General features: G+C 33.3%; 6 protein-coding genes across 12 annotated transcripts in view; 4 read left to right on the forward strand and 2 right to left on the reverse strand.

Annotated features, from left to right (window-relative positions):
• Nucleotides 1-19048: 19048 nt before the first annotated feature.
• On the reverse strand, nt 19049-23115 carry LOC112796168 (uncharacterized). Of its 2 annotated transcripts, none has more exons than XM_025838496.3 (3): nt 22239-23115; nt 20370-20506; nt 19049-19726 (listed from the first exon to the last, which is right to left on the reverse strand). In XM_025838496.3, exons 1-2 carry the CDS (start codon nt 22917-22919, stop codon nt 20402-20404), a joined length of 786 nt encoding a protein of 261 aa, XP_025694281.1. In that variant the 5' UTR covers nt 22920-23115; the 3' UTR covers nt 19049-19726; nt 20370-20401. The 2 variants fall into 2 exon arrangements, with proteins under 2 accessions (XP_025694281.1, XP_025694283.1); XM_025838498.3 differs by having other exon boundaries at nt 19049-19542; nt 22239-23046.
• A 6139-nt stretch (nt 23116-29254) lies between these two features.
• Nucleotides 29255-32833, forward strand: LOC112796169 (ferredoxin--NADP reductase, root isozyme, chloroplastic). Its single transcript, XM_025838499.2, has 5 exons — nt 29255-29693; nt 30005-30061; nt 30436-30768; nt 30984-31203; nt 32092-32833. The coding sequence occupies exons 1-5, from the start codon at nt 29670-29672 to the stop codon at nt 32589-32591; spliced, it is 1134 nt and encodes a 377-aa protein (XP_025694284.1). The 5' UTR covers nt 29255-29669; the 3' UTR covers nt 32592-32833.
• Nucleotides 32834-33306: 473 nt separating this feature from the next.
• LOC112796170 (uncharacterized) lies at nt 33307-34636 on the forward strand. The gene has a single exon (XM_025838500.3). It carries the CDS (start codon nt 33865-33867, stop codon nt 34420-34422), a length of 558 nt encoding a protein of 185 aa, XP_025694285.1. The 5' UTR covers nt 33307-33864; the 3' UTR covers nt 34423-34636.
• Nucleotides 34637-36643: 2007 nt separating this feature from the next.
• LOC112796171 (ADP-ribosylation factor GTPase-activating protein AGD12) lies at nt 36644-41312 on the reverse strand. Its single transcript, XM_025838501.3, has 9 exons — nt 41138-41312; nt 40726-40882; nt 40090-40171; nt 39779-39854; nt 39121-39284; nt 38597-38714; nt 38203-38319; nt 37984-38079; nt 36644-37083 (listed from the first exon to the last, which is right to left on the reverse strand). Exons 2-9 carry the CDS (start codon nt 40763-40765, stop codon nt 36802-36804), a joined length of 975 nt encoding a protein of 324 aa, XP_025694286.1. The 5' UTR covers nt 40766-40882; nt 41138-41312; the 3' UTR covers nt 36644-36801.
• Nucleotides 41313-46853: 5541 nt separating this feature from the next.
• LOC112796172 (2-succinylbenzoate--CoA ligase, chloroplastic/peroxisomal) lies at nt 46854-51707 on the forward strand. 6 transcript variants are annotated; one of them, XM_072235029.1, is made up of 10 exons: nt 46854-47143; nt 47809-47986; nt 48184-48352; nt 48441-48539; nt 49046-49143; nt 49231-49424; nt 49578-49705; nt 50150-50547; nt 50794-50996; nt 51388-51707. In XM_072235029.1, exons 2-10 carry the CDS (start codon nt 47924-47926, stop codon nt 51515-51517), a joined length of 1482 nt encoding a protein of 493 aa, XP_072091130.1. In that variant the 5' UTR covers nt 46854-47143; nt 47809-47923; the 3' UTR covers nt 51518-51707. The 6 variants fall into 6 exon arrangements, with proteins under 6 accessions (XP_072091130.1, XP_025694290.1, XP_025694287.1 ...); XM_025838505.3 differs by having other exon boundaries at nt 46864-47143; nt 48184-48361; XM_025838502.2 differs by having other exon boundaries at nt 46864-47143; nt 47809-47881; nt 48184-48361.
• Nucleotides 51708-67657: 15950 nt separating this feature from the next.
• The window catches only part of LOC112796174 (WPP domain-associated protein), a 6114-nt gene continuing 1682 nt past the window's right edge, over nt 67658-72089 (forward strand). The window contains exons 1-4 of the mRNA XM_025838506.2: nt 67658-67993; nt 68572-70930; nt 71597-71723; nt 72018-72089. The exon at nt 72018-72089 is cut by the window's right edge and continues 30 nt beyond it. Coding sequence (XP_025694291.1) covers nt 68622-70930; nt 71597-71723; nt 72018-72089 — 2508 coding nt within the window. The 5' untranslated portion in view covers nt 67658-67993; nt 68572-68621. The remainder of the gene's footprint in view (nt 67994-68571; nt 70931-71596; nt 71724-72017) is intronic.

The raw sequence follows: 72089 nt of genomic DNA on the forward strand, positions 1-72089 counted from the left end.
TATTAAGGTTTATTGCCAAATAATTAGTGGATGAATAATAATAGATTATATTATTTTGAAAAAGTATTTTCATTATAATTATATCATAGAATTATAATAATTACGATATTTATGTTATATATTTTAATCATTTATGTACGTAAATAATTAGAAATCAATCAAATCAAATTATCACGGTAAATAATATGTTGTATATTATTACGAAAAATAATCCATAGATAAAATTGAAATTACACCCGTGTCATATAATTATAATTGATTAATTGGTATAAAATAAAATTATACTCGTGTCATGAGTAATAATCTAAATAATTATATCTTAACAAAATATAATTTGAAATAATTTATAAACAATTATCTTAACAAAAATAATTATTTAATAATTGATTTAAAAATCAATGTAAAAAATAATTTTTAATAATAGTATTATTAACTGGGTAAATAATATAATTTTAAATTATTACTTGAAATATAAATAATATATGAAAATCAATTGAGTAAATCAATGATTTTGCACCTTAATAATTTGATAATTATTACTCAATTAAGCAGTTAATTGAATTAGTAATAACAATTTCAAATTTCAAATTTTATATATTAAGTAATTATTAAAAACTGGGTAATAACGATTTACATGGAAAAATCATTGAAAAATTCAATTAACCATAAAAAAGATAATATACTAACGTTTTAGTATATTATTTATGGCAAGAGAAATTATTTCTTCAAATTAAATTTTATATAATTATAATAAGTCTCTATAATTAAAGCAATATAAAACTGTTTCATATATAGTAATAATATTATACATATTTATATATTTTTCTTTTATCTCTTTTTTTAAAATATTGACATATAATTAATGTAGAAAATATATAATATTAAACTGTTTTGTTATGCATATATATGAATTTATATAATAACCCGTATAATTTATACGTATGGCATAATACATATGTCAAAAAAAGATTCCATAATTTTGAAAACCATTGTTTTGTTATATGGAATTGAAATTGAAATTAAATAATTTCTATTTATATAATTTTTTTCTATTAGTATCAAGTATTTCCATTAAAAATTCATATCGTTTATAATTAGTGTATATATATAAGTCGTAATAGTCAATTGCTTTAATTATTTTGACGTTAACGCTCTTGCGATTGAACTAAGTGGGTATTTAGAAAGGCTAACTAATTAGCAGAAATTTGCATACGATCAAATAATTGGTGCTATTAGCGGTAATATGAGTGGACTTTTCTTCTTATACGGTCAAGGTGGTTGTGAAAAATATTCTTATGGTCAACTATATCATGCTCAATTAGGTCTAAAGAAGGTATAGTTTTAAATGTTACTTCGAGTGGGATTGCTGCACTTTTGTTGCCTAATGGAAGAACTGCACATTCAAGGTTTAAAATTTCTTTGACCATAAATGAGGATTCTTTGTGTAGCATTAAACAGGAAAGTCCTCTTACAAGGTTAATATCCAAGGCCAAATTAATCACATGGGATAAAGCTCCAATGATAAGTAAGTGTTGTTACGAAACTTTAGACAAATACCTCAGAGACATCTTAAGGTGCTCAGATTCGTATAATGCTCATTTGTCATTTGGAGGTAAAGTTGTTATTTTCGGAGGAGATTTTAGACAAATTTTACCTGTGATTCTAGAGGCTCAAGGCAAGATATAATTCAGTCTTCTATTAATTCTTCATATTTGTGGCATAACTATAAGATTTTGAAGCTTACAAAAAATATGAGATTGTCACTAGGTGAAAACAACAACATACAAGAACTCAGAAATTTTGCAGAATGGCTACTAAAAATTGGTGATGATTTGGCTGGTGATACAACAGATGTTGAATCGATCATTCATATACCATCTGACATTTTGATTAAGAACTCTGAGACAGCTTTGGATGACCTCATTGATTTCGTGTATCCAGATATGTTATCCAATTTATCCGTTGAAAATTGTTTCAAGGATAGATTGGAAGTATTGTTCTTATCCCAAGACTGAATCTAATTCCAAATAATGAAACATTGCCGGTCAGGTTTTAAAGAAGACAATTCCCAATTATCATGTCATTTGCAATGACAATAAATAAGTCCCAGGGACAAACTCTATTGAAAGTTGGAATTTATCTTCCAAGGCCAGTTTTCACCCATGGTCAATTGTATGTTGCGTTATCAACGGTAACGAGTAAAGATGGTTTGCGAGTGCTGTTGCAAGATCATTGACACTTGGAAGATAACTGCACGATGAATGTGGTATATAGAAAAGTTTTTGAGAGCCTATAATAAAAAGGTAATAACAAAATGTTGTACTAAATCTATTTATTTATTAAAATTTATTACTATCACTTAAAAAAATTTAGAAATTCTAGGAACTAATAGATGAATTCTTATTGGACATTAATAGTTTGAGAATATTAAACTTATCATTAAAATTCGTATAATTTTATTCTCTTGACAAACAATTTTATAATTACGTTAATCATATAATTTTATATACAAATATTGATACAGTGTTATGTTTTATGTATATATTTTGCATGTATCAAAGGATAGCATTGAATTGTTATTCAGTAGGTTTAAATTATTTATTGTTTATTACAAAACTTTCTGCATTAAGATTTTCTATTAATTTGTTCTTCATTTTGAGCTGATTTTGATATTTTATTATTTCATAGTAAATCAACATATAAAACTTTGTTGGTAGATTTAAGTATTACTAGATTATTTATGGTCATATTGAGTATATATACCTGATTTATTGAAAAAAGTAAATTAAATAACTATTTTATAGTTAATACAATTAATACTATATTAAGAAAAGAAAAACAACGCATACAAGTTATTTTTTATTAATTAAATTATTATAATTAAAATAAAATTTAATATAACAACTTAAAATTATAATTTCAATCTTATCACGTGCATGGCATGGGTGATTAAACTTGTTTTTATTCAATTTTTGGTATTTAATCGTCAATTTAAAAATTTTATATTAGATATTCGTTAGAATGATTAATTTTCAGATTTAAATGAAATTAGTGTTCTATTTTAAAAATTAACTCAAAGAAATATTATTTATCTTCTTTTCAAATTAGCTTTAATTTTTGCGTAGCAACTATATTAATTGAAAGAACTTTTTTAACTATGAATATCAATAAGAGTCGGCTTTTACTTGTGTTAGGAAGTGAATTTCTAAATAATTGTTTAATAATATATATGGAAAGAGAAAAATTTTGATGGTAGTGTTAAGAGAAAAATTACTTAATTTTTTAAAAATATAAAACCTAAAACAATAGAATTTTAAATTATATATTATTATTTAAATTACTATTTTAATGTTTTAATTTGTATATTAGATATTTTGAAGGCTAATCATATTTTACAATAATAAAATATAATCATAACAATAATTATGCTATATATACATAAAAAAATTATCTATTAAAATATATATTAAAATATAAAATACACAATAAAAATAAGTTAAACAATATATATATTTATATACAGATATATAATGATTAATAAATAATTTAATATTTAATTTTTTATACATATATTATTTTTATTATAAAAATTATTATTATGTATATAAATTTTACTCCCACTACTAAAATTTTCTAAATCTATCACTGTAGCTATGCCTCTATAAAACTCTACGAGCTGATCATACATATACATCTGTATCCTTCTTGATTCCTAGTGGTGCTTCGGAACATGGATGCTAATTATGCAGGTCTGGATAATCCTCAACCAATGAAAGATATCAAGAAAGTAAGTATTGCTTAATATATAAAAAATATTTAAATATTTGTTATATACTAAAAGTGTAAACAATTTTATACAATTATTTAATTAAATTACTTATTTAGATAATTTTTTAAATAATATATTTAAAAATTAGTTAATTTTATTAATGTGACCGTATATAATTAGTTGTTAGAGGAGCATTTTTTTATATTGATAATATATGAAACTGAATTATAATCTATAACTAATTTGTTATCATAAGTGAATAATTATGTATGTGGTTAAGGAATATGAAGAAATTCTCTAATGTTTCGTTAATTGACTATGTATGAAAATCAAGAGACCCAATGAATTTTGCAAAGGTTGACCTAGTCAAAATTGTGTTTTTGTAAGTAATGGCTTCCTTTCTTTTGTTAACATAAAACTATTTAAATTTTTGGCATAATTAAGTTTTTAGATTTCATAAAATTTTTGTTTTTTTAGTCCTATAAATTTTAAAAAGTCTCTATTTTAATTTTTATCATTTCATTTTAACTTATCATGTCAACACTTAACGAATCAAATTAATAACAAAGACTAAAATAAATATCTTTTAAATTTCAATTCATGCAATCAAAATAAAAAGAAAAAGAGCATTTTATAAAGATAAAAACTTCTTTAAACTTGGATTTTTTTTTACCTTTTAAAATAAAATCTACTCATAAATTTTGTTTTCCATGATATTTATTAAAGCTTACTACAAAATTTTAACAATATTGTTGTTGCTAAAGATTAAGTAACTAATAATTTTATATAAATAACAATCAATTTGCAACACTTCTAATTCCATAGATTATTTCGAACTCGGAACATAAAGTCATAAACTATGGACAGGTAACAGTTTCTTTCACTTTTTTTATTATAGCCATAAGCAATTTCACTCTAGCAGATTTATTTAATCAGATACTTTATTTAATAGATTTTGTAATAACGATAGGTAGAGTATCACTAGCTGAAGCACCTGCTTTCAAGAAAGCTCCTGGTGGTGCTCTTGCCAATGTAGCAGTTGGCATCTCAAGACTTGGTGGTTCATCTGCTTTCATAGGTAAGGTATATCTCTCACTTCTATATTTGTTTATTCACATAGTTATTTGGTTTCTTGTTACTCAAGACATTTACCACATTTTATGTTGTTTTAACTTATTAAATTTTTCTGTGATAAAATAGTCTGTCTGATTTTCTTAAATAGATAATCAGAGTTTAATTCCTTGCCAATTTCGTTCTTCTTTTAATTTCTTTTTTCATTTTCAATTTGTATCTATTTATTGGATTTCTTGCTTTTAACAAAACAAAGAAAGGAGTCTTATTTTTGTAATATATGATGAAAACTTATCAACTAAAATAACAACAGAAACAAAACTAAGTGCCCATTAGCATTTTTCATTTTTTTTATTATCTTATGTATGTGCAAAGGAGATTACATTTTTGATTGGGGTGATGATCCTAATGATGATGATGTTGTATTAAATAAGCTTTTTCACCCATCTCTCAAGCTATTAATTATGACACAAGGTTCAAAGGGTTGTAGATATTACACCAAGGTAAGCTTACTACCAAGTCCATTTGAGAGTGAGTGGAATTCTCTACAGCATTTGCTCATAATCAATGTGGAGGTTGATGCTGCCAATGTAATTTGATTATTCATTAATATTTTAGATTATTCCATCTTTAAGTGTTAAGTGTAATTTGTGACATCAGTTAATGAAAGAAATCCATGTAACATTAGGATGGTCATCTTATTTTTTTGAGCCGGGTATATTTTTATTGAGATAGTGGCCAATGATGTTGAAATTTAACATCCAATTTTATAGGTATCATGTAATGAATATTATGTTTATCTATATGACTTTTGGCCCCTTTTTTTTCAATTTACAGTGTGTTTGATGGAGGAAACTTAAAAAATAAACCTAAAGTATTCATTTTGCAATGAAAAATTTTTAAAAAATTTCTATTTTACCTTACCGACAAATTTACAGACGGATTTTCCGTCTGTATTCATAATGGGAGATGATTTTTCAATGTTCAAATTACAGACGAAAAATCTGTCGGAAAATTCGTCTGTAATTACAAACGAAAAATTCATCTGAAAATCCATCTGTAATTACAGACAGAAAATTCATCGAAAAATCCGTTTGTAATTACAAACGGAAAATCCATCGGAAAGTTCGTCTCTTTGGGAAATGGATGGAGAATTTACAGAGGAAAAATCTGTCGGTAACTGGTAAAAATTTTTCCGTCGGTAAATAATTTCCGACGGGGCTTTCACAGAGGGACAAAATCCATCAGTAACCAAAAATCCATATGTAATAAAGACTAAATCTGTCTGTATTAATCCATTTTCTAGTTGTGTATACAAAACTTAAGATAATAGACGAATATATAAATTGGTGTGGTGGGCAATAATTTTTGTGTATGGTAAGTTTGTTGTTGCTGAGATTTGTATTTGTTCTATTAAATCTCGGATGGCAGTGACCTTATGATTTTCATACTTTAAATGTTGTGCTGTGTTGGTAGTGATCTTGATTCTTTTGTGCATACATGACTCTTCACAAGAGAACTAGAGGAGGAGGTTGTAGAACCAATAAATTGATCATCGGTCGTCATGACAATACTTGCAGTACAGATCCTGATTTTGGTGCCACTGATAGAAACTTCTAAGAGGAAAGTTTATGCCAAAGATTTCAATTATTCATGGTCTATTAATTATTATATTTAACATACGGGTTGAATTTATTATGCTATAGGATTTTGAAGGAATTTTTTGATTGCATTCTTACACTTTCTCTTAAAATATTAAATGATCTAGAACATCAGTTGATTTATTCAAAAAAGTTATAAAAATTGGATTTGTTCTTCATATATTTTATCTCAGAAAATTGAATTTCTAATCTAAATATATACAGTATCATATTCCATTTTTTGTGATAGTGTAATATTATCAGTATTTTAATTCTATCCTATATTAACAAAACTAAAATTTATCTTCTAAGATATCCTTATAGAGGTAATACATTTACACTTTATGTTTATTTTATGTGTGCTTAATTATTCTATTTCAACGAATATAATTTTTACTTTTATGTTTATTTAAGATTTTTTGGATTTTTAAATTGAAGTAATTAGTTTTTAAAACACATGATTAGATATATATTAAATATTAGGTCGACATAATTATATAAATAAAAAAGGATAATTAAAATTTTGAATTAGCATCGTTATAAAGAGAAGTAATCTTAATAGTTAACTAGTAAAATAAACTTAATAGTTAATTTTATTGTTATATTACAATAAATTTATCTATTTATTTTTAAGACATAGACATTTGTGTCTTGTTTCTTTTAGTTGCTCACTTTAGTGTATTGAAATTTTTTGAAAAAAAAAAGAAAAAGAAGAACATGACATATGAAAACAATCTAAATGTGTGACTAATATTTTATTCTATTTTTTATAACAGGAGTCTGCTTCAAACCAACCACAGTTAACTTCAAGTCATCTTTTTTGTAAGAAAATTATTCAAACTATAATATCTTGGTAAGTGTCAAATTTTATCGTGTCTTTTATTAAAAATGATATAATTGAAGTTTTATTTTATTTTTTAGTCAATACGTATTGCACGTAATTTTTAATAAAATAACAATAAAAATTTTTTATGAGTAGAATCGAATAGAAAAATTTAGTAAATAAAGATCTTTTAAATGAATGTGTTGAAAAGTAAAAGCAGGAAACGAAAATATAAAATTGGTCCTAAATAGAAAGATTTTGTAAAAATATATAAACTTAAAACCACATATTCATGTGTTTTTAAGGTGGTTTTGAAAGAAGATTATCTAATTTAAATTTCTATAACTAGAAAGTAATTATTTAGGTGGTTCGAAATTTTTTTGTGTTAGTTTTGGAATATGTATTATATTTTGGAACTTAGATTTTTTATGCTCTAAAATTCAAAATATGTATAATACGTGAACTTGTTAACTAATCTATGTTATTTTTTCTGTATAGTATGAATAGTTACTGTAAATAAAAGTGAAATATTTGGTTATTTTTTTCTTTTTTTGTATTAAAAATCAAATTATTGTAATTTTTTTTTTAAAGAGTAATTCTTCGCATACAAGCGATTAAGGCTTGTAAGTCTTACAAGTTCAATTAAAACTAACGCTCAAAACACGCTTCCAACCATTCTTCTTCCTCTTCGTCTTCTCCTTCTTCTTTTCTTTCGTTTCTTACCTTCTCTTTCTCTTTCTTCTTCTTCTTGCTGCACGTTCTTCTTCCTCTTACTCTTCTTCTTCTCCTTTTCTTTCGTTTCTGCACGTTCTTCTTCATCGTCTTCCTCTTCTTCTTCATTTACGTTCTTTTCTCTCTGTTTTATCTTTTTTTTCCGATTTTTCATGGTAAAATCATTTTTGAAGAAGAAAAAGCAGTAGAAGATGAGGAGGAGAAAGAGAAAGAGTTCTGAATTATGCATAAGATGTATTTTAACAAATTTTGGGTGTATTTCTTTAAATCCTTTGGGTGTATTTTCTGTAATCCTTTGGATGTATTTTCTATAATCGTTTGGGTGAATTCCTGTAACCATTTGGGTGTATTTCTGTAATCCTTGGGTGTATTTCTGTAATCATTTTGGGTGTACTTCTGTAATCGTTTGGGTGTATTTCTGAAGTTCCATTATCTTCAAAAGGATTACAGAAATACACCCAAAGGATTACGAAAAATACACCCAAAGTATTTAAGAAATACACCCAAAATTTGTTGCATAATTCAGAACTCTTTCTCTTTCTCCTCATCTTCTGCTGCTTCTTCTTCTTCAAAACGATTTCAAAGCTTGATTTCAGAAACCATGAAAATCGAAAAAAAAACCGAAGAAGAAGAAGAAGAAGAAGAAGAAGAAGAAAAAGAAGAAGAAGAAGAAGAAGAAGAGGAAGAGGAAGAGGAAGAGGAAGAGGAAGAGGAAGAGGAAGAAGAAGAAGAAGAACCGTTCTGAGTGTAGCGCTTTGAAAACAGGAAACGTTGAATAACGCATTAAAAGGCTTAGTAACTTGTAAAACTTGTAAGTCAAAAAAACTTGTATGTGTAGCACTTCTCTTTTTTAAACTATAATATTAATATCAAATATATTTTTTTGTCTAAGACAACTTGAATATCTTAAATGATTTCATTTTTTAAAACGTTGACAAAACTAAAATCCCATGCAGATGCACGGCCCTTACCCTAGTAAGATAAGGATTCTAAAAGTTAGAGAAAATTTCTAACTTAATAAAAAGTAGACTATTGGATAAATCAATAGATATTTTTGGTGAATCCAATTTTTTAACTTACCATTATGCAAGTTCATTGTCACATACAAAGCTTATCTCCTCTACATATCTTCATCATCATATTATATAAGAATCCTAAACTAATAATAATAATAATAATAATAATAATAATAATAATAATAATAATCAATCACATTATTCAATATTCAAGTTACTAATTTAATTGAGTCAAATGGCATATTATTCAAGAAAATCGATCTAGCCGTTAAAAAATGATGTTTACTTTAATATGATGATTAATTTATACATACTGTTCATACCCTGGCCCAATAGTAAAGGTCCAGGGCCAAATGAAAGGCCTGATCCAAAGGATTGAGCCTCACGCAGCACCGATCTTCGTCTTACGAAGTCGGTCACCACCACGACTTGCTCCAAAGAAGTCGGGACGAAGGTTAGCTGGCAGATAAGCACTCATTCAAATGAGTAACTGCCCCTAAAATCTCTCTACCCACTTCCAGGAGTCATATCTCAACCTCCCTAAGATAAAGGAACGGTTATTCACCTTAAAAGGCGGAACTACTTCAGCGGTGGTTATTGGTTCACCACTATAAATACTCTGACACCCCTCAGGTATCTCTAAGTTCCAATACATTCTAAAACCTGCTTAATCCTTTGCTGACTTAGGCATCAGAGTGTCTTTGCAGGTACCACCCCCCATTCTTTCACACACACAAGTCGAACGGAGGTTCCCGAGTTGCAGATCCACTTGAAGCCTCCTCCTTCATACGTTTGGGCCAACCAACGCCATCCAGCCCATTAATCTCCGGTTACCCACCGTAACATTGGCGCCATTGCCGGGGACCCGAGAGATCAACCAGTGATGGCAGACAGATCCCCTGAAAAGGGTCATGTGGAGTCAGATTCTGAACAAGAGAATCTGGACACAGGCAATAATGATGCAGACTTGACCCTCCACCAGGGAACCAATGATCAACACAGGGAAGGTACCTCCGGAGTAAAAAATCCGAAGGTGAACTCTTCAGAAGGGCGCGAATCAGAGAAAGAGGGACCATCCTATACAACTGAATTCATGGGACTAGTCTACAGTCGCCTGGAGCAGCTAGAACAAGAACGGGAGCGACAAAACGAGACTGAAAAGAACCTAAAAGAGGAGATGGAACGACGAAAAGAGTTAGAAAGAAAACTCTTGAAGTTAGAATCCTCCCTCAAAGGTCGCAACTCCCGTGACGAGCGAGAAGAACCGCCCCTGGGAGGGGAGGATCCTTTCAGCGAGGACATAATGAGGGCAAAAGTTCCGAGGAACTTCAAAAGCCCCGATATGGACCTCTACGATGGAACCACGGACCCGAAGCATCACTTAAGCAATTTCAAAAGTCGGATGTACCTAGCTGATGCTTCCGACGCTACGCGATGCAAAGCTTTCCCGACTACTCTATCGAAAGCAGCGATGAAGTGGTTCGACAGCCTCCCCTCGAGGTCAGTCACCAATTTTGAAGACCTCTCAAGGAAGTTTTTAATGAGGTTCTCTATCCAGAAAGACAAAGTGAAACATGCACCGAGCCTCCTGGGAATAAAACAGGAGGTCGGAGAATCCTTACGAGCCTATATGGAAAGGTTCAACAAAGCATGTTTAGAGATTCAAGACCTGCCCACCGAGGCAGTAATAATGGGGTTAGTCAATGGGCTTAGAGAAGGTCCCTTCTCACAGTCCATATCCAAAAGACACCCCATCTCCTTAAGTGATGTGCAGGAAAGAGCTGAAAAGTACATCAACATGGAGGAAAACGCTAAGTTAAGAGACCTGAGTTGGCGACCTGGGCACCCTCCCTCAACAAAAGAGAGGGAGAGGGAAACCAAGAAAATACCACTCTTATACTCCTCTGAAAGTTTCTATAGTGGATGTATACAGAGAGATTTGTAATACTGAAAGGCTGCGGCCCCCTAGACCCATTAAAAATAAAAAAGGGGGGAGTCGTAGTGACTACTGTGAGTACCATAAAATATATGGTCACTCCACAAATGACTGCTACGACCTTAAAAATGTGATAGAAAAGCTGGCTAGAGAAGGTCGGCTTGACAGGTATCTCATAGAAAGGTCGGACAGTCATGGAAAGAGAAAGCGAGATGATATGGATAGAAGAGACCCACCCCCGCAGACTCCGGAGAGACATATCCATATGATCTCAGGGGGGTTCGTGGGAGGGGGACTCACCAAATCCTCTCGCAAAAGACATCTCAAAAGAGTCTACCAGATCGGAGAGGAGTCATCCGACCTCCCTACCATTTCATTCACAAAAGAAGATGGGCAAGGAATAATCCCTGGACACGATGATCTAGTAGTAATAACTATGATCCTGGCAAATGCCCATCTCCACAGAACCCTAGTAGACCAAGGAAGCTCAGCGGACATCCTTTTTAAGCCCGCTTTTGACAAACTAGGGTTGGATGAGAAAGAATTAAGAGCCTACCCCGACACCTTATACGGATTAGGGGACACGCCAATAAAACCACTATGATTTTTGCCCCTCCACACCACTTTTGGAAAGGGGGAAAAATCAAAGACTCTGAGTATAGACTTCATAGTCATCGATGTAGGGTCAGCATATAACGCTTTAATCGGCAGAGCTACTCTAAATCGACTCGGAGCAGTGGTATCCACACCCCACCTTTGCATGAAATTCCCGACTTCAGCGGGGATAGCAACGGTAAGGGGAGATCAAAAGTTGGCAAGGAAATGCTACAATAAAAGCCTAAATCTGAGAGGAAAGGGCAGAGAAGTTCACACAATAGAGCTCGGTGGTGCAAGGGCCAGAAAAGAGCTGCGACCACAACCGGGAGGAAAAACGGAGGAGATACAGGTCGGCAAAGAGGAAGGAAAAAATACTCACATAGGAGCCAACCTAGGGGAAACCCTAAAACAAGGGTTGACTAAGCTCCTAAGAGATAACTCCGATCTCTTCGCCTGGAAGGCCTCCGACATGCCTGGGATAGACCCCGAGCTCATGTCCCACAAGCTCTCGATCTACCCGGGGTCCCGACCTGTACAACAAAGAAGACGCAAGCTCGGCCCGGAACGAGCCCTAGTAGTAGAAGAACAAGTACAGGCGCTCCTGGAAGCCGGTTTCATCAGAGAAGTCAAGTACCCAACATGGCTAGCCAATGTAGTGCTGGTCAAAAAACAAAATGGCAAATGGAGAATGTGTGTGGACTATACCGACCTAAATAAGGCATGTCCCAAGGACCCTTATCCACTGCCAAGCATCGATACCCTAGTAGACTCCAGCTCGGAGTATCAATACTTGTCGTTCATGGATGCCTACTCGGGGTATAACTAAATCCCGATGTACGAGCCAGATCAGGAGAAGACATCATTCATCACACCCAGAGCTAATTTCTGTTACGTGGTCATGCCATTTGGATTAAAAAATGCAGGGGCCACATACCAGAGGTTGATGAATAAGGTGTTTGCCTCTCACCTTGGGAGCCTAATGGAAGTATACGTCGACGACATGTTGGTAAAGACCAAGAAAGAAGTCGACCTCCTGTCAGACCTCTCACAAGTCTTTGACACCATAAGGCTGCACGGGATGAGACTAAATCCCGCAAAGTGCGCCTTCGCGGTGGAGGCAGGGACATTTCTAGGATTTATGCTAACACAAAGAGGGATCGAAGCCAATCCCGATAAGTGTAGAGCCATCCTGGAGATGAAAAGCCCGACTTGTTTGAGAGAGGTCCAGCAGCTGAATGGCCGACTTGCAGCCCTCTCCAGATTCTTGGTAGGATCAGCACTAAAATCCCTTCCACTGTTCTCCTTATTGAGAAAGGGATGTCAGTTCGAATGGACCCCTGAATGCGAGGAGGCGATCCAGGAGTTCATTCAATTCTTAAGCCAACCTCCTATTCTGACCCGACCCATAGCTGGAAAAGACCTCATCCTATACTTATCTGTAGCAGACAGGGCTATCTCATCAGCCCTGATAAGAGAAGACGAGGTCGGCCAACATCCAGTATATTTCATCAGTAAAGTTCTACAAGGCCCTGAGCTAAGGTACAGCAAACTAGAGAAGTTTGCCTACTCCCTAATAATAGCCTCACGAAGGCTACGGCCTTACTTTCAAGCTCACACAATAAGAGTCCGTACAAACCAACCCATGAAGCAAATCCTCCAGAAGACGGATGTTGCAGGGAGAATGATTCAATGGGCAATAGAGCTCTCCGAGTTCGACTTAAAATATGAAACTCGGATGGCGATTAAAGCCCAATGCCTCGCCGACTTCGTTGCAGAATACGCAGGTGATCAGGAGGAAAAACTAACTACATGGGAACTCTATGTAGATGGATCCTTCAACAAAACAGGAAGCGGTGCAGGCATAATACTGGTAGATGAAAGAGGAACCCAGATAGAGGTTTCCCTAAAATTTGAATTTCCAGCTTCAAACAATCAGGCAGAGTATGAAGCCTTGATTGCTGGATTGAAGTTGGCAGAAGAAGTCGGTGTTACAAAGGTGATGATATACAACGACTCACAAGTGGTGACCTCCCAGATAAGTGGAGAATATCAGGCAAAGGACCCAAATATGAAGAGGTACTTGGAGAAAACTCTGGAGCACCTTGGGCGCTTTGCAGAAACCGAGGTTAAACACATAACTCGGGATCTAAACAGCAGAGCGGACGCCCTATCCAAGTTAGCAAGCACCAAGTCAGGAGGGAATAACAGAAGCCTGATCCAAGAAACTCTCTAGGAACCCTCAGTGGTAAAAATAGAAGACAAACAAGAAGTCCTTGAGATAGTCGGTTTAAACCTCGGATGGATGAACCCCTTGGTCAAATACATAAAATTTGACATCCTACCAAAAGAGGAAAAAGAGGCCAGGAAAATCCGGAGGGAAGCACAACTTTACACTTTGATGAGAAATATTCTCTACAGAAGGGGGATATCAACACCATTGTTAAAGTGCGTACCGACCTCAAGAACCACCGAGGTGTTAGAAGAAGTCCACAGTGGGATCTGCGGAAATCATCTCGGAGCAAGGTCACTAGCCAGGAAAGCGATCCGAGCTGGATTTTATTGGCCGACCTTGCAGAAAGATGCCACAGAATTTGTGAAAAAGTGCCAACCGTGTCAGATGCATGCAAATTTTCACGTGGCTCCCCCAGAGGAGCTCATCAGTATCACTTCTCCATGGCCCTTTGCAAAATGGAGAATGGATTTGTTAGGTCCTTTTCCCCAAGCGCCAGGACAAGTCAAATACCTGATCGTGGGAATAGATTACTTCACAAAGTGGATAGAAGCAGAACCATTGGCCACCATCACTGCTCAAAGAAGTCGGAGGTTCCTCTACAAAAATATCATCACAAGATATGGGATATCTTATTCCATTACTACAGACAATGGAACCCAATTCACCGATTCCACCTTCAGAAGCCTAGTAACCAGTATGAAAATAAAACACCAGTTCACCTCGGTTGAGCACCCGCAAGCCAATGGGCAAGCCGAGGCAGCCAACAAAGTCATACTGGCAGGGCTAAAGAAAAGATTACAAGAGGCAAAAAGAGCCTGAGCTGAAGAGCTCCCACAAGTGCTATGGACTTACAGGACAGCGCCCCAATCCGCCACTAGAGAAACGCCCTTCCGACTAGTCTATGGCGTAGAAGCGATGATACCAATAGAAATCAATGAACAAAGCCCAAGGATAATTCTCCATGACGAGATCAGGAACATACGGGGGCACAAAAAGGAGCTTGACTTGCTTCCCAAAGTCCGCGAAGAAGCCCAGATAAAAGAAGCAGCGTTGAAACAAATGATGACTACGAGGTACCACAAAAAAAGTCATTCGAAGAACGTTTACCCCGAATGACTTGGTCTTGATCAGAAACGACATTGGAGTCAACAAGTCAAGGGAAGGAAAACTCGCTGCTAATTGGAAGGGACCATACAAAGTCAATGAGGTCTTAGGAAAAGGTTATTATAAAGTGACCGACCTGAACGACACTGAGTTACCGAGGTCGTGGCATGCTTGTAACATGAAAAGCTCGACAAAACGTTAAAATCCCATGAACCGACCTAAATGGTCGTCAGGATAAAACGACGAGGTACAAGTCGGTGTAAAGAGGTTATAAAAGTTGATCGTGGAAAACTCGGAGACGTTCCAACTTATAAGTCGAAATGAAAAACCGAGTAGAAACGAAAACAAATCGCAAAAATAATCTAAATCATAAGAACTCAATAAAATAAAATTGAGTATAAGGAATAACAAAAAAGAGATTAAAAAGCCTAGTAAAAAGCTTAAAAGCTGTCCTAAAATCCTTAAAGCGAAAAGGTTCAGAAAGACAGACAAGCCAAAGAAAAGGTTTTCAGAAAAAGATCAAGGGGACTTCGAAAAGTCAAACCAGAAAAGCATGCACGCAAAAAGGTAGTTGAAAACCCTTATATCAAAAAAGGGTATTTTTTGTTAAACAAAACCCTTATCCAAAAAAGGGCAATAATAAATATTTTGTTTACGGACTTAAAAGGCCAGAAGAAATTGTTCAGTTACCACTACCACAAATATAAAGAGTTTAAAAAAAAGGGGGGACCCACAGGCCGGGCCCCCATATAGCCAATAAAGTTATTTTTTCAGAGGAGTAGACGGATCACCACCAGAACCAGGAAGAGGAGTCGGAGCGCCATCAAGACCAGGGAGAGAGGCACCTTCAGGAGTCGGAAGAGAAGTCTCAGGAGTCTCGGAAGAACTCGGAGCATTATCTGGACGGGGAGGAGACTCTATGATTCTCTGACCCCGAGTCTTCAACTCGGACTCAGATACAGGTCGGGGAGGAGACACAATGGCCCCATTAATAACAATTTTGTCAGGGTCCGAAGGAGAGAGATCCAAATCGGGAGCAAGGACGCCGACTTGCTCCTTGAAAATCCTCCAAGCCTCCTCGGCTCCCTCAGCAATAGAGTCCTCCAACTCGGCATAAGCAGTCTGAGAATTCAACAAGTCCTTCCTCACCACCACGAGATCCTTGAACAAGCTTGAATAACTCTCCTGCACCTTCTTCCTCAAACCCTCCTTCATATTGCATTGGGCTAGTAACTTGCTCCCCTCCTCCCGAAGGTCATCCCTCTCCTTCCTCAATTTAGCGACCTCCTCCTTCAACTCCTTCTCATGTTTCTGATATATGAGAAGTCTTTCTTCCAACTCTTCAACCCTCGAAGTTGAACCCAGAGAGCTAAGAGGAGTCTTCTCAAAAATATCAAGAAATTTGGTACATACCGCCGCCGCCCTGACACTCTCCTGAGCCAGAATAGTGAGGTGGTTCCGAACAGAAACATCATCCATACCTATACGGGTATGGGGATAGATGTGTTTCCGGACAAATGCAGGTGCATCCACCTTAGCCTCACCTTCAAAAGAAAAGAAAGACTCTAAAGTCTTACGCTTCTTCTTCTCCGGCTCAGGAGAAGGTCAGGGGGGAGGGGGTGGCTGAGAAGAAGCTGAAGAGGAAATAACAATAGGCCGAGAAGGGGTCCCAAAGTTTGAGGAGGAGGAGGAGGAAGAGAGGAGCTAGTTACCCTGGCACTGCCGGCCCTGGCGCGAGATCTTGCCTTGGCCTCCTGGACTCTCTGGTAAGATTCGCTGGAATTCTTCTTCCCCATCTCTGTAAAAGCAATTATTAGCCAAAAAATTCAGACAAGTCGAAAAAACAAGATACAAGTCGGAAACAAAAATATAAAAGATAAAGGCTACCTAATTGTGCCTGGACAAAGGCCGACGACCCTTGGAGAAATTTTTTGGTGTCCAGATATGGGGCCCTCCCCCACACTTCTCGGAGGAACCCCACAATGGCTGCCTCCACCTCATCCAAGTCATCCAAACCATATTTCTCGCAGGGGAGGCCTCCAATCAATACAGAGGAAAGCGAGAAACAGAATTTTCATCCAGAAAAAAGAGGTGGTGACCCTCTACACCTTGAACTTTGAAAAAATGGAAGGATTCATCAAAAAGGGTGAAAACTCTCCGGCCTTGAATGGCTCGGAAAGACACCCATTGCTGCTTGTTATTTAGCCCACTGAAGGGCTTGGTCATATGGAAAAGATAAAAGAAAATCCTTAAAGAGGTCGGAAAATCTAAGGCATGGCTGATAAACTGGTAAATTTTCAGAAAACCCCAAGAATTGGGGTGAAGTTGGGTAGGAGCAACTCGGCAGTGACACAAAACATCTATTTCAAAATCAGAAAATGGAAGAAAAACACCCAAACGGGTAATCATGCTTTCATACATATAGAAAAAATGAGGAACCTCCTCAGTATTCCTCCCAAAACAAACCCGGTTTTCCAGACCTGGGACCACCAATTCGTACTTCGGCTCATCCTCCTCAGAAGTACAAATGTGGTGATGAGTGCGAAGGTTGGTGATGAACTCGGTATCGACCAAGGGTTCCTCCCCCAAGACTGTAACATCAACCCACTGAGCAAGAACTTCTACAGAAGACATTTTTTCCCTAGGGTACGATGTAAACCTACAAAGGGAAAAGGAAAAAGAATAAAAAACGAGAGTCCCTAAGGGGCATGAAATCTAAACAACCTACGACGTCACTTTCTCCCTCGCCAAAGAAAATAAAAGGCATGCAGAAACACTTGATAAAAGGGAAGAAAGAACCAACATTTGCCTGAAAAGAAGTAGAGGAAGATGAAAGCCTTCAACGAAGAGTACCCCACGAACAGATACGAAAGTATTCCACGTACAGATGAAAGGGGAAAAATTTTTGAAAAATCGAAGAAACGAAACAACGAAGGAAGAGGGAAGCATTTATAAGTACGTTAAGGGCATAATGGTAAAATGGAAGCGGTCATTAATGAATGCACCGTTACCAAGGTAATTAATACCTACACACACCCCTAACGGACGCGACGTTTGATTAGATGTAACTGTAAAAATCAAAAGTCACGAAAATTTACGTCGGTTGCAAACGAATCACGTCGGTTCCCTCACAAGTCGGTTACGACCCCGAGTAGAATACTCGAACCGAAATCTTAAAGGAAATTGGGCTCGAGTAGGGGCACTGTTCATACACTGGCCCAATAGTAAAGGCCCAGGGCCAAATGAAAGGCCTGATCCAAAGGATTGAGCCTCACCCAGCACCGATCTTCGTCTTACGAAGTTGGTCACCACCATGACTTGCTCCAAAGAAGTCGGGACGAAGGTTAGCTGGCAGATAAGCACTCGTTCAAATGAGTAACTGCCCCTAAAATCTCTCTACCCACTTCCAAGAGTCATATCTCAACCTCCCTAAAATAAAGGAACGGTTATCCACCTTAAAAGGCGGAACTACTTCAGCGGTGGTTATTGGTTCACCACTATAAATACTCTGACACCCCTCAGGTATCTCTAAGTTCCAATACATTCTAAAACCTGCTTAATCCTTTGCTGACTTAGGCATCGGAGTGTCTTTGTAGGTACCACCCACCATTCTTTCACACACACAAGTCGGACGGAGGTTCCCGAGTTGCAGATCCACTTGAAGCCTCCTCCTTCATACGTTTGGGCCAACCAACGCCATCCAACCCATTAATCTCCGGTTACCCACCGTAACACATACTAATCAAATATATAAATTATAGTTGTCAGTAATTATTTTAAAAAAATACTATATCATTATATATATTTATAAGATATTTTATAAATAATTATAAAAAAATAAATACATCTTTTATTTTTTTGTTAAAAGACTAATTAATTCCTTTTTATATTATGACAAAAATATTTTTTTTTTGCTAAAGACCAAATTTGTAACCTTTAAATTAGTATAAAAAGACTATGCCATGACAAAAAATTAGTTCGCCCACCACGACCACACGGTTAAGAGCCTTGCGCTCTACCTACTAAGCTAGACGGACTTTTTTAATAAAAATATCTTTTAAATATAATAACAAGTTAAAATTAAATGAATTTAATCCAATAATTTTAAAAGTAATACAAATTCAAGATCCAAGAAATAAATAACAAATCCCCATTATTCATCTGAGAAAATAAATTCTTAATTGTTCATACCAGAAAACAAATATCCAATTATTTAACATGAGCAATATATCGTGTTCCTGTTTTGCGATCACTTTTCATCTCCAAAACTCTACCTTCTTTCCACCCATGGATTCTTGCACTACCAACAACTACAACCACACACTCCACCTCAACGGCGTCTGCTCCATTTCCCAACTATCCAAGAAGCCTAAGCTCTCGTCATCATCCTCCCAACCCTCTTTTATCACTCCTACCAAGATCATGATCAGTTCTGATCTCTCGCCACGACCCTTTCGTTACCCCGTATCAACAACCAAAGTTTTGGCTGTTATCCCGCCTCTGTCATCGCGGCCCAACATCCCTCCCACCTCCACTACCTACGCCCAGCATTGCCGCCTCTTATCGATACATATGAATTAATCATCGTCTTAAACCAAACACTTTAAAAGATGTATAAAAGCTACAAAAAAAAAAAAAAATGAAAAATTACACATACATTATATTTTCTTGAAAAACTACTAATTTATAGTCTTAAGATACCGTGATACTGCTTTGCATTACAAACACAGCCACTTCTTACTTCTTTGATATCACATCAAGATAACAACTGCTACCACTACTTGCTCAGGCAATCATTCATGGACCTTCAATTGCCAGGGTCAAAAAAGTGAAAAATTCTGGTTACTTCAAGAAATCAACCTTAAATTACCAAACACATCCCTAGGGACACTTAATTTACACAGCAAAACTTCATATTTCAATGTTTTCATTATATTTGTCAGCTCATAAATCATAAATCCACCCCAAGCTACATTAAGCATTTATAAGAAAAGCACGTTCTAAACACTTTTTGAGAAAACTTTGCCATCAAGAAACCCTTTCATACAATAATGATAATATTTCACAGTAGTTTGTTAAGGTTATACTGGGAAATTCCTAGCTTCACAGTTCAGATAAGGAGTGTTAAGAGCGAACTCAAGAATTACTAAGAATAAACTTGGGCAACAAATTTTACAATGAACAGATATTTAGATGTTCGAATCAATTTTCCTCAACATAATAACTCCTATATATGCATATATCTTATAACTGCAATGGATAAGATGCGCCAAATGCTGACAAATGGCTATAGCCTAATAAAGAATTCTGATGGATATCTTGAGTTAATTAAACCTAAGGTTGCAAGATTCAATAAAAAGCACTAATGATAACGAAGCATAGAACAAAAATATTTAGTTTTTTACAGCATAATTTAAAGGGAAGTCAAATCAAATGTGAAGTTCATACCATAGCATACCCAGTTCCAAGTGGTGCAGGAGTTACATACTGATTATTCTGCATACCAGCACCTGGATCAGAAATTCCATTTGCAGATAAAGATTGCATCTGTGATTCTGACTGCTCTTTCTCACCAGCTTCATTATCTGGACAACAATTTGTCAAATTGTTACTTCTCCTTTTCTCTGCGTGCTCGCGTTTAAGAAAGCTCCAGATTTATGTTCAATTTGTAGGTTTAAAAGAAACAGATATTTCTCTTTAAGTATATAGTTAATATGAAAAGAAACGAGTGAGAAAAAGGCGACAGTTTTTGTCTATTTTGGAAAAGCTGTGAGCTTAGAGATAAAGTATTACAACAAATCATTCAGTAAGAATTCCGACATCTAAAATCTAAAAAACTAAGGAACTATCTCAGAAATCAGAATTTGCAAATTGCAAATAAGGAGTATATGAACATAGAGAATAAGCATCATTATATTTTCTCAACAACGAAAAGAAAAACATTCTCCTTTTCTTACAAATTTGTAACACAAACGCGGTCTTAAGTTCAAAGAGATAACTTTTGGACTGTTCTATCTTAAACCAAAATTATCATTAGCATTCAATACTAATTATTATACATCTTATTTATATGATAAAGATTTCCCAGTGTATTAATATAGCCATATATATCAGTTCCCCAATTAAGAAACAGATATGCGCCCAGAAAATAGCAAAGTATAAAAACCAACAAAAATGCTTTTGAGGAAGTTTTAGCTGTAGATACCTGTAACATCATGGGTGGAAGTAAAACAAAAGTGTCAACAAAATTCAAGAGCATTTTAGTAACATAGTTTTAACAAAATTCAACGAAAATCAGTTTTGACAACCATACTTCCGAAATTTGCCATAATTCACATGGTTAATAAAACCTGTGAAATTAATTATAAAATTGAGAACTTGGTTGCCCTGTTTTATTCTTAGAGCAGAAACAAACTTGGCAGGCGAACCTCCTGAATTCATAACTAATTTCACACTTGTTGGAAGCTTCTGAAATTTGATCTCAAGCAACTAAGTTCACTCTAGTTTGTCTAGAATTGGGTCCCGTACAGTTTCGGTCATTGTAGCATTATTTATACACTCACAAAGTTACTGCATTATTTAGGAAATCAGATTTAAGAATCAGTAATCATTAGAATCATTCCAAATTTGATGGAGGCATAATAGACATCTTCTCTAAATTTAGTAATCATTAGAATCATTGCAAGTGCCTCTTATCGATACATATGAATTATGAATTAATCATCGTCCTAAACCAAACACTTTAAAAGATATATAAAAGCTACAAAAAAAATTAAATGAAAAATTACACACATTATATATTCTTGAAAAACTACTAATTTATAGTCTGTCAAAATTTTTTTAAAAATATACAAAATAAATGTCACATTAGTTTATATTCGATCCCCTTCGGCATTGCCATCAAGAACCGAAAATAAACCATAAAATAATACATCAATTATAATTAACATTAATTGAAAAACAACAAAAGATAACCCCCATTTACATCATTAAAACTTTTGCATACAATAGTCTTCATAGATGAATCCTTATTCCTTGGCTTGTCTATTAAAATTTAGAAACATTGTATAAATCTGCTTTAACTTCTGTTAAACCAAAACCAGGAACAAGATCCTGTACAAAAATAAAAATTTTAATGATAAGATTTAAATCTTTTACATTGAACTATTAAAATTAAGTTAAATTGAAGTAAGATAGATATCAATAAGATAATATTATTAAAACAAAAAAATTAAACAAATCCTAATAATGAAATAGATTAGAGCACAAAATTTTAACTTTCTTGCACTACAAGCAACTAAGAACAATGAAACTTACATCCAATTGTTTCTGCAGATTTCTGGGCTGCTTTTTCTGCTTCGGCGGTGGCCGATTTCCATTCATTGTCATCTTCAAGAAATCTTCCTCAATTTCCGATTCCGTCAACGCGAACCTAAATGGCGGTCTCTCTTTCTTGTTGCAACTCCTGCTTCTTGTTCTACCTTTCCAAACGTTTTCCGCAGTATCGTCACATATGCTCTCATTGATCTTCAATCCATTTGGACTGCGTTCAGCAATCGCCGCTGTCGCTACTGGTGGTGTCGGTGCAAGCGGTTTGTGATTATCCTCCTTACTGAAATTTCCTTCCAGTGAAGTCTTGAAATCATGCATGAGTTTCTCCCTCGTCACCGTGAGATCATGCAATAATGTCGGTGGCAGAGAAGGTGCTATCCATGGAGCGTGACTCTGGTATCCCTTTGGCTCTGCATTATTCTTCTTTCTCCTCTTCGAATTCAGAGTTGGTTCCAGCGGCGACTGCTGGAGCCCTGTGCCGGAATCATCGCGGCCAGTAGTGTTTGCGTTGATGACGTCCTTATCAGTGGTGCAGCCGACCATCCTGTGTCCGCACTTGATGATGAGTTTGCGAGGTCGGTTGGCAGTATTGCATCTTGTAGTTTCCTCGTCCGTGGCCGTTAGGTTTGGTGGCGGCAGATCAGGCGAAACGGGAGGCTTCGTCATTGCCGGACGGAAAAGAAAGTGGGGTAGTGTTGCTAGCGAATTGAAAGGGTAGAGAATGGAAACTGACCTTGAAGGAAGGGGAAATTAGTGAACTTGAGACGATGATGAAGTGTTGGAATTGGGAGAGAAAGGGAAAAGAGTCAAAAGACAGAGACAAAGACCAAAATAATTTTTAATTGAATTGAATTAAATTTTAGAGAAAGTATAGGGAGCTAATCGAGTATTTATATAATGTGTACAATAGGGTTATAGAGATGTTCGATTGAGTAGGATATTCATATGCTTATTTTTCTTGATATCCGAATGGTTATTTTGGATAGTATGAATGTATTGTGTTTGAGAGATTAGTAGTATTGTATCCTGAATATTCATATTGAGCTAGATAAATAGCTCATTGTATACATTGTACAAATACTTCTTGGTTCCTAACAAAATTCTAAATTTTATTTTAATTTATAAAAATCAAAATATAAATCAAAATAATTAAAAAAATCTAAGAATTTGTTCCTCTTCAATTTTGGTATGTGTAATTTTTGTTTTTTGTTTTGCAGTTATGATTCCTTTTATTAGTAGGCCAAGAAAATATAAGAACAAAATAATAATACTTTTCAACATTAAGTAATAATAATTGTTCTCAATACTTCTATCTATAATAAATACGGTGTTAAATATATTTTATTTTATAAATAAAAAATAATGTTAGATATATAAAAACATTCTGTCACGAATTAGTCATTATATATAAAAATATATATTTAATATTTTATAAAAAATATTATATTATTATAAATAACTTTAATTTTTTATTTATTATAAATTTAATTATTTTATTATAACATATTTGATTATTTTGATATTTTATTATTTAATTAAAAATATATAAATCAATTCGTATAAATATACAAACGTGTATATTGGTTGATTTGATGATTATTTTTAGGGATTTTTTATTTTTATAAATTAAATAAATATAATAATTATTAAAATAAATAATTTTAAAAATATTTATCGAAATAAATATATTTTTTATCTCATTTATAATATAAATGCATGTATTTCGTTTATAGATGAGACATAAATCTCGTTTATACTGTAAACGAAATATATGTATTTTTTAAAAAAAATTGAAAATAATAAAAAATATTAATAATATCAATAATTCAAACTTTTTCCATACAATTAGTTCAAAAAAATTGATAGAAGAGATTAAAATAGATATGTTTGATCAATTTTAGTCCATTTTAAAATTAATCAAACATATCCATTTTAATATCTTCCACCAACCTTTTTATTACTAATTGCATGTCAAAAGTTTGGATTATTGATATTATTAATATTTTTTATTATTTTTAATTTTTTTAAAAAATACATATATCTCGTTTACACATAAACATGTGTCGCATACATCTGTCTTATCTTGTTTACACAATAAACGAGATAAATATAAAATTATTTCGTTTACAATGTAAATAAAATCAAAGAGAAATATTTGTTTCAGTAAATATTTTTAAAATTATTTATTTTGGTAATGATTATATTTATTTAATTTATAAAAATAAAAAATTACTATTTTTAGTCTATGTAAAGATTTTTTTTAATATAAATTCACATTGTTTTGAGAATTAATTAGTTAATATTGCAAACTAGATTTTAGGATTTAGATTATGGATATTATAAAAATTGTTAGAAAGAAACTTTTTATGTATTTAATGATATTTAGTTGAAATTATAATATCAATATTATTTATCAAGCACGATTTATTTTTAAAATTAGATAAATATTTATTTATATACTTTTTATGTAAGTTATGGTTTAAAATAATCTTTTATTATAATATTAATTAATGTAAGAGTTAGTGTAAGATAAGTCAAGAGAGTAAGTTCTTTAATTTGGTTCCATCATCATATTCAAAGGTTGTGGGTTCAAGTTTTTTTGTTTTTTTATAAAGAGTAAAAATTTTTATTTTAGAAAGAATAAGAAACCATAAGGTGATGGTTCAAGAGAAACAAACTAAAGTGTTTATCTTTTATCCAAAAGATTTATTTTGTCTATTTAGATTTAAGAATTGAATTCAAATTAAAGATATCAAAACAACTTATTAGATAGTGAAAAAACTGTTAACAGATTAATAAAAAGTGGTTAGAAGGCGTAAAATTCAATAGGATATAGATATAAGATATAAATTATAAAAGTTGGAGAAATTTCTAACTAAGTAAACTCATGGATAAATCAATAAATACTTTTGGTGAATCCAATTTTTTAACTTATCATTATGCATGTTTATCGTCTTCACCTGAAAAATTTATCTGCTCTACATATTTTCGTCATTATAATATATAAAATTCTTAAAATAATGATAATCATCAATCACATTATTCAATACTCAAAATACTAATTAATTGAGTCAAATGCTATATTATTTAAAGAGATGGATATAACAGTTAAAAAAGGGTACTTGTTTCGAATACATATTAATATAATAAAATATATGGACAAATAAAAAAAACACATAAATTATATTTGTCAGTAATTATTTAAAAAAAATACTATATCATTATATATATTAAATATCTTTATAAATAATTATAAAAAAATTACATACATGGTTTTAACTTTTTTTGTTAAAAGACTAATTTTTTAACTTTTGTTAAAAAATTACATATCATCATCCCAACCCTCTTTTATCACTTGGTCACTCCAACGGTCCAACCAAAATCATAATCAGTTCTGATCTCTTGTTACGACTCTTTCATTACCTCGTATTAACAACGAAAGTTTTGGCTGTTATCCCGCCTCTATCATCGCCGTCCAGCATCGCTCCCGCCTCCATTACCTATTCCGGCCCGATCACTTCTACTTCAATGACGTCATCAACGCCAAAAACGTCGACGAGATCTCCTCCAGCATACCTTCATTACGCTTACGGCACTGTCAAGCAACCCTTTCAGAGGCCTATGTCACCCGCCCTTCGGCGGCCACGTTGGGGGATTTCTTTTTTTTTTTTCAGATGAACAAATTAGAGATTTGTACTCTACTCTTTTTGGTTTTGCTTTTTTTTTTTCATTTCTTTATTATTGGATTAAATTCATTTGATTTTAATTTGTTATTATAAAATAAATATTTTTATCACAATAATCAAAAGAAATTATTTAATTTTTAACAAAAAAATAAAAAAGAATATACTTATTTTCTTACAATTATTTATAAAAATATTTTCATATATATATATATATATATTATTAAAAATAACTAAAAAATTAAATGCTAACAAAGATAAATATAATCTGCCTGTTATTTTTTTATTTATCCACATATTTTATATATTTTATCGTATCGATACATATGGATTAATTATCGTACTAAAGCAAGCATCTAAAAAAATATATAAAAACTATAAAAGAATAAACAAACATTATATTTTTTTGAAAAACTACTAATTTATAGTCTATCAAAATTTGTTTTAGAAACATATAAAATAAATGTCACATTAGTTTATATTGGATTCTTTTTAGCATTGTCATCAAAGATCGAAAATAAACCATAAGATAAATACTATATCAATTATAATTAACATTAATTGAAAAACAACAAAAGATAACCCACGTCCACATTGTTGGTTGTCTTTGGATTCGTCCTGGATGGCGACATTGCCAGTCCGAAAAGAAGGAAGAGAAGGTGGGTTAAGGCAAAATATGAGATTTTTTTTGTGAGTCAACAGAAGAAGAGAGAAGGATTAAGGGTTTGATGATTAAACTCGATAAATAATTAAGTGCTTAAATAACTAATTTATTCAATTGAAGTTTTAGCTAAATAACGGTGGATCATGTTTTGGTGAAATACCAATTTTTTTTTAAAAAAATGACACAAATATAATAAATTAATATCATAGTAATTTATATAAATATATAATGAATATTAGGGCTTTTTAATTTAAATAAAAAAGTGTATATTTTTCAATTTAAGTTACTGCAGAAAAATTAACGTTTTTTGCAGGTTGAGTCAACAAAATTGAAGAACAATGTAATTTGCAGTTGCAAGGAAATTAAAAACTTACATTTTCTACCTTAATTTTTTTGTTACTATTAGAAAAAGAATATTACATCAATATTACAAGAAAATAGAGACGAAATTGAAAGACTAAGAAAACAGGACAAATATAAAGGGATAAGAAAAAAAAAGGACAGAAAAGACAGATGAAAAATAAACCATATAAGAAAAGACACACAAAAAGATACGCATAGAATTCGATGGTAGTAGAATTTTTGGATTATTAAATGTGTTAATAATAAAATATGTTTTTATAAATTTTTTAATAATTATTAAATAATTTTTGTTTAATTTTAATTATAATTTAATTTTTTATATATTATTTAATTATTAAATTTATTTTTTATTTTATAATTTATTATCTTATTATTTATTTATTATGTTTATTAACTATTAAAAATAAAAATAAGAATAAAATAAATTTTTTATTAATGGTAACCTTCATAAATATTTTGACAATGTAAATCAATGAATTTTTTATCTTTGATCGGTTATATCTATAAACGTAAGAAAAATCGTGTTTTTTGATAATTCAATCGATTAGACATTAATACAATCGATTGAATATCACAAGTCTCTTCAAAACTTAATTGATTGGAGATTTAACACAATCGATTGAATTTTTTCAAATGGTAATATAATTTTTTTCAAAATTCAATCAATTGGAATTGTTGCAATCGATTGAACTTCGATCGATTGAATTACACTATAAAAAAAAAACCAAAATATAAAATTTAGATGTAAAATATTATGCATGCATGTTATATTTTTTAAGATTTTGAAAATCAAACTAATGGTCAAACTGTTTTAATGATTAATTTATTAACTCAATCGTGATTTAATTAACATAATCGAATTAAAATAAAATAATATATAAAATTATAAAAAATATCTAAAATATAAATCTTAAAATCACACAAATGAAAAGTACCAGACAAACTATAATTTTATAATCCCATGTAAATATAATCCAAGAGTCAAATTGAAAAGAAAATAACTAAATATTAAAAATTAACATAAAGGTTTATATATATATATATATATATATATATATATATATATATATATATATAAGTTTATAGAATGAAAAAGAATAAAAACAAAAAATATATTTATTAGTTGTATCTTAGTTTCTAGTTTTTTTTTTATTTAAAAAAATGTATTTCATATCCTCTAATTTTTAAGATATATTTAGTTTAACCTTTTAGGTGTCCATATTTAGTTTTTAAGTTAAATGGATTATATTAGTATCTTAAAAATAAATATAATTTATCATAAAAAGAAATTGTGTGCTCGTTAAAACCTAACTCAAATTCATTTTTTGTATATATATATATATAAAATAGTGTGTTGTCAAAATAGCATTGCCATCATCCAAAAACTTTGAATATTCTTATTGGACATTAGCCCAAATTTAGAAAGACCAACCCTGAACGATTGGATAAAAAAAGTGAGCTTCAAAATTAAGTGGGCTGGCTGCACTGGTTGGATCCATTATCCTTCTAATCCTTCTAATTAATAAACCCTATTATTGAGGTCATGAGGTGGAGCCGCGGAGGTTTAAATATATAATATTACTGCCTCAGCATCTTAAACATCTTCAGCCGCATGCATGACCATCATATACTCTCTCTCTCTCTCTCTCAACTTAACTCTGAGAATGGGTGAATGTCTGTGATTATGCATTTTCGTTTTATTTTTTCCTTCTTTTCCCCTAATAACGACGTAGTTTGGTCCTCGCCGTGATCTACGGCTTTTCTTTTTTAGTTTTTTCCTTCTCTGCAGCTTCCGTCAGAAAAGACGTGATTTTTCCAAGAACCGTCCGGTTACCGGTTCGGTCTGATTGACCGGTTTCTGGACGGTTTTACGGTTTGTCTCCGGTTTAAAAATACTGCGGTTTTTTACGATTGAACTGATTCGACCGTCTGGTTTAAGACCCAAAAATTAATTAGAGATATCCTCTTTTTTTAATGTTTTTAAATTTAAGCAATTATATTTATGTGTTTAATCAAATACATAAACGATCATTACTAGTTTCTTACGTTTAAATTTAGAACAATAGAATATTATTGTCAAATAACATATAACGAATTATATATTAGACTAATATAAAAAAAATTATTATACTAATGTCCCAAAACATTGCACATGTTGAAAATTAAGAATTTTATATATATAATAATAGAGGAATATGACTTATAGTCATACTAAATAATATTCAATGCTAGACAAAAAAAAAAAAAAAAGGATATTCAATGCTAAATCAAGATTGACCCAAAAATTAATTAATTAAGGACGTTCCCAACAAAAGGAACCCGAAACCCACCAAACGAGATTGAACCTACCCAAGCTAGCCCATAATTTTAGACCAAACTCGACTCGACATTGAAATTAAGTATTCCTAGTTGCTGGTGCTGCTCACAGGAAGAGGTGAATGCAAGGGAGGAACCGAGGAAGTGACACTCCGAGGAGCCAAAGTGTGAAGAAGCAACGACCTTTCCCATTCTCCAAAGGATCACCACCCCCAAACCCACATCCAACTTCAACTTTGATTACTCTTATATAATACACTCATCTACCACTTTCTATTGTTCCAATCTAATCAAATATTTATTTTTTATTATTAAATTCCTTCTCCTTTCTCCAATCACTTTGCTGTTGCTCAGATTATTGTTCCTACTTTCTTTGTTGTTGATCTCGTGATGGCTCATTTGGCTCTGTCACAGGTAATGAACCCACTAACCAATTCCCTTTTTTTTCTCCACGTTAAGCAAAATGGTCACCCCAAATGGAATCAAAATTTGATTTTGACCGTTTTCTCTTTTATCTCTATTTTTTCTACCTGGTTTGAGCTGTGGGTGAATACAACTAACTTTGTAGACTCTCAAAGCTTGGAAATTTGACCTGAAGTTGGCTTTTTCAAATGGAACTAAGGATTTTCTACCCTGTTTTTACTTTTGTTATTTATTAATTTTGTGTCTTTTTATAATTGTTGAACAAAAGTTCTTAACTTTTTTTTTTCCACCGGTTTCTGCAGGTGGCTGTGGCTGTTCCTGTTAGCAGCGATTTGTCTCTCAGAAGATCTGCGTTTAAGGTTTGATACTTCTTATGATCCCTTATTACTTTTCTGCCCTTTGACTTTTGGAAACTCTTGTTATATATAAGTGCCTTTAGTTTGTTTTAAAGGATCCATACATATGTCAGACTTCGCTTTGATTAGTGATGATTTTTAGAAGCTCATGCAGAACAGTTATAGATATGAATATTTTTTAATGTATCACTTTGTCCAAAGAAACTGATACTTTGAAACGAGGGAGTAATTGATTAAGTGATTTTCGAAACCAGTGCATAATGACATTGCAGTTGTTAGAGGATAGATTATGTTGGCATCATTTTGTTTGAAACCCAGCTTCTTCATTTTAGATATACAATTTTTGTTTTTAAAGAGAAGCTACTCTTGATTTGCAGGTATCTAACTTAAACTTCCAGGATAAATCATGGGCACCGGTGTTAACTTTCAACCTGAAAGCAAACAATTCAAGGTCAAGAAGTCGGCGTGTGACATGCATGTCTGTGCAACAAACAAGTGCACCCAAAGTTACTGTCTCCCCTTTAGAATTGGAAGATGCTAATGAACCTCCATTGAATATATACAAGCCTAAAGAGCCATACACAGCAACTATTGTTTCTGTCGAGAGGCTCGTTGGTCCAAAGGCTCCCGGTGAAACATGTCATATTGTGATTGATCATGGTGGCAATGTTCCCTATTGGGAAGGACAGAGTTATGGTGTCATTCCACCTGTAAGTAGTATCATTGAGTTATTTTCTGCCAACAATCCACAATGCTTGAATTTTGGCTTCAGAATTTTTGCATGTAAATTGGACATATCAAAAGATTTACTAATGTTTTCTTCCTATTGAACCTTAATAATCTTGGGCATTGGCAGAATATTTGGATTTGTTTTTGCTGGAGAATTATTTGGTACTAATGAATAGAATTTGCATATGGGTGGCAGGGAGAAAATCCAAAGAAACCTGGAAGTCCCCATAATGTTCGGCTATATTCAATTGCTTCGACGAGGTATGGAGACAATTTTGATGGAAAAACCGCCAGCTTGTGTGTGCGCCGTGCTGTTTATTATGATCCTGACACTGGAAAGGAAGATCCTTCTAAGCAAGGTGTTTGCAGCAATTTTTTGTGCAACTCTAAGCCTGGAGACAAAATTAAGATCACAGGTGGGAGAAATCTCTTCTTATTTCTGATGTTGTTAAAAGTTAACATGATTTCTAAATTATTTTACAGATTCTCAGAACCAATTTGTATTGCAATAACATACTCCTTCTGTACCTTTCTCAATTGGGTGGATTTCTAATATCTTTTTATTTATTTATTTATGTGCATGTTGTCTTGCTTAGTTGTAACATGTTATTCAATTTTTACCCTAGGTTTGTCCTACTAATATATGACAGATCTAACTGGAATCCTCTGAAAAATTCAGAATCTTTCAGGGAAGAATAATCAACACTCTGAAGATATTAATAGGGCAAACCTAGACTCTGGGAATTCTAAGTAAAATTATAGTCATTACAACTTCGTAGGCACAATTTATCAAAATGAAGAAACAAGTTTCAATATATAATTGTTGACACATACTACCAATAAATAGAAGCTAAGAAATTAACACAAAGTTATAAAAGGTTCCTTCTTTTTATTTTTCATTCACAACTTCTTCAATCTTAACCATCCACAATGATGTTGACAGCTTTGCAAGGCTATGGCTTACCAAAGTAATTCCATAATGCACTTGCATTAGGATGTGGATACTTCTTTTACTAAATGAATGACATTATTTGACTTCCTATTTGATTGGTGGTTAATCAATTAGAAGTTATGAGTGTATATCATATAAATGATATAATGCTTTCAAATAACATGATAAAGAATTATTTCAATATAGACTGAAAATTTGGTATAGTCATGAAAGTTATTTTATAGGATGTATAACAGATTGATAAGTTACACTTAAGATGATTAATTAGCCTCATGACTTATGAGTCACAATGCAAACGTAGGTGAAAACTACTTATTGGCTGAAATTGAGTTATCTACATTTGTTTTTGCAGGGCCCTCTGGGAAGATCATGCTTTTGCCTGAGGATGATCCAAATGCGGCACACATAATGATTGCCACCGGCACTGGTGTTGCTCCATTTAGGGGCTATCTACGTCGAATGTTTATGGAATCAGTTCCTAAATTTAAATTTGGTGGACTAGCCTGGCTCTTCCTCGGTGTTGCCAATAGCGATAGTCTTCTGTATGATGATGAATTCAACAAATACCTTAAGGACTATCCAGACAACTTCCTCTATGACAAGGCTCTCAGCAGAGAGCAGAAGAACAGGAGCGGAGGCAAGATGTATGTTCAGGATAAGATCGAGGAATATAGCGATGAGATCTTCAGACTTCTCGACAACGGGGCTCACATTTATTTCTGTGGTCTAAAGGGGATGATGCCTGGAATCCAAGATACACTGAAGAAGGTTGCAGACCAAAGAGGAGAAAATTGGGAAGAAAAGCTTTCACAACTTAAGAAGAACAAACAGTGGCATGTTGAAGTCTACTGATAATTCTGCATTGCAGAATAAACACATGCTTGCATTTATTTACCTTAAGTCTGAGTTAGGTGTTTTAATTAAGGGTTGTTTTTGTTTTAATTAATAATCTTCATTAGACAGCTTGAGTAAGCTGTACATTGTTTTCTTGATGAATACAAAATTGAAGAACCAAGTAAACGTGGTAGTAGAGACATATTTTGACCATTTTGAAATAAAGATGCATCATAGTTAATTAATATGATGTTCAAGCATATTCAATGAATCAAAGTATCAAGTATCAACAACTAGGCGATAACTCAATTGAATTGTAATAATAACATAGACGACAAAGGTGTTGTGTTGTATCTGTTTTTTGAAGTCTTTACATGTCCCGCAATAGTTGAAATGTTGAATAGTGCAACCAGTGAGACTGACTTAGATTTAGATATGCCAATCATAGAACAAAATTTTAAATCTCTTTTCTCTTTAACTCATGAAAGGATATATTAATCGCGATTCAAATCTATATCATAGATTTATTTTAATCCGGTGTAGCATGACATTGTCCTTTCTCTATACTCTTTAAACATGGAGACATGTTGATGTGTTATACTCTATCAAGGTAAACAATGCACGTAAACCCCAAAAAACAAAACAAAATAAAACAATGCACTTACAAAGAAATTGACTTTCAAGAATAAGGAGCATAATAATGTACCTTTTTAACTATGATTTTCAGTACTGTGCAATGTGCAAAGTTAAGAATAAGAATACAATAATAATGTTATTTCCATACAATGAAAACTAAGTAACTTTTCCCATTATTATCTACAACTTTTCAATAGTTAACATAAGGCTAAAAAGATGCCAAGAAAGACTTGACTTTATTATCCATCATCACGAAAAATAGCAAACAAAAAATTTAAACAAAAACAAAATAAAATATAAAAAAAAAACAAAATAATGGAGGAGAAAAAGACAAGAGAGACAGCGGTGATAAAATAGACTCTATTCATTTCCGACAAAGACACATACTCTCACTCAACACATTTTTTCCTTCTTCTTCTATTCTTCTCAAAACCCACTGTTTTCTCTCTTTTTCGCCTTTGCCTTTCTTTGAAACGCTTCTAGCTTCTAAGTTAAGCAATTAAATTCAAGCACCATACACATAAAACGACACCGTATCCATCCACTCATTTATATATAGAATTATTATTATTATTACTATATCTTAACAATCTCAATTCAGTTCTAATTTCTGAACTGTCACTTACTCTCTCAGTTCGCGCAAGCAACGAACCACATGGCGTGGTTGTCGGAATTCGCCGCCTCCGTGATCTTCGCCGTCATTATCGCCGGAGATTCCTCCGCTTTCGGATCCAGGGATCTCCGACCTTCGGATCACGGCCTCGTGTTCCAGTCCTCGCCACCGGCGAACTCTTCCACGATGAGATCGTTCTTCAACGGAGCCGGTTCATCTCCCGCCTCCTCGTCCTCGTCCTCGTCATCCTCCTCTTCTTCTGATTCTGACGTGTCGTCGTTCCCGGAGGCCACCAATTTAACCGCTTCGCTCCCGCCACCGTGGTGGAGCCCGTCGCCATCCTCTGGCGGTGGAGCACGGCGGTTGGGAGGGGCGTTGGTGGTGGCAAGTTTGGTATGTGGTGTGACAGGTGTCGCGTTATTAGTGGCTACAGGTTTGGTTTATCTATTTAAACACAGGAGAAGAAACAAGTTAAACTTAAACGAATCGTTTAGAAGTGACGGTGTTGTTAATATTGGAAATGACGATAGTGACCTTTATACTAACAGAAGTGCCAACAAACTGCAGTTAGTGCCGGTGCCAGTTGTGCGGAATTCTTGAGTATTATTATTTTCTTTTTTTTTTCCTCCTTTTATTTCATTGTGTTGAAATTTCAATTACATTGTTGACTTGTTGGTTCTTTCTTCTTTTTTATCTTTTTCGTCCCACGTAGTTAGTTACGTAAATGGTCTACTTGCATGTAAAGGTGCAGGCTAGCTGTGTAAATTTGATTATGAAGATGCTTTTTAATTAATGCTTTCATTACTTTTTATAATCTTAGATGCTAGTACGGCCACCCTAACCATGTTATCTTTTATTTTGGTGGTTCGGGTTCCTAATTATCTTATTTTTATTAATTTATTTATTTTTTAGGATTGATTCAAGTATGACACTGGAACATAGTAATTAATGTTTTATTTATTGGCTCGTAAATACTTTGGAAGGTGGATAATTGCCCTATAATTTTGTTTATTTATTTATTTATTTATTTATTTTTATAAAAAAACGAAGATTAAATATAGTAGATATTGAAAGTTAATTATAATTTTGTCTAAAATTATCCATGATAAATGTTTTATTTTCAAATATTTTCAATTAACATCAAAAAGAAAAATAAAAAGTATCATTTACTTATAAATAATATTATTAATAGGACATACAAATAATAGTCTATCATAAAACACTTTCGGATTTAATTTCACTTTTTTAAGAGACTTGTCTAATTTAAAAATCTTCAAGAATCTTTGTCTTCTTACTCTCTAATTATTTTTAACTGATAATCATTGTTTTTATTCAAATAAATTAGTTAAAATTTACTTGTAGATTAATTTAGTTTAGATGAATAAAAATTAACAGTTTAGATTGAACTAACTGTCGATTATAGAATCTTTTATATGTTATTTTTCTTCATGAAAAAATTACTTCTCAACTTACTTAAACAAATCACCACATTGATATGCGTGTGTGTGTTGTTACTTGTTACAACAACAAAAAAGGGACACATTATAACTTTAGGTTTCAAGTTTTATTTCTGAACAGAACCCCAATAATAACTATAGATGGAGATGGACCATTCGCTTCTGAATTGTTAGATAAATTACAATGATAGTTAGTACTTTGTCAACTTATAATAATTATGGAATGGCTGACGGCTGATCTAACACTTTGTCTCGAATTAGCATCCAAGGTGGCCTAATTGGTAAAGCTAGATTTTATATGTATATATATGGTTGTTTGTTTGATCTTATTACTTTGAATAATTTATGTCTTATCAAGGTCAAAGTTGGTTTAATTCCTGCATTACGTAATAATAGGTGCAAATTTGTACCGTGATACTAAATTTTGTATTTGAAGCTTTTAATATATTTAAGGGCAATGCTACGAGGGTGCAAATTTGTACCATGATACTCAATTTTGTATTTGAAACTTTTAAGTTTTAATATACTTAAGGGCAATGCTACGAGACAGACAATACGTTTAGTGTTAAAAAAAAAAAGAGAATTAGTTAACCTTGATTCAAATTTAAGATAACAAAAATGAAAATATTGACTACCTAGAATTTCTCATTATTTAATACATTGAAAATATTAAAAACACCATTTGCTTTTTAAATATTTGTATTATTTCCTTAATAAATTCAGCTTTCGGAAATGTGATCTAATAATTAGTTTATATTCCATATCAGATATCACAGGTTGACTTTGATGTAACTACAAAATAATTATTAAGATGCGCATACCATCATTCTTTGGAGATTTTTTCCACCAAATAGACATGTAGTGTGCAATTGCACATCCTTTTGTGTTCTCATCATTGTCACTTGTCAGTGTTTCATAACTGTACTATTATTATTTGATGAGAGTAGAAAGGTTACTCTAAAGATGGCTGCAATCTAAGAATAGCAAGAAGCATTTAACATTTGTGGAAGGAATAACTAGACATCCTTTCTAAGTTGTCATGCTTGTAAGCGTAGTTATTTCTTTCTTTTTTCTACATAAAATTCTAAAAACAAAAAATACTAAAAATAAAAATAAAAAAAAAAATAAAAACGAATCAATAGTGCCTACAACTTTGGAACTTGTCTTAAATGGAAAGCAAACATTTCAGTGGAAAAATGACACATAAGGTGTATAGTTCTGCATAAACCAACTATCATGCAAAGTTGCAAACTGGCATTTGCACTCATAAAAGTAAGGTTATGATTACCAACACAACCAAAAAAGTTATATGTTCTCAGGAGACAATTTGATTAAGCTTCGTATTTAACAGTAAGAAATAAATATACATGGCATAATCTATTATTATTATTACTATCTCCGTTCCTTTTTATCTGTGTACAATGTTGGGAAGGATATTCTTCTAGGATAAGGAGACCATAGTATATGAAAAAAGTTACAGGGATTTCAACAAGAGAATTGGTAGTTTAACATGGGCAAGTACCTATTGATCAAGAGGAATCCACTCAATTTCTAGGTCTATTTCTCCACATTCAACATTCTGGAGCTTCAGTGTCATGGCCTGTATAACCTTCCCATCAACAATATTGACTATACTATCTTCAATAAGTGCATTCCCATCAGCTTTTAACCACTTTCCTATCTGCATATTGGCAAACATTGCAGCATTACCACATGCCATGGCAGATGATATCAGGGGCTGAATGTCAATGTCTGCTTCTCCCATTATGTCGTCAGCAGAAAATGTGTCATAATCGAACACTTTCTGCAATGCAGCAAGCACATAAGATGGTGTCATAGTCATAAAAAGCTGAAACTAGACTTATATAGATCACTAATAAAGGTAGGATATTATTCATTGAACCAAAGCTAGAGAAGAAATTAAAGAAAAAAAGCAGTCATATGTAGACATTCGACCAAATTGCATTGCTTTTTTTTCTTCCCATTTCACTCAATACAGTTTTCCTGGTTGTATAAAAAAGAAATATATGGCTTAAACACATCCTGATTCCACCTTATCACTCTAAACAAGATATAGACTCATAGATGACTACAAATACTAGCAAATTGTAATACATATAATGTTCTTTAGCAAATACTCATCAAGGTTTTTTGTAAAGGATGGAAGTATGCACAAACTTTCTTTTTCTTTTTCCGTTGTGTCATGCCGAACAACGCAAGACATCAAACACTGGTGTTTCGAGAAGGAAAAAATATGACTGATGATTCACAGCTATAATTGGCAAGGGTACGAAGGAATAATAGGAAAAAATGAATTAGTGGTGCGGAAAATCTATTTGCATATTGCACCAAAATAAGAAAGCAGCTAAACATCGAATGCCTAGATGTCGATACTGTCTATACTATATACAACTTATATTTCATTTTTAAAAGCCAATTCATCATTTTGCTTCTAGGAACTGTAGTTGGGAAGAGAACTGTATTTAACTTCCACTGGTGAGAAATTCCTAGAAAAGCTAACTTTGGTTAAGTTGCATAGCAATACAATAAACTGGTTTTACAAGGGAAAGAGTTCCAAATGTTGATGATCAGGGATCAAGGAACTCATTGATCTGCAATGACGTGGCTTACAATGCTACAATAGGACATGCATTAATACCCAGAAGTAGTTTCTGTTATTCAAAATATCAAAATTCAACCATACCAGTTTTATTGGTCCATATATTTCAGGAACGGACAACATAATTTCTTCATTCCAGACTGGATTCAAGTTACTTGATATTACCCTTGTCTGGGAAGTCTGTAAGCAACAGGAACAAATCAATTTCAAACGAAAATTATCACCATTCATGAACCTTCAACTTTAAATAATAGATAAGGAGCAACGGTTGTGCGAAAACATATGCCATCAAGAACAACCAACCTGTGTGCCAAGGTTCAAAACAACATATGGATCACTTGTCTTTATATCTCTAATAGCTAAATTGGTGCCTTTAATCACTTTCACCTTCAACATTCCAATAAATTCCACCATACCTTCCTGTTATTACCACCAATATTAGTCATATACTCAGAAAATCACTCTCAAGAATACATGCATTGCCAATGCTGCCAAAGTAATAAATTAAAGTGATGCAAAGTTTGATTCGAAAACTTTCATTTCATCCGGGAAGACAGCAATTCAACTCGGAAAATCTAGTTCACAAAACTTGCAAATATGGTCAAATCCAAAGTTTCTCCCAGTCCTTTAATCGAAATTTCTCTAAACAATAAAAATAGTCAGATAATCAAAGGGCTAGCGCACACAACAAAATTACCGTTCTCTTTGAACTACCACCATCGATGCGACTTTTTGCGGAGTTTGAATTTGGACCGCCTTTCCCAGACACAATGCGCAAGCCAGGTTTCAAAAATTCTTGATTCTCATATTTTGACCTGAAGTGAAAATAGTTGCAATTAAAATGGCATTCAATTAACTAGAGCATTTGCTTGACAGATGGAAAAAGAAAATCTTAAAGTCAAGGAAAAAATTGACTTAACAAAAGATTTGGACAAAAACTACGGGCCAGAGAGATGGAGAGAAGAAAGGGAAAATAGGGGGGGACTTGTGACATTACTACTTTGAGTCTAATTTCATTGGGGAAAAAATGGAAGAGATATTTCATGGATGAATTTCATATCTAATTTACTCATGGAGCTCTTGTATAAAAATAACCACTCCAGTTTTATCTTCAACGAAACATACCCATCATGGCAATCAGAGATAATAAGACTATCAAAATGAACAAAATGATGCACAGAGAAGCAGATAGGTGTATGTGCGAATGAAAACATGACTAACACTATAAAATTTGCACGCTGTTCATGGCTGGCATCTGGTTCAGGTTTTTTATGTCCTTCTGGAATATAAGCCTCATATATTGAATTAGCAGCAGCATTCCCCCCAACTTCAATCATTGAATCAATTTCTTCTTCTGTCCATTCATCCAAAGTCACAGATAAAATCTGAAAGTAAAAAATAACATCATCAAAAGGATAAATTAGCATTTAGCCATTTATGCTGCTCCTAACTAGATAGAGCCCATGGGAACAAACTAGGTCAGATTCATATGAGTGGTCTTGCTAGCAAACAATGGGATAAAAGGTTATAGGTTAATATATATCAACATATACACCTAATAGACTAGTAAGAAACTGGACAAGGTGTAAATGAAATCATTTTCCTAAGGTATGAAGAACGGCTTTACCCTATCTATCATCCATTCCTTACAAAAGTTGTGAGAAATTAAATGCCAGAACATATGAACTATCATCCATTTATTTTTTTATTTTTTTGGTTTATTTCTGGTGGCCATCCTTTTAATTTGTTCAAGACATCAGAAAGGACACTCAATTTAAGCTTAAAATATTAGACATTATGGGTGAAAACATAATCATGAGTAGAGTGGATCTGCATTCAGCAATGCCTTCCACTTCAGTACAGCCTATGAATTGTCTACCTTTGATATATGAGAACCAAGGCTTCTGTGCACACCACAACATTTTAAGCAAACAAATACTCCAATATTGGCTGACCTGAAATACAGTGAAAAAAAAAAATAAATTCAAGGGTTAAAAACAAAATTCATTTTATTTTATTCGCAAAGGTAGTCAGCTACAGCTTAGCAGATATCATATTCCTTAATCATTCACACACAAAAAAAAAAAAGAAAAAAAAGTCAGCATTCAAACCCCAATTCTGTGTATTAGTAATACTAATAACCCTTAATACAAACAAAAATCATCACGAATGCAAAGGAGAAACACTTACGCCCATTTAGGATCTGGAGCATTACAATCAGCACAAACACGATTATCCTGCTGAAGCAATAAATCTTTCAACCTTCTTTTACCTGTAAAAGACCTGGTGATTATTCAACTTTGCAAGCAAAATGAAAGAATAATACACTGGTGTCACCCATGATTAGACAATATTATACATAACGTCCCTTAATTTGTCCTACCTACACTAATATCCACTAGGAGCTCCCAGGGTCATATTCCATAAACTTGGTTAGTTAGTATATACAAGGGCAGCCTGGTGCAGAGTATCCTACACTACACAGGTTCCAAGGAAGGGTTCCAGCCAAAAGGTGTAAAGCAGGCACCCACCTAACCTATTGCAAGCATCTGTGGCTGACTTGAATCGGTAACCTTGCGGCCACACGGTTACAAGGCCATAAGGCTCCCCTTTTGGAGGTTACTATATATATACAAAGTACAAAGTATAGTGGTGTGAAAAATCTAAGGAGTTTAGGAGGTCAACGTAATTCCGCAACCCTTTTTCTCTCTATCTCCATTTCTGAGTATCTAAAGAATCTTAAGCTACTATAGTAAACTTCAAACTCTTTAGGATAGTTTGATCATCAATACATACTACCACACTAATTAACTATCACAAAATTACCTGAGGCAGGCCTCCCAAGTTCCACGCGGGAATTCCTCATTGATTTATGCTTGAAACCCCAGCCAAGCACAGATCTCTTTTTCCTTGTTTCTTCTTCTTCTAATTATTTTTTTTTTCACTCTCAGAAACCAAAAATCAATTTTTTATACTTGTTTACCTGCATCAAATTGGTTAATGGTGAAATCAGTGGTTATAACGGCGCTAATCCGAGTTGTTAAATGAGAATGGATTTCTTTTTCTGGATACTAATAAAAATACAGCTCTGAGATAGTGAAATCGAATGTCCAAAAATATATATGCATCAAATGAACCTTATCATTGAAAAATTGAAGAAATAAATAAATAAATATTATGTGAATGTAGAAATGTGATCGGAATAGGCAACGAAAGAGAGAGAGGGAGAGAGAATTACCGGTGAACGGAGGAAATCGGAAATAGAGACGGAGAATGAGAGAGATGCGGTGTTTTTCCCTTTTATGGATTCAGCCAATTGGATCAGAACTTCACAACTCTGATTTTCTTTTGTTCTGTTCTTTAATTCTCTTCGTTTTCCGTTTTCGTTTTATTTATTTATTTATTTTTTACTTTCGTAATTAAGAAAAAAACAGAGAAGTATCACATTTCAACTACAATAAATCACCATTTCGAGTCACCAAAAAAATTAATCACCATTTCTAACATTTAAACGTTCATTAAAAAAATTAAACTATATTCATTAAAAAATAAAATTAAACAAAAATATCAAATTAATTTATATATTTTATAGTTAAAACTAGTGTATGTTCCCGTACTTTGTACGGAATAATACATAAAATTATATTAAAAATTTTATTAAAAAATTAAATAATATATATAATAATTATTATTATAAATATTTTATAAAGTTATAATTAAAATCAAAATTCAAAATTTTTAATATTAAAATATTAAAAATAATTAGTATTTGTCTTAATCAATTTGAGTTTGTTAAGTGATCATCTCACTCATCCGCTTAAACAACTATTAGGAGTTAGAATCTCGCCTTGTGTATATAGCAATCCATTAGCTAGCGATAAATCCTTGATAAATTGAGTATCAATACGTGGTTAGACTTGGCAGGAGTTTTCGAATATGCAGGTACCCGACCCGTCCATACCCAGATGAAAAAGGTAATAATTTGACCCGAGTCGGGACAAATTTTGCTCAAGACAGGGTTTGATCGGATTTAGGGTATACCCGCCCCGAATATATACATATAAACACGGAATTAGGATTTGCCTCACATCACACATATGATTCATAGCTTCAGTCTATACTCTATAGCCATGCAAGATAAACTCAATCATCCTCACCTAAAATCTTCTTCTTCTCAACTTCTTCACAAAAAAACCGCATAGCTCCTGTCATATTGTTGCTGAGTTCATCGCCGCTTACCTATTCACAACTCTCATCTTCCTTCACAGCCAAAGACGGACTCACGTTTAATATAGAGGGGGCATTTGCCCCACAAATTTTTTTTTTTAAAAAGTAATACTTATATACATATATACCACTTATTATATTATATTTGTCTCAAAATAAAATATAAATAGTTCTTTTGTATTTTATGTTAATAATATTTTGTTAAACTTAACACATAATAATAATTATATTGTTAAATTTGATTTAGTATGAAAAATAAATAAATACACTCAAAAATTAATGATAATTAATTATATTATATTAGTTAAATAATTAATAATTAAATTAAAACTTAATTTTTTAATTAAATACAACTTAAATTATTAGTGATTTTTCAAAAATTGTTTAAGATAAAAATATATTATCTATGTATTAATATACTGTAATTATTTTGATTAAAAAATTTATTTATACTATAAAATTATAATAAGTAGATTTGACAATTAAGTAAAATAATTATTAAAAATATATATATAAAAATAATATTTAATCATGTTAAAAATAAAAAAGTCCTTATAAATATGTTTTTGTTATTTTAAATATTATACTATGTGTATGAAATTATATTTTTATTATTTTAAATATTATAATAATGATTGTGTGTATATTTCTAATTCTTATCAATATGTATTAGATAGTTTTAATTTTAAATTTTGAATATATCTAAACCAATTTAGATTGATCAAATGATCAACTTAGTCGTTCGCTTAAATAAGTATTGAGGATTCGAATTCTGTCTCGTATATATAGCAACTCATTGCCGGCCAATTGTAGATTGTTAAATGGAATTCAAATTCATGACGGACCTTAACTTGTTGAATATCGTGGGAAGTAAAAAAATATCTATACCTAAATTTTATTATACTTTTGTCCCCATTACTAAATTTTTCTGGGTTCGTTACTGTTCACAGCTTATGTCATCATCGCTGCTCATCCTGTTACTGTCGTTGTTGAGCCCGTCGCCACCATTCTCCTGCCGAGTTTCTTTTCTCTAGGTAAATTTTCCTCTCTCTCTCTCTCTTTCTCTCTCTCATTGTGAGTCTGTTAAGTTCTTCTCTTCTTCTTCCACATACTCATCACTTAGTCGCATTCGCTATGAGCCCGGACGTTACCGTTGCAGTTTCATCTGAGTCTGTCACCGAATAAAATAGAATTTTTATTCAAGTTAAAAATAGGCATGCATGAGATCATTTTTGCATGTAATTTTTGAATTTTCTTATCCAAATTTGATCTATGTGGTTGAGTATTTTAGTATGAGATCTTCGTAGTTTTGTTGTGACACTAATGTGATAAAAATTTCGGTAATTTCATAACTAATATATGAGATAGACCAGATTATTAAAGTAATAAGAGAAATAACATTCAGATTTACGCGTAAAATTTATAAGAGGTTATCTCAGGAAAATATATATTTATAACCCAAATAGAAGATTGTTAGGAAATTATTATTTCTTAATATATTTATGGATAATACATATATTAATTATAATCGTAAATTAAGTAATTTCACATTAAATGACTTATATAACGGTGATCTCATTTATTGTCATAAATATTAAATTAAATAAGTCATTATTATTTTTGATTTGGATAAATGAGATTAAAATCATAAATACTATTTTATTTGAGTTTTAGGGTTTAATGAATGTCACACTCAAATATAAATAATGGCTTTAGAATTTTTGTCTCCAACACATCAAACTCGCCTTCGTAGCTCTTTTTCCACAGTAAAATTGTGATTCAGCCCTATAAAAAATACAGAAGGTTTTGGTTGACGAAGATCAAAGAACCACAAGAGTCAAGCTCTCTGATCTCAATCATACTCTCGAATGAAGAGACGCTTTCGCGCTCTTAGTTATATTTTTTAATGATTTAACATGGATGATCTTGAGGATGAGAAATCCTAAATTTTTTAGCTAAAATAAAAATTTTATTCAATCAAATGATAATAAATAATTTTATTGAATTAAATTATATTAATGTGATCATTGGATGATAAATAATGCTAGAAAAATAAATAAATAATATTTTAAGAGTATAAAAATATTAAATTGTCATTTCAATTTACTTTTTTACTCAACGATAATAAATATCTTAAATTAATTAAATTTTTACAAAATTTATACACCTAAAATTATTTCATTTTTTCAAAAAAATTTTGAAAATACAATGGTTCAATGAGAGGTTGACTATTGAGAATTGAATATAATATTTTTAAATTTGTATTTTCAATAAAAAGATGTACTTAGTTCTATCCATCCTAAATAATTTTATATTCACTATTACTTATCCATCTAAATAATTCTAACATAGATAGAATATTATTTTTAGATGCAAAAAAATTAAAATATATTTATTCTATTTCAAAAATTAATATTCATATTTAACTTTGAATTCCAACAAATATGACAAAAAAATATTATATTTTTTAGTTAAAAAATTAAAGTAAAATATCTATAAATATATTTTTGTGCTTTAGCTTTAGATTTTTCAAAAAAATTTGGCAAGTTAATGGAATCAAATCATATTTCTATAACATACATAAGAATGTATATTACACATAAATAAAAAAAATTAGGTATAGTAAGAACAAATATAATTAAAATTCATACATTTAAAATGTGTTTGAACTTTGAAAAATGAGATGAGACATGAGAACCCACGGACACTTGGCTTCAATGAATCTGTTTACACTATTCAACTCAGTGTTTTTTAGCTTTTTGTTTTCTTCTCTTCTATTTCATATGAATTTATTAGTGCCAAACATGCATCACATAGAATATTTTTTAACTCCATCCTAATCCATATATTATCTTTGCTAAACAAAATATAAAAGAAAAAAAAGACAGTAAATAAATTAAAGTTATTATTATTTAAAGAGACAGTAAATATATTAGTATTTTTGTATTTTAAATTAATTAAGATCTAAATGAAAGATAACATTAATTTAAAAAAGTTAAATTAAAATTAACTCAAACATTGATATTTAAATTATAAAAAAAATAATTTTCATATTTTATAAAATATCATACTGGCGGTAATTGTAAATATGACGCTATTTAAAATTAAATAAAGTAACACAGATAAAACAAATAAAAAAATAAAAAATAACTTAATCTTGTATAAAATTTATTTATAAAATTTTGTACCAAAAAATAAATTTAATTTTAGTATATTAATAATATAAAATATTTTATATAATCATTCAATTCAATTAGATTTATCTATTTAGGTCATTATTGAAAAATAAATTTAATATACCAACATACAATTACTTTAAATTAAGCAACAATTATCAATACTATATAAGAGACACACTATTACACTCAGAGTGATTGCCATAAGGAATAATTTTCTAATTTTCTATACTAATATTAGAAAGTTTATATAATACTATATAATAATATTATCATTATCAATACTATATGATATCAAAACAAAACAAAAAAATCACCATGCTAATATAATATTATCAATATTATATAAATCATCTTTATATTTATTTTTCTGTGCGTATATAATATTTAATTAACACATTAAGACATATATAATATTTTGTTAATACATATATAATATAAAGTAATTTACAAATTATTATTAATTCGTATATAATGTATAATTAAATTTAATGAATTCAATTAAAATAAACAATAAATTATTTATTTTATTTTAGACTTTATAAATGAATAAATTAATTAACTAATATAACAAATTACAATTAATGTAGTAAAATTAATTAAATAATATATATTATAATAAATTATATTAATATTTAAATATCTAATCAAATCAATTAGCTGATATAATTAAGTCATGATAATAAATTGTATTGACTGAATTAAAATAATTAAATCGAAAAACACTCTTCAGAGTATACCACATCAGTTCCATCATTAAGTGCAGACATTCGATTTTTATATAATAGAATAGATTATTATTCTCAAAACTTACTTTATAAAAAGTAATAATTTAAATTTATGGTTGTAAACAAAGTTTAAATTATTATTTTTTTATAATTTAAGTAATAATTTACAGAAATTTAATTTAATCTTTATTTCATTTTCCGTAATTCTTCTAAACATAATCTTAAAAATATGTTCTATTGCATATGTTTTTCATCTTCAACCTTTAATCACCGTACTCACCACGAAATCGTCCTCTGTCTTCCTTGCAATGGCTACGACTTACTGAGGATCAAATCTCTTCTCTTTAAAGAGGGATCTGTGTTGCGCCTTGCACACTTTTCATAAGAGATTAACAGCTTCAGCCAATTTCTTCTTACCATTTAATAGATGTTATTTTTTTTTTTGACAGTGTTACCATTTAATAGATGTTATTGTTGACTATTGAACACTGAATTTTAATATTTTATGGTATCTTTGTTGTAGTACTTACATTATTCAATTTACTTTTTAAAAATAAAAAATAAATTTTTAAAATAAAAAATAAATTATTTAAAATTTATTAAATATTATTTATTTACTTCTCTTAATAATTTAGGCACAATATTAAAAACCTGGTAGCATTCACCATTGAACACATTCAAAAGGCGCTAACTATACTTTATTGCCGAAAACCCGAAAATACCCTCGCTATCCAACGACCAATCCACGTAAACTGAGCACCAATAGAAAACTGACACCTATCCCGTTTATGCTAACAGATAAGATATAATAACAGAAATACTTTCTTCAAACCGCGCTTTCAATCTTTCATGCTCCTAACACATTCAAAAGTCAAAACCACATTGTGCACGTATAGCTATAGCAGTATCAATGGCTAAACACCACTCTCTCCCTCATATATGCCAATGTTTGAGTCGCTTGCTGACTCTCCGGCTACATGTTCCGGTCACAATTGCCGGTCACCGGAAAATGACTGGGCGAGAGCTTGTGGAGCAAGTTCTGGCCTTGGCTCAAGGCTTGCTCGACCTAGGTGTCACATCCGGGGATGTAATTGCCATCTCCGCATTCAACAGGTACGAGAGATAAGGTCTCATCAATTGATGCAGTTTATGTTAATGTGCTTTGAAATAATGAAATGTAAGTTGCAAGCGCCATTTTTTTTTTTTTTGGCTTACATTCGTAGTTGGATTAGCTATGATGTGGTTCCTTCTTATGTCTGAGCAATAAACCAATGTGGTTGAGGTCGATTCTGAGCTATTAACCTGGTGTGAAAACACTTGTTTGTTTCACACACAGTAACAATTTTAATTAACTTGTGATAATGATTCCTATTAATAACTAAGCTCTGGTCAAATTCTCAATGTTTTATATCTTCAAATATCTGGTCTCGCTCCCTAGTAAAGTAGCCAAATTCTTAGGCAGTTTTAGGTATTATATATATAGGCATCATAAAATCCCCCTGAAATTTATGTTGTAACATGAGAGTTAGAAAACTGAATCAAAACTCAGGATTCTGGAGTGAAATTTAGATGTACTTCGAAGTTCACACTGTCCCTCTTTCTTAAAATAGTGAAATGTGTATTAGCCTGTTGCATCGTTGATAGCTGCTATAAGTCCAAATTTCATGCTCAAGTTCTTCTCCAATTCTATATGTGAGGAGGCTTATTAGAGTCTTATATCACCTACAAATTTTCCTGTCTCGTATTTTTGTGAATGATAGATGAGCCTTTCTTTTCAGTGATTGGTATCTCGAGTGGTTGTTAGCCATTGCGTTTGTTGGTGGAATAGCCGCACCTCTGAACTATCGCTGGGTGAGTGGGGCCTGATTTCTTAGCTTAGCTTTTTGAATTGGTATGTTTGCTAAGTTAATGAAGCACTTAAGAAGCCTTTTTTTCATTCTAACGAGCCATTCTAAGGTACCTTCAATTTTCCTCCTCTTCATTCATTCACATACTTTTGCATACATTCTCAAACTTATCGGAAATTACTTTGCGTTCTTCTAGAACACATTTAATAATTAATACAAATTTTCTTGTAATTGCATATGTTCAGTAACTCGCACTGTATTATTGTGAGTCATAACATTATGTTAAACATTTTTCTTGTCCCGCAGAGTTTTGAAGAGGCGAAATTCGCAATGACTGTGGTGAAGCCAGTGATGTTAGTCACTGATGAGAGCAGCCAAACATGGTACTCAAAACTTCTGAAAACGGATGTTCCATCTCTGAGATGGCATGCTTTATTGGATTCCACTTCCTCAGATTTAGCAAAGGAGTGGAATGGTATTGCTGGTTAGTCAGATAAAGAATAGTCCATAGAAATCCTTTTTTGGCTTGAACAATATTCTTAACTATTCTTGATGCAATGCAGGGTTGCACTCAGAAATGCTCAAGAAGCATCACGTAAAGCCTCTACCATTTGATTATTCCTGGGCGCCTGATGGTGCTGTAATGATATGCTTTACTTCAGGTACAAGATTCTCACTCAGTTAATTACTTTCCCTGAGAACACTATTAATTGTTGCTTGTGGTTTGTGTTTTTGTGGAGAATCATGGCTTTGATTTAACAACAATGAAAACTATATGATTGGGAATGATTTATGCAGTTCTTGAACTATTCAATAAACTAAAACTTCAGGGAAACAATAATCCATGTACTATCTCAACATCTGCATAATGAATTTAAATCAGCAGAAGTCTGCCATTCCCAGGATTCTGTTGATTTATTAAAGTAATGCATCAAAACTTATATGAAATGAAATTCTTTGACTAAATGCAATTTAACTTTCAAAGCTTGGTTTATACGGGCAACCCTATAGAATGAGCAATAGGAATAAAGCTCAAGTCTTTTTTGATAGTGTCGTTGAGCTTAATTTTAGTTCTAGGAAAAGAAACATTAAATTACTCTTTACAAGCTAATTACATTTTACATTCTGATAAGAACATTCCTGAAGTTATTTATGTTCTTAACTTTAGGAACAACAGGAAAGCCTAAAGGAGTAACACTAAGCCATGGAGCATTGATCGTACAATCACTGGCAAAGATTGCCATAGTTGGATACAATGAGGATGATGTATGCCATTTCCTGTTACATCCATTTCTTTTGTTATAGCTTATGGAATTTGTATTTTATTTTATTTTATTTATTTTTCTGTGATAGGTTTATCTGCATACTACTCCATTATGCCATATTGGGGGATTGTCATCGGCTTTAACCATGCTTATGGTTGGAGGTTGCCATGTCTTGATGCCGAAGTTCGATCCAAAATCAGCTGTTGATGCCATAGAGCGATACGGGGTGACATCTCTGATCACAGTCCCTGCAATAATGGCCAGTCTCATTTCTCTAATTAGGCATGTGCCAGTGTTTTTTTTTTTTAATGAAAAAACTTGCTTTTTCTGGTTCATTACTTTGCTGTCTCCCGACATTAGGCCAAGAATCAGAACTATGGACTATATTGTTTTAGAAGTATTCTGAGTCATGATTTGGTAATTTGATATTGATAGGCACAAAGAGACATGGAAAGGGGGAGAAACCGTAAAGAAAATACTTAATGGGGGTGGAAGCCTCTCACTTGAGCTCATCAAGGATACTAACTTATTCTTCCATAAAGCTAAGCTTATCTCAGCTTATGGTATGCCTTTCTTATCCCAATAATGGTGTGCTTCAGTTCTTTCTTTCTTAGAAATAGTCTAGGAGTAGTTCAAAAGCCTGATATTCTACTCATTTTTCTTGTATTTTACAGTGTAATTTTATTGCATTGACAACATCATAGACAATAGTTTTGCATTTTTATTCAATCAGAAATTCATTCATTTTGTTCTCCATTCAAATACTGATGAATATAAAAACAGTTATTTTTGCTTACATAAGAATATATGATTGAATGTTTGCTTAAAATGTTTTTTACATTACAAGTGTATAGATAGAACACCATATATAAAAATTAAGAAGTATTTAGAACATATGAAAGGCTAGACCACATTAAATTTCTTTCTGTCCTTATACCTTTTTGTAACACTGAAATTTGCTGGGTTTTTTTCCCTTAGTGTTTGTAATCTGTTTCATTTATGAAAAGGGATGACAGAGACATGTTCTTCAATGACATTCATGAACCTTTATGATCCAATGCATGAAACCACCATTAGCCAGAACCTTCAAATAGTTGGTGAGGCAGCATCATCAAATTCCATTCACCAGCCTCAAGGTATATGTGTTGGCAAAGCTGCACCTCATGTAGAACTTAAAATATGCGAAGATGATGGCACTAGTCACATAGGGAGAATTTTAACTAGAGGACCACACACAATGCTCAGGTATTGGGATCAAACTCTCACAAGTTCATCAAATGGCAGGAGTGAAGCATGGTTTGATACAGGTGACATTGGATCAATTGATAATCATGGTAATTTGTGGCTCCTTGGACGAACAAATGGTCGAATCAAGAGTGGTGGGGAGAACATTTACCCTGAAGAGGTAATAGGAAATTGTCATCAAACTTGTTTGCCTTATCATAAAGTAAATTTAAGCTAGTATGGAAGAACTAAGGCAGAAACATAAACCAAATGAAAATGCTACTATATTTCAGAGTTATATTCTCCAAAAGGGTCATACATTTCTACTTCCAAAATTTTATAATTTTCATTTTCTTTTGTTTTGGAAAGTGTTTGTCTTTACTTGCCTCATGATCCTTACAATGTAACTATTCTTTGTTTGAATCAGGTTGAAGCAATTCTACAAGGACATCCAGGGATTACAAGTGTTGTTGTTGTAGGAATCCCAGATGCCTATCTTACAGAAATGGTAGCAGCATGTATCCAACTAACAGAAAATTGGCAATGGTTAGATCAATCTAATTCAAATCAAGAGTTTTACATATCTAAAAAGAGTCTCCACCAATATTGTATTCAACATAATCTAAGCAGGTATGTGTATGTCTCCTAAATTCCATGTTTGTTAAATTTTTGAGGTGGACTATTCTGGATGTGGGAAAATAACTATCCACTTAAACAAGGAAATACATTCAAAAATCAATATAGCGTTCGGTTTGCTTTTCATTTTGTTTTCGTTTTTAGTGTTTTTTTGTTTCAGAATTTTGTGAAGGAAAAAAGAGAAAATAGTGAATAGTGAAAAGTGAAAACAATTAAATCTTATTTTCTGTTTTCACTTCACAAAATTCTAAAAACAAAAAAGACTAAAAATGTAAATAGAAGATGAAAACACAAACCGAAAGCACATTTCTAGTGGACAATTATTTAAAAATAGAATGAGTATATACAAATTGTTTAGTAAAGGTTTCTTTGAATCTTTTTTCAGGTTTAAGATACCAAAGATGTTTTTACTGTGGGGAAAGCCTTTTCCACTCACTACCACAGGAAAAGTAAGAAGAGACCAAATCCGCAAGGAATTAATGTGTCGGCTACAATCTTTGCATAGTAATCTTTGAATAGCTTAAAGGGCACAATGACTTGTGAACTAACAAAAACGGAATTGGTTGAATCCAAAATGCTGCATCAACAAATTTTGCAAGTGATACCTCAGGCATGTGATATTAACATTGCCAAACACCAAAAAGAGTATTGAAACATTTGAGAAGATCAATCAGTTGGAAAATAAGGGTAAGAAATTTGAATCAACATTCTCTACTAACAGATTTTTCTTTTTTATTTAAAAAAATCATATAATTAATAACCATTATAGCTAATTGAAACAAATAGGATCAATGCAAAAATGCAATCACTCCAGTTGCTTTAGACAACTCTCCTCCTTTGTTGTTAGACCATGCAAGGTGTAATAACAAATATCAAACAATTTTCATAGTGTGTTTGGAAAGTTTTCTTATGAGAGAAAAATTTCTAATTCTACTAAGAAAAGAATTTAATTCTACTTTTAATTTAAATTCATAATTTGGAATAATACATAATTTTGATAGAATTGAATTTTTATTGATTTTAATTTTTACTAATTTGTCTTTAACTAAAAAAGGATTGAATACTTTTGTAAGGATATTTTGGATTTTTCAATTTTTAAAACTATAAACATGAGAATGGAATTGAATTTGGTCTGATTTATAAATATAGTAAATGTGAGAATTAGAATTCTCATTAGAATTGAAATTATAAACTTTTGTTTGTTCCAAAACATGAAAAGGAATTTAATTCTTAGCTTTCCAAACAAAAATAAAAGACATGTGATGAAAAGCTGTATAACTAATGACAGATACTTGATCATTACCTACTACTGGTGACAGTATAATCTTTGGTTTGAGAGTAAACATGCCACAAGAACCACTTTGACCTTCCCACATAGTTTATCCACATTCAAGTCATTCCCTACTATGAATATTGCTGGTTAAAATTTCTACATAAGTAAACAAAAACATAAGCAATCACAATAAGTAACTTAGGTCAAGTATATCTCTTTTTTTAATCATATTTCAGTTAAAGTTACAAACGTCAACTACCAAAATATAAAATCAACCACACATTTCAATACTTTAGGATCGTATAAGGTCAAATATATCATGACATTTTAATCAAACTATATTTGGATCCGCGAGAAGCTAAAGAAATAAAATTATATAATATTATTTTATGAGTTTAATTTTGATGCGTTACTGGTATAAATAATTTTATACGATCATTTAATTAAATTTATATTTTTAGATGACTTTCAACTAAAAAATTTAAAAATTAATTATTTTTATTGATATGATAATATATAATTAATTATCTGTGAAAAAAACACTTTTACATTCACACTTGAATGAAAATTAAATTCTTGTTTTATATGGTGATAATTGTTTAATATTTTTAAAAATTAAAGTGTTATTTGTTTTGAAATTAATTAGAAGGTACATAAATTTATTTATAATTTTATATTATGTAAAAATAGATACCAAACGATATTATACAATAATGAAGTTTGCCTTAATAATTTTAATTGTATCGTTATTTTTATTTTTATTTTTGTTGAAATGAAATTCTTACTACTTTTTTTTTTCAAAAGGCATGGTTTTTTGAAATTATAGATATATATAATATATGGCTAAATTTTTATTTGTTCTTTTCGTGTTTATCTTGTTTTTTTGTTGACATTATTGTAAGTCAACAAGAAGGGCTTAATTGGAATTATAGGTATACATTATATATTATATTCTATTGCAAGACTTCAGTCATAAATAATTAATGAGATTAATAGCTAATAAGTTCGGTTGGTTTAAGTGATAAATGATTGCTTCTCTTTCGGTCAGATTTTGAGTTTGACTTTTCAAGAAGAAGAAAAGTATTTTTAGAGGCTTTGAATCTTTTTTTTAATTTTAAATTTTATTTTAGAAAATAAAATATAATTTTTTATTATTTATTTTATAGGTAGGATAAAAAAATATAAATAAAAAATTAATTAAGAGTAAAAAATAATATTTTATCTTTTAAAATAATAGTTCAAAATTTAAAGAATTTAAATTCATTTTTAAAGAATTAGTTTCACTAATGTAAATATTCTTAACTAAAAAAAAAACTTTTGTTCATATCCTAACCCAACGTTAAGGCCCAGGTCCAAACGACAGGCCCAACCCACAAGGTTGAACCTCACAGTATACCGACCTTCCTTCGAGAAGTCTGTTCTTACCACGACTTGCTCTAAGGAAGTCGGAAACGAGGATCAGCTGGCAGATAATAACTGCCCCTAAAATCTCCCAACCCACTTCCAAGAGCCATATCGTAACTTCCCTAAGATAAAAGGACGGTTATCCACCTTAAAAGGTGGAACTACTCTAACGGTGGTTATTGGTTTACTACTATAAATACACTGACACCCATCAGGTATCTCTAAGTCCCAATACTCTCTAGACCTGCTCACACCCTTGCTGACTTAGGCATCGGAGTATCTTTGCAGATACCACCCCCCGTCCACTCACGCTCACAAGTCGGACGAAGGCCCTGAAGGTGCGAACCATTCGAAGGCTTCCCTCCTCAAACGTTGGGCCAACCTAACGAATCTAACCCATTAATCTCCAGTTACCCATCGTAACATTGGCGCCGTTGTCGGAAAACCGAGAGATCAACCAGTAATGGCGGACAACTCACCAAAAGATGGTCATACAGCGTCTGATTCCGAACAAGAAAATTCAGATACCGGAAACAACGACGCGGACCTGACCCTTCACCAAGGAACCAATGACCAGCATAGAGAAGGCACATCTGAGCTTAAGAACCCAAAGGTAAACTCCTCAGAAGGACAAGAATCAGGAAAGGAAGGGCCACCCCATGCGACCGAGCTAATGGGGTTGGTCCACGATCACCAAGGTCGTTTGGAACAACTGGAACAGGAATTAGAACAACAACGAGAGGCAGAGCAAAATCTCAGGAAAGAGATACAACGACGGAAAGATTTGGAAGAAAAACTCTTGAAGCTCGAATCTTTTCTTAGAAGTCGGAACTCCCGTGGCGACCGAGAAGAGTCGCCCCTGGAAGGAGAAAACCCGTTCAGTGAGGACATAATGAGGGCAAAAGTTCCAAGAAATTTCAAAAGTCCTGATATGAACCTCTATGACGGAACCACAGACCCGAAGCATCATTTAAGCAATTTCAAAAGCCGGATGTATCTGGTTGATACTTCTTATGCGACTCGATGCAAAGTATTCCCGACCACCCTGTCAAAAGCAGCGATGAAGTGGTTCGACAGCCTCCCCCCAATGTCGGTTACCAGCTTTGAGGACCTCTCGAGAAAGTTCTTAATGAGGTTCTCCATCCAGAAGGATAAAGTAAAGCACGCACCGAGTCTCCTGGGAGTTAAACAAGAGGTCGGAGAACCTCTACGAGACTACATGGAAAGGTTCAACAAAGCGTGTTTGAAAATTCAAGACCTGCTCACAGAGGCAGTTATTATGGGGCTAGTAAATGGACTTAGAGAGGGTCCCTTCTCACAGTCCATATCAAAAAGGCACCCCACCTCTTTGAATGATATACAAGAAAGAACAGAAAAGTACATCAACATGGAGGAAAATGCCAGATTACGTGAGCCAAGCTGGCGACAGGGGCCCCCTCACTCAGCAAAAGAAAAAGAAAGGGAACCCAAGAAAAAGAGGAGGTCGAACCCTACAGGCCAAGGAGATATCACTCCTATACTCCTCTAAAAGTCTCCCTAGTGGACGTATACAGAGAAATCTGTAATACTGAAAGATTGCCGCCCCCTAGACCCATCAAAAACAAAAAGGGAGGAAGCCGCGGCGACTACTGTGAGTACCATAAGATGTATGGCCACTCAACAAATGATTGCTACAACCTTAAAAATGTGATAGAAAGGTTGGTCAGGGAAGGCCGACTTGATAGATATCTCATGGAAAGGTCGGACAATCATGGGAAAAGAAAGCGAGATGATCAGGACAGAAGAAACCCACCACCACAAACCCCTGAGAGACACATACGTATGATCTCTGGAGGATTCGCAGGAGGGGGACTCACTAAATCATCTCGCAAAAGACACCTAAAGCGAGTTTATCAAGTCAGAAACGAGTCTCCCGATCTCCCAACTATCTCGTTCACCAAAGAGGACAGGCAGGGGATCATGCCCGGGCATGACGACCCGGTGGTGATAACCATGATCTTGGCAAATGCCAACCTCCACAGAACCTTGGTGGACATAGGGAGTTCGGCAGACATCCTCTTTAAGCCCGCATTCGACAAACTAGGGTTGGATGAAAGGGAGCTAAAAGCTTACCCGGACACCCTGTATATGCTAGGAGACATGCCAATTAAGCCACTGGGATACATCCCTCTCCACATGACCTTTGGAAGGGGGAAAATTCCAAAACTCTGAGCATCGACTTTATCATCATCGATGTCGGATCAGTGTATAATGCCTTAATCGGCAGGACTACGCTAAATCGGCTCGAAGCGGTGGTGTCAACCCCTCACCTTTGAATGAAATTCCTAACACCCAAAGGAATAGCGACGGTACGGGGAGACCAGAAGTTGGCAAGAAAATGCTACAATGAAAGCTTGAACCTCCGAGGAAAGAGCAAGGAAGTTCACACCATAGAGCTCGGAGGAATTAAAGCTAAAGAAGAGCTGCGGCCACAGCCGGGGGGAAGGACTGAAGAAGTTCAAATCGGAAAAGAGGAAGGTAAAAATACCAACATAGGGGCCAGCCTAAACGGAGACTTGAAACAGAGGCTGATAAAGCTCCTGCAAGATAATTCCGACCTCTTCGCTTGGAAGGCTTCTGACATGCCTGAGATAGACCCTCAGCTCATGTCCCATAAGCTTTCAGTACACCCCGGATCACGACCCGTACAGCAGCGCAGGCGCAAGCTCAGAATAGAATGAGCTCAGGTGGTGGAGGAGCAAGTGCAAGCCCTCTTGGAGGCTGACTTCATCCGAGAGGTCAAGTATCCGGCGTGGCTAGCAAACGTAGTGCTAGTCAAAAAGCAAAACGGCAAGTGGAGGATGTGTGTCAACTACACTGACCTGAATAAAGCGTGTCCTAAAGACCCATATCCACTTCCCAGTATTGACACCCTAGTAGATGCAAGCTCAGGGTATCAGTACTTGTCGTTTATGGATGCTTACTCGGGATACAACCAAATTCCGATGTACAAGTCGGATGAGAAAAAAACTTCATTCATCACACCTAGAGCAAACTACTGCTACGTGGTAATGCCTTTTGGATTAAAAAATATTGGAGCCACATATCAAAGGTTGATGAATAAAGTGTTCGCCCCCCACCTCGGGAACTTAATGGAGGTCTACGTAGACGACATGCTGGTGAAAACCAAGGAGAAAACCGACCTCTCGCAAGTTTTTGACACCGTAAGGGTGCACGGGATGAGACTAAATCCCACAAAATGCACATTCGCAGTGGAGGCGGAAAAGTTTCTGTGGTTCATGCTAACACAAAGGGGGATCGAAGTAAACCCCGATAAGTGCAAAGCTATCCTAGAGATGAAAAGCCCGACTTGTCTAAGGGAGGTCCAACAATTGAACGGCCGGCTCGCCGCCCTTTCCAGATTCCTGGCGGGGTCGGCACTAAGATCCCTTCCGTTATTCTCTCTACTAAGAAAAGGATGTCACTTCGAATAGACCCCGGAATGCGAGGAAGTGTTCCAAGAGTTCAAAAGATTTTTGAGCCAGCTTCCGATTCTGACCCGGCCCATAGTCGGGGAAGAGCTCGTCCTGTATCTGTCAGTAGCAGACAGAGCTGTAGCATCAGCTCTAATACAGGAAGATGAGGTCAGGCAGCATCCTGTGTACTTCACCCGCAAAGTTTTACAAGGCCCAGAACTAAAGTATCAAAAACTTGAAAAGTTTGCATACTCCTTAGTAGTAGCCTCACGCCGATTACGGCCGTATTTCCAAGCGCACACGATAAAAGTCCGAACGAACCAGCCCATGAAGCAGATCCTTCAGAAGACAGACATTACGGGCAGAATGGTTCAATGGACAATAGAGTTCTCCGAATTTGACCTGAAATACGAAGCCTAGACGGCAATAAAAGCTCAATGCCTCACCGACTTCCTAGCAGAATACGCCGGAGATCAAGAGGAAAAATCCACTGCATAGGAGTTATATGTACATGGGTCCTCCAACAAGGTTGTAAGCGGTGCAGGCATAATACTGGTCAGCAAAGGGGGAACGCAAATAGAAGTCTCCCTCAAGTTCGAGTTCCCAGCTTCCAACAATCAGGCAGAATATGAAGTCTTGATTGCAGGGCTAAAGTTGGCAGAAGAAGTCGATGCAACCAAAGTCATGGTATTCAGAGACTCTCAGGTGGTGACCTCCCAAATAAACGGAGAGTATCAGGCCAAGGATCCTAACATGAAAAGGTACTTGGACAAAACCTTGGAGTACCTTAGGTGCTTTGAGGAGACTGAGGTAAAGCATATAACTCGGGACCTCAACAGCAGGGCAGACGCCCTCTCCAAGCTCGCAAGTACCAAACCAAGAGGGAACAACAGAAGCCTGATCCAAGAAACTCTCGCTGAACCCTCTGTGGCTAAAACGGAGGCCGTTCAAGATGTCCTTGAGGTCGACGGATTAGATCTCGGGTGGATGAAACCCGTAGTCAAATACTTGAAATTCGACATCCTTCCCAAAGAGGAAAAAGAGGCCAAAAAGATCCGGAGAGAAGCATAAAACTACATGCTGGTGAAAAATATCCTCTATAAAAGGGGGATATCAACACCACTACTAAAGTGCATCCCGACCTCAAAGACAACCGAGGTGCTAGAGGAGGTACACAATGGAATCTGTGGAAACCATCTTGGAGCAAGGTCGTTAGCCAGAAAGGTAATCTGAGCTGGGTTCTACTGGCCAACCTTACAAAAAGATTCCACAGAATTTGTGAAAAAGTGCCAACCATGCCAAATGCATGCGAACTTCTATGTAGCCCCTCCCGAGGAGCTCATTAATATAACATCCCCTTGGCCTTTTTCAAAATGGGGATTGGACTTACTAGGACCATTTCCCCAAGCGCCGGGGCAAGTAAAATATCTAATAGTAGGAGTGGATTATTTCACAAAGTGGATAGAAGCAGAACCGTTGGCCACCATCACCGCTCAGAGAAGTCGGAAGTTTCTCTACAAGAACATTATTACCAGGTATGGGGTACCTCACTCCATCACTACCGATAATGGCACTCAGTTCACCGACTCAACCTTCAAAAACCTGGTAGCCAGCATGAAAATCAAACATCAGTTTACATCGGTGGAACATCCACAAGCAAATGGACAAGCCGAGACCGCAAATAAGGTCATACTGGCATGGTTAAAGAAAAGGCTGCAGGACGTAAAGGGAGCCTGGGCTGAAGAGCTCCCACAAGTACTTTGGACTTATCGGACCGCAGCTCAGTCTGCCACAGGAGAAACACCCTTCCGACTTGTTTATGGCATAGAAGTCATAATACCAGTTGAAATCAACGAGCAAAGCCCAAGGGTGAGCTTCTAAGATGAGGTTGGAAACATAGAGGGGCACAAAGAAGAACTTGAGCTACTCCCAGAAGTCTGAGAACAAGCCCACATTAGAGAAGCAGCATTGAAACAAAGGATGATGAACAGATACAACAAAAAAGTCATTCGAAGGAGCTTCGCCCCAGATGACTTGATCTTAATCAGAAACGACATTAGAGTCAATAAATCTGGAGAGGGAAAACTTGCTGCTAATTGAAAGGGACCATACAAGATTAGTGAGGTCTTAGGAAAAGTTATTACAAGGTGACCGACTTAAACGGCACCGAGCTACCTAGGTCGTGGCATGCTTGTAATATGAAAAGGTACTACAGTTAAAAACAAACTCTACTCCCTGATGTACTCTTTTCCCAACTTCGTGATTTTTTTCCCCAAGAGAAAGGGTTTTTCCGAAGGGGGGGTTTTTAACGAGGCATCATAGTAGAGACTAAGGGATCATAGATAGCCAAACACCCTTAGTAGCAACAAAGTACCTTCGCAAATAAATAAAGATCCTTTACAATATCTCTTATAAATTCCTTTCCGCTCTATCTCTACGAAACGCACCGACTTAAGCTCGACAAAGCGTGAAAATCCTATGAACCGACCTAGATGGTCGTCAGGATAAAACGACGAGGTACAAGTCGATGTAAAGAGGTTACAAAAGTCGATCATGACAAACTCAGAAATCATCCGACTAACAAATCGGATAATACCGAGAAACGAAGAAATGCATCGCAAAAGTAACCTAAGTTATAAGAACTCAATAAATTAAAAATTGAGTATAAGAAATACAAAAAAAAGGATCAAAAAGATTTTTTTTTTCAAAACCTAAACAGAAAAGGCATGCACACAACTAAGATAACCTAAACCTTTGTCCAAAAAAGGGTATTTTTAAATATTTTGTTTACGGCCATAAAAGGCCAAGAAAATGTTAGCAGGGTACCACCACAGAATAAAAATGAAATAGTTTAAAAAAGGGGGACCCACAGGCCGGGCCCCCATATAGCCACAAATAATTTTTTCAGTTCGGAAGGACGTCACCACCAGAGCCAGGAAGAGTAGTCGGACCACCACTAGAGTCAGGAAGAGAAATGTCCATAGGAGAGGGAGTGGAAGTTTCAGGAGCCTTCGAAGAACTCGGAGCATCTTCTGGTCGGGGAGGGGATTCTATTATCCACTAACCCCAAGTTTTCAACTCGGACTCAGACACAGGACGGGGAGGAGAAACAATAGCCCTATCGATTACGACATTATCAGGATCCAGAGGGGAGAGATCCAGGTCGGGAGCAATAACCCCAACCTGCTCCTTAAAGACCCTCCAGGCCTCCTCGGATCCCTCAGCAATGGAGTCCAGGTCCGCATAAGCATCCCGAGCTCTTACCAAATCTTTTTTAACCTCCACAAGGTCCTGAAACAAGCTCGAATAGCTCTGCTCCGCCTTCTCCTGCAGACCCTCCGCCATAGAGCACTGGCCCATCAACTTCTCCTCCTCCTTCTGGAGATTATCCCTCTCCTCCTTCAGCTTGGCGACCTCCTCCTTCAGGCTCTTCTCAGCCTCCTGATACAAAAGAATCCTCCCCTCTAGCTCTTCAACCCCCACGGATGAACCCAAAGAGTTGAGGGGAGTCTTCTCACCAATATCACGAAACTTTGTGCACACCCCTGCCGCCCTAATACTCTCCTGAGCCAGAATAGTAAGGTGGTTTTGAACAAAAGCATCATCCATACTTATGCGAGTATGAGGATAGATATGCTTCCGAACGAACTGAGGCGCATCCACTTTGGCCTCACCCTCAAAAGAAGAGCTAGACTCTAAAGTCTTGCGCTTCTTCTTTTCTGGCTCAGGAAAAGATCGGGGAGGAGGGGACGGCAGAGAAGAGGCTGAAGAAGAAATGACAATAGGACGAGTGGGGGTCCCCAAATTGTGAAAAGGGGGGAGAGGAAGGACCAGCTGCCCTGACACCGCCGACTCTGGCACGGGATCTCGCTTTGGCCTCCTGAGCCCTCTGGTAAGACTCCCTGAAATTCTTCTTCGTCATTTCTACAAGAACAATTAGGTAGTTAAAGTCAGTAAAACAAGTCAGAAGAAATAGTCGTGCAAATATCAAGTCGAAAAATATGATAAACTAAGAAAAGCCACCTAATTGAGCCTGGACAAAGGTCGGAGACCCTTGGAAAAACTTTTTCGTATCCAGGTAGGGGGCTCTTCCCCATACTTCTCGGAGAAACCCCACACTGGCCGCCTCCACCTCATCCAAATCATCCAAACCATATTTTTCACAAGGAGAGGCCTCTATTCAGTACAAGGAAAAATGAGGAGAAGAAGTTTCATCTAGGAAAAAGGGGTGGTGACCCTCTATAGCTTGAACTTTGAAAAAGAAATTTTTGAAGTCACGGAAGGATTCATCAAAAAGGGTAAAAACTCTCCAACCTTGTATGGCCCGAAAAGACACCCACTACTACTTATTATTTTGCCCACTGAAGGGCTTAGTCATGTGAAAGAGATAAAATAAAATCTTCAAAGAAGTCGGAAAGTCTAAAGCATGGCTGATAAACTGGTAAATTTTCAAAAAACCCTAAGAATTGGGGTGGAGTTGGGTATGAGCAAGACGACAGTGGTATAAAACGGCTATCTCGAAGTCGGAAAAAGGGAGAAAAACACCTAAGCGGAAAATCATGCTCTCATACATGTAGAAAAAATGAGGGGCTGCCTCAGAAGCCCTCCCAAAACAAATCCGGTCCTCTGGACCCGGGACAATCAGTTCATATTTCGGCTTATCCTCATCAGAAGTACAAAGTCTATGATGAGTGCGAAGGTTGGTGATGAAGTCAGTATCAACAAGGGGTTCTTCTCCTAGAACCGTGACATCCACCCATTGAGCAAGGGTTTCAACAGAAGACATTTTGTTTTTCTAGAAAGGGATAGCAAAACCTACAAAGGAAAAAGAAAAACAATTAAAAATAGGGTCTCTAAGGGTCCGAAGCAAGTCTCTCAAACTAAGCAGAGAAAACACCGAGACTACTATCTACACTCTACAGAACAAAACATGCAAAATGAAAAACTCTATAAAGGAAGAGTAAGAAAAAAAACTGACCTTTTTCCTCGCGCAGAAAGATGAAAGCAACAGCACTCGAAAAGGAAGGAGTTTTCTTCTTTCAAACAGTAAAGGGTGCAGGTAGAAAAGTTTTCAGAAACGAAACAAGCGAGGAGAGGGAAAAGTATTTATAAACACGTTAGGGGCATAAAGGTAAAATGACACAAGCCATTTAAGAGTTGCACCGTTACCAATGTAACCGCCCCCGCGTATGAATGCTCAAACCTCTAAGAGACGCGACGTTTGATTAGACGCGACTGTTGAAAGCTTTTAAAAAAACACGTCGGTTCCGAAAAATCACGTCGGTTCCTTATCAGGTCCATTACGGTCCCGAGTTATAATACTTGACCCCATCTCTTAAAAGAAATTGGGCTCGAGTAGGGACACTGTTCATACCCTGGCCCAACGCTAAGGCCCAGGTCCAAACGACAGGCCCAACCCACAGGGTTAAGCCTCACAGTATACCGACCTTCCCCCGAGAAGTCGGTTCTCACCACGACTTGCTCTAAGAAAGTCGGAAACAAGGATCAGCTGGCAGATAATAACTGCCCCTAAAATCTTTCAACCCACTTCCAAGAGCCATATCGCAACTTTCCTAAGATAAATGGACGGTTATCCACCTTAAAAGGTGGAACTACTCCAACGGTGATTATTGGTTCACCACTATAAATACACTGACACCCTTCAGGTATCTCTAAGTCCCAATTCTCTCTAGATCTGCTCACACCCTTGCTGACTTAGGCATCGGAATGTCTTTGCAGGTACCACCCCCCGTCCACTCAAGCTCACAAGTCGGACGAAAGCCCCGAAGGCTTGAACCCATTCGAAGGCTTCTCTCCTTAGACGATTGGGCCAACCTAACGAATCCAACCTATTAATTTTCGGTTACCCATCGTAGCAACTTTTATAAAAAAAAAATACATGTAATTCACACAAAAGGAATAAACAGTAAAAAGAAAAACACAAACACGGAATTAAAAAACCTGATTCAAGTATGCACAAAAAGAAAAGGGATAAAAAAAAGGGAAAAAAAAGAAAAGAAAAAAGCAGCAGCATCATTGAAGTATTTCACATGATAATAATTTTGCACCAAATATTTCAAAACATCAACCATAACTATGAAATAAAAATACCATTTATATATCTGAACACAGCATAGTATAATTACGACGAAGTATTTAATATTAAATTAGTTTACTAAACTTATTTTGAAGCATTATTTCAATAGAAAACTGCATGGTTTAGTACTTTAGTGTGTTACTTAATAATCGGGCTTCCCATGCAATATTATTTATAGTTTTATACATTTTAGAGCAAAATACCTAGGATTCCATTTCATGAAGACACCTCAAAGGCTCAAGACCTATGAAATACGGATATTTTGCTGAGTTATTATATCTATGTATTGGATACATTTCAAACATGATATTTATCAATATTTGTCCGACACACGTGTTAGATGTGTCTAATCGTGTCTTAATAAAAAATAAAAAATTATTTTCTAAATACATTCGGATATATATAAATACCATTACGTATAAACGTGTCTAATTTTATTCTTAACATATATTCTTGAAATAAATTTAGATATAATATATATTATTATTTATTAAAATAAAAAATATTTTAAATATTTGATATAATTAAAAATAAAATATTAAAAATAATTATAAAAATTAATTTATATTTTAATATTAATAAAATATTAAAATATTATTATGATTTATTTAAAAAATAATTTTTTTTTGATAACTTTAAAAAATAATTTATATTTTATATATATATATATATGTGTCTTTATATCTTATAAAATTTTAAAATTTGTGTGTCAACATATTTCATATCGTGTCGTATTCAGTCCATGTCAACAGTGGCGGATCCACGGGGGGACCTAAGGTGGCCATGGTCCCCCCCAAATTTTTTTTAAAAAAATAGTAAATAGTAATAATTAATAATATTAAATTTTTTTATATATAATATTAAAAAAAATATAAGTTACAAAATTTTATAAATTAAAATAACTAAAAACTGCACTATGTATTGGATATTTGAATTATTGTTGTTCTTGTTAACAAATAGCTCATTCTAATAATTAATAAAAATGGTTCTATTATACTAGCCCAAGCCCATACTATTAATTAAAGTAACCCTAGTACATTTTTCAAATATTTATTTCAAACTATCATAGGCATAGCGTCACTTTTCTCTCTCTTTTAGTGATTCCCAAACTTTTGGTCTTCTACTCTTCTCATTTTAATTTTCTTTCCATACCAAAACAAGACATATGAAGAAAAACCATTGAAGAGAAGTGAACAACAAAATATTAACCATTCAATGCACAACAAAGATTCAAAGAGGTATATTTCAATTTTTTTAAGTTAATGACAATGTCAAGTATTATTTACATTATTTATTTAAAATAATTAATTTATTTTTTTTATAATGGACAGTGTTCAAAGATTGAAGTGAGGACAAAACTCAATAGAATTATTTTTTTGTGAGACTTGGAACAAAAAATAATCAGGTAAATCAATAACTTTATTTTTGGTTATTATATATTTGTGTTTCTAAAATTATTTGTTATTGCTCAATAGGTTTAATATTTTTTTTAAGAAAATAATATATATGCAATTATTTTTGTTTTTTTTTTGTTAGATAGTTCAAGTTAAGTTAAAAATGTCAAAGATGAAAACAATTCACTCATTTTTCAAGAGAAAAGAGAGAATATATGATGAACAAAATTCAGCTTCAGATTCTTTGAGTAATGTTCAAAATATTATTGAACAACCTGTGACACAACTTGTTGAGCAAGATATTCAACCCCCTGCTTCCAAAATAGCAAGGACTGAAATAGATCAAGTTAATATTGATACATTGATGCGTGATCCCGGAAAGCGTCCGCAAATTTGGAATTATCCTATCAATCAACAAGATGAAATTCGTAGAGCATACATAAAGTTTGGACCATAAAGTTTTAGTATGTAGTTGAACATTGACTTTTATATAATATAATTACTTTTTTGATATATATGCTACAAATCATATTTTGTTAATTTTTTGTTATATTTTATATTTAATTGGCCCCCTCTTATAAAATTTCTGGTTCCGCCACTGCATGTCAACCTTCCGAAAGTTAAGGCATATTCTTTGCTTAACACGTTGATTATGGCCCTTTCAAGTTGCTTTACTAATCTCTCTCTTTCTCTTGATTTTTATTTTTTTTAAGTACATGGACAGAAAAGTTGGTAATGAAATAACGACAGTTTTGCTTTTATTTGTTATTTTTCGGTTACTGTTATAAATGTCTTGTGTGCATGTGGTCTTAGTCGGTTCTAATATTTAAGGTAATGTACTAGAATACAAAATGCGACAACTAATGGTTTTGTTTGAATTTGTTTATCTGTTGACTTAGAATATTTTTGTTTTGTACTATATAATTATTAATCATTTTAATTTTCAATACAAAATTAAATTATATTGCAGGTTATATCTTATTTTGAATTTAAAAATGGATCCATATGTAGTCTTTTTCTAGCACCGCTACATCATAAGTTCACGTTTTAAAGACATCTACTATGATGCAGGGATTAGGACTTTTTTTTTTATGTTTGACAAACTAATAATTAATTTATTATAGATTTAACTTTATTTAAGAATTGTTGTATAAATAAAACGAATTTTAAACTCTCAATACTTGTTAAATAAATGAACGAGGTAAAAAATTTGTCACCAGATTAATTTAAATTGGTTAAGAAGAAAAATTATTAGTTGAGATTAATTTTCATCCATTAATTTTAAGTACTTTATTATTGTTCAATTATGTTTCTTGTTTTGTATGTCGTAAATAATTGAGTGAAATATTTGCATTAACTTGACAAATGAATAATTGGATATTCGTTCTTGTTTTTTATATTATTATTATTATTATTATTATTATTATTATTATTATTATTAGGGTTAATTATCAAAAATATCTTTGAATTATTCAAATGCTGATAAAAATATATTTAAATTTTATTATTGATAAAAATATCTTTAAATAATTTAAAAATGAGACCAAAATATCTACAGTAAATATTTCTATACATTAAAAATTGAATTTTGATACGATTTTTTGTAAACATGATTAAAAAAAATAAGATATTATTATTCTTAAAATTTAGTAATTTTTTGTTAAGTATATATAACATAAAATCACCAAATTTTAAATATAATAATATCATATTTTTATAATCATGTTTGCAAAAAATTGTATCAAAATTTAATCTATAAAATATTTTTTAAAAATATATATTTACTGTTGAATATTTTTGTTGTACTTTTAAATTAATTGAAGACATTTATGTCTATAATAAAATTTGAGTATATTTTTGTTAATATTTAAATAATTTGGAGACATTTTTTATAGTTAACCCTATTATTATATAATAATATATATAATGGCTTTGGGCCTTTTTTAGGAAACAAAAATAATTATTCCGAAGAAATGAAAAGAGAAGTCAAAAGGTTAGAAGGAAAGGGAAAAGGAAAAAGAAAAGGAAAAAGGAAAATGGTACTCGTGATAATGGGTATGATTGCTAAAAAATAATAGGTTTTGCTTGTCTTGAGGGGCAATTGGTACGTTGGGAAAATTATAAACATTATCTCACCACTAACCTACATTTATTAAATTAAATCAAACGTACGTGCTTGCTGATAACTTAAAAATTAGAAATATAGTATTTAGACAAGAGTTTAATTTTAATATATTGAATTGTGCAAAATATTTTATATTATCGTATAATTATATTTATTTTTTTAAATAATTATTTACAAAATTAATATAAAAAATAATTATTTTTATTAATTTAATATTACGTAATTAAATATATATCTTTTATTTTTATTTTTATAAAATTCAAGAACTTCAATGTAATAAAATTATTTTGGAGGCAAAAACTTCTCGCGCACTCTTAAATTTTTAAGTTTTAACATGTTATAGATATTATTAAAATTTTTATTACCACAAGTATTATATTATTTGAAATTTTAATGTAATAGTCTTCTTTAATTATTAGTTAACTGATTTATGTTTATGTGGATTTTTAGTCTTATTTTTTGTAGTCTTAAACGGTTAAACCATTTCTAAAAAATTCAAATAAAAAATTCTACACATGTAAAAAAAACCTCAAATTTTGCAAATAATATGGTCAACTAGGAAAATAATGAATAAATAGTGTTGTACTGTTGATTTCACAAGGAGCCTTTAAGTAATAATCTACATAAATAATTATTAATCACTTCGTTCATTTATTGTTTAAATTGTTATATGAAGTTTTTTAACTTGATTAGCAATTTATACAAAATAGTTTTAATAATTTGTCAATACATACTAATTAAACTTTTCAAAATAATTAGAAACATTTTTTTCTGCAAAAAATGAAAATAATAAATTTATCAAAAAAAAAGAGGAGTCTTATAATCTTAGATACAAAATTTCACTTTTTAATTAATTAAATTCTACATAAGTGTTTCTTTTGTTGTGCAATTTCATTTTTCAAATTAGGGTTTAAATAGGAAAAAAAGAGGGTAATTGAGTGGTTTAAGGTATGATCTTGTTAGTCACCAAAAAAAAAAAAAAAAAAAGGTATGATCTTGTTGGTCTCACCCTTCTCCCGCTCTCACCGAATCTTTGTTCATTCATTCATTGCTTTGCTTTGCTGTTCCGATCTTTTCTCTTTCTTCTCCTAAACCCTACCTTGTTCTACTGCCACCATTTTCGTTCTGCTTCCTACACTCTAATGCTACTTCCCAACATTCCCCCCTTTTCCTCTCCGCTTTTTCACCTTTGAAAGTTCCAACGTTGTACCTGTTCCCGCCCCAGGATTCACGCCACCAACAAGTAAGTAACTTTCTGTTGTTGCAGTCGACAATTTTGTCTTCATCCCCCTTTTTTTGGGGATTTTGAAGTTCACTTTGAAAATTCAATTTGCATTTCAGCTCCTAATTGAACTGCATCTCAAGCTTGAATTTTTACGTTCTCCTTTCGCATTTCAGCTTCTGGGTCAGTTCTTTTTCTTTTCCCTAGAAAAAAAAAACTGTTAGAAGATAGCATCAGTTATGGCGTTATTTTTGGCTACTGTGTTTTTTTTTTTTTTTTGGGAGTGAATATTGGAGATTTTGTAATTTTGGATTTTGAGGCCAGACCGCTTTTTTCCCCGTTTTTTCTATTTATTGCAATAGTGATGAGTATTTGTATTAGTTTGATTATGCAACTGTGTTTCCATGTTTGGTTGTGTTTGTTTTGACCTGAATGACTTTAAGCTGCTGATACTTGTTTATTAGGAAATAATTGATTGATACTACTGATTTTGGGGGATCAGACTTTGTTGCCAGCACTACCAAATCATGTGTTGCTTATAAATAAGTATCGCTATTGGAATTCATATATATTTTTATTGTGTTTCTAACTTTTTGCAGTTTACCGGGTTTGACTTACCTGAATGACACTAAGCTGCTGATACTTGTTTATGCGGAAGCAAGTGATGATGGAGAGTTTAGTTGTTATGGATTGCTGTGAGTGCCCAGGTGATAATGGTAAGGAAAATGGAGGTAGTGAAAATGGTATAGAAAATGAGAGTTTAGGTGATCATATACTCGAGGAAATGGAATCCTTCTGGTTGGATATCGATGAGAGGTTGACCATTTCTAGGATGGTGAGTGACTCTGTCATAAAGGGCATGGTTAATGCCATAGAGCAGCAGGCAGCTGAGAGAATTGCACAGAAAGAACTGGAGGTGGTTGAGCTAAAGAAAATGCTTCATAATGGCCATGTGGGTCCTGATGAAACTAAAACATTGTGCTCTTTGGCAACTTATCTTCATGATCCTGGTGATGCCGGTGCATATAATCTTTCAAATGGTGTTGTTGCGGAATCCATGGACACTCTTCAAATTTCAGTGGATGAGAAATTAAATCAGCTCAAGAAAGAAATAAATAAAATAAGATGCTCTGGTTCCATGAGAAGAATTGGTTCAGGAGCCGACATTGTGGGTTTAGGTGGTATTTTGGACGAGAGTGTACCAGAAAGATGGATTTATGTTGATAAAATTTTTGAGAGTCTAAGAGATACTCTTGACGGTTTCTGCTTAAGAATGCAATTGATTGATCAGTTATCAATGGCGTCTCTTTCTGAATGGCGGCAGGAGCATGAGTTTCGGTCAGAGGTTGAAAGGATGGTAATCAGCAATTGTATTATGGGTCTGCAGCAGGATTTTCAACATAAACTGTTGGACCTTTATGACTTAGAAAGTAGAAATTGTTTTAGCCAACACAAAGATATCTCTAATTTGCGCCAGGAATTGAATTCAATTTTTAAAATACTATCTGCTTCTGAAACCGGGCTTCTTATTTCCCATGGTTCCCTTGAGAATGGGGAGGAATGGTGTGTTAATAAGAGGGCTGATCATTTCCACTGGAAGATTGCAACAAATCATTCATCACCGTCAACTTTGGAAGAAAATGGCAAACATGAGGACCCAAAGGAGAGCGACGCTGAGCACTTGGATCCTTCCATATTACAGCACTTGAATAGAGATGAGTTGATTACCCATGTTAATTCTGAGATAACGAAGATGAAAAGAGACCATGAATCTCAAGTGCAAGAGATGACTGAAGAAAACTTTCGCCTTAGGCGGGAATTGTTGAATTTGAAAGGAGGTTCTTCTTTATCATTGAAGAAGGACAAAGACTTTGATTTGTTGAAGAAAAAAATTCCTACTGTCATCTCAAAATTGGATGAAATTCTTGTTGGAAATGAAAAAATGCATCAACTCACCGAAAGCTTTGAATCTCTTAGCATTCTGAAGGATAGATTGGATACCTTAGACTTGGAGAATCATCAACTGAAGGACATGCTGACAGATAAGGAAAAGGAAGTCAAGAATCTTTCTTCTCAGCTTTCTGCAGCTCTGGAGAAATTGTCACAACAGCATCTGGCTGAGAAAAAAATGTCACAAACTATTCAGAAGCTCGAGGATGATATAGTGGATGCAAATGCCGGAGTTTCAATTATTCAAGGTATATATAAATCTCTCTTTGATGGTATTGCGAGTGGTTTCAGATGCATCACTGAGGAGTTACATCTGAAGAACATTATCATGGAAGAAATATATGAAATAATGTTAAAAGAAGTTGCTTACAATGCTCACGCTTCTAGTAGGTTTGAAATTGAGGATGCAGATATGGAGTCAACTATGGTGCAAGGACTATTGGATATTAATCATATTATATTTAGAGAATCTTTGGTGGGTGCAGAAAGAGCGTTAAAATTGGAAGCTGGTGAGAAAGAGGAACTAAAACAAGGAATGCTTATGTTGACATCAAAAGTGGAAGAGAAGGAGAAATCAGCACAGGAGGCAGCATATGCATTGATACAAGAGAAGCAAAATATGGAGTTGGTCACTGAACAGCTTAAGATTTTGAGAGATGAGACAGCTTGGCAACAGAAAACAATTGCAGAGAACAATAAAGAGCTGAGTGTCACTAAGGGTCACCTGGATGCAGCATCCAAGGAAATTGAACTATACAAGAAGCAAATATGCAAGTTACATGAGGATCATGAACAGATCATGAATGAGCACAGAGAAAGTGATGAAGAAAGAAGGGTGCTTCGCCTTGTTACGAAAGACCAACAAGATGCACTAACACTTATTGAGGCTAAAGAAATGGAGACAAGGAGGCAAATGGAATCAACCATTCATCTCGTTCATAAGTTGTCCTCAGAGGTTACTGCTTTTGAAGCTAGAGTAAATGGTGATATTTCTAGAAGTTTGTTGAGGTAATAAATGTTTTAATTCTTTTCTAGTTTAGTGTTACATGAATTCCTGATAAACTGTATTTATTGTTGCTTCTCTCTTTTAAGCAATTTTATCTAGTCTTGTGTAAACAAGGAAGTATTTATGCTTATGCATGCTTGCGAGTTTATTTGGCATGCGGTTACCTTTGGAGTTTATAATTCAGAATTTGATGTTTATTAATAAAACTTTTCTGGCTTTGTCAGCCAAACACCAATTGCACTTATGTGGGTTTGTGAAAAGATGTGTATTTTTTTTTCTTGATAAAAGAGATGTGTATTATATATTCGCTTCTTGGCTCTATAAATTCTACAAAATTATCTTTATTCAAAAAAGGGGTACAAAAATATCTTTGTTCTTTCATGGATATCTCATAGATTTGCCCCTATTTCATGTAATTTGATTCAATTAATTGATAGAAACAAATTAATTGAAGTCATGTATGAATTTTAGCTTTATTATTATTTTTTAAGTTAAAGTGGGAACTTCATGATTTTCTTTATTGAAGATTTCTTATCCTCCAATCTTTTTACATCTTTTTTCTGCTTTATCTAATACTTCTTTTATCCAATTAATTTTGAAAGAGTTCCATTTATAACTCCTGTTGATTATTGCCGGAATGAAAAGTCATATTTTTAACTTCTTTTCAGGCTTGATAACATGAGTTCAGAGTTCTCACGCTTAAAAAACAAAGCCAACATACTTAAAACTGTGGGTTTTGTGTACAAGAGAAGGCTAGAAACAACTAACTCTAATCTTGCAAAGGCTGAAGCAGAGGTAATAAACCGAAACACTGTATCTGTAACATGCGTGTCTGAATCTTCCTTGCTTCTCATAACATATTGTATCTCTCATGTTTGTTAATAACCTTCGATACTATTACTAGTCATAGCTGCTTTTTGTTTGTTGGGTGGTAATAGTGTGGGGTCACATGTTTAATATCAATATTAAAATCTAACATCATTTTCATAAATATTTGTTTTAAGTATTTTTATTTCTTGTCGTTATTGGTAACTAAACCCAAGTATGTTTGACCCATTAGCCTCACACATTGAACATCTGGAGTTTCAGGTTGATCTTTTGGGGGATGAGGTTGATACTCTTCTTCGCCTCCTTGAAAAGATATGCATTGCTCTTGATCAT

The sequence above is a fragment of the Arachis hypogaea genome, chromosome 4 (assembly GCF_003086295.3).
Source record: "Arachis hypogaea cultivar Tifrunner chromosome 4, arahy.Tifrunner.gnm2.J5K5, whole genome shotgun sequence".
In the NCBI taxonomy this organism is placed as follows: Eukaryota; Viridiplantae; Streptophyta; class Magnoliopsida; order Fabales; family Fabaceae; genus Arachis; species Arachis hypogaea.

Excerpts from the sequence above, each read along its gene's own strand:
- LOC112796168 (XM_025838496.3), bottom strand. The coding sequence starts at position 22,919 with ATGACGAAGCCTCCCGTTTCGCCTGATCTGCCGCCACCAAACCTAACG. Across the intron at positions 20,507-22,238 it reads ATCTGCAGAAACAATTGGAT|ATAATGAAGCTGGTGAGAAA; the intron begins GTAAGTTTCATT and ends ATTGTTGTCCAG.
- LOC112796169 (XM_025838499.2), top strand. The coding sequence starts at position 29,670 with ATGGCTCATTTGGCTCTGTCACAG. Across the intron at positions 30,062-30,435 it reads TCAGAAGATCTGCGTTTAAG|GTATCTAACTTAAACTTCCA; the intron begins GTTTGATACTTC and ends CTTGATTTGCAG. Across the intron at positions 30,769-30,983 it reads GTTATGGTGTCATTCCACCT|GGAGAAAATCCAAAGAAACC; the intron begins GTAAGTAGTATC and ends TATGGGTGGCAG.
- LOC112796170 (XM_025838500.3), top strand. The coding sequence starts at position 33,865 with ATGGCGTGGTTGTCGGAATTCGCCGCCTCCGTGATCTTCGCCGTCATT.
- LOC112796171 (XM_025838501.3), bottom strand. The coding sequence starts at position 40,765 with ATGAGGAATTCCCGCGTGGAACTTGGGAGGCCTGCCTCAG. Across the intron at positions 40,172-40,725 it reads ACTTGGGAGGCCTGCCTCAG|GTAAAAGAAGGTTGAAAGAT; the intron begins GTAATTTTGTGA and ends GGTCTTTTACAG. Across the intron at positions 38,715-39,120 it reads CAGCGTGCAAATTTTATAGT|GTCAAAATATGAGAATCAAG; the intron begins GTTAGTCATGTT and ends TTTTCACTTCAG.
- LOC112796172 (XM_025838502.2), top strand. The coding sequence starts at position 46,941 with ATGGCTAAACACCACTCTCTCCCTCATATATGCCAATGTTTGAGTCGC. Across the intron at positions 49,706-50,149 it reads TAAGCTTATCTCAGCTTATG|GGATGACAGAGACATGTTCT; the intron begins GTATGCCTTTCT and ends ATTTATGAAAAG. Across the intron at positions 50,997-51,387 it reads ATTCAACATAATCTAAGCAG|GTTTAAGATACCAAAGATGT; the intron begins GTATGTGTATGT and ends ATCTTTTTTCAG.